Source organism: Durio zibethinus, chromosome 13 (genome assembly GCF_047325235.1).
Source record: "Durio zibethinus cultivar Kanyao isolate XHJ-2024 chromosome 13, ASM4732523v1, whole genome shotgun sequence".
Classification (NCBI taxonomy): Eukaryota; Viridiplantae; Streptophyta; class Magnoliopsida; order Malvales; family Malvaceae; genus Durio; species Durio zibethinus.
In genome coordinates, this window is record NC_143174.1 from 19,140,026 (window position 1) to 19,211,672 (window position 71,647).

At 31.5% G+C, this 71,647-nt stretch overlaps 5 protein-coding genes and 3 pseudogenes across 9 annotated transcripts; 7 read left to right on the forward strand and 1 right to left on the reverse strand.

Annotated features, from left to right (window-relative positions):
* Positions 1–1,095, forward strand: part of LOC111304091 (DNA topoisomerase 3-beta-like) — a 2,631-nt pseudogene extending 1,536 nt beyond the window's left edge.
* Positions 1,096–15,360: 14,265 nt separating this feature from the next.
* Positions 15,361–16,703, forward strand: LOC149515389 (cysteine-rich receptor-like protein kinase 19; annotated as a pseudogene).
* A 2,715-nt stretch (positions 16,704–19,418) lies between these two features.
* On the forward strand, positions 19,419–23,505 carry LOC149515390 (uncharacterized). The gene is made up of 7 exons (XM_089741962.1): positions 19,419–20,763; positions 21,146–21,274; positions 21,386–21,561; positions 21,969–22,179; positions 22,326–22,563; positions 22,647–22,797; positions 23,036–23,505. Exons 1-7 carry the CDS (start codon positions 19,650–19,652, stop codon positions 23,342–23,344), a joined length of 2,328 nt encoding a protein of 775 aa, XP_089598088.1. The 5' UTR covers positions 19,419–19,649; the 3' UTR covers positions 23,345–23,505.
* Positions 23,506–29,068: 5,563 nt separating this feature from the next.
* Positions 29,069–30,679, forward strand: LOC111304092 (class V chitinase CHIT5b-like). Its single transcript, XM_022900606.2, has 2 exons — positions 29,069–30,306; positions 30,431–30,679. The coding sequence occupies exons 1-2, from the start codon at positions 29,172–29,174 to the stop codon at positions 30,454–30,456; spliced, it is 1,161 nt and encodes a 386-aa protein (XP_022756341.1). The 5' UTR covers positions 29,069–29,171; the 3' UTR covers positions 30,457–30,679.
* Positions 30,680–37,137: 6,458 nt separating this feature from the next.
* LOC111302909 (large ribosomal subunit protein eL39x) lies at positions 37,138–37,918 on the forward strand. 3 transcript variants are annotated; one of them, XM_022898795.2, is made up of 3 exons: positions 37,138–37,293; positions 37,468–37,571; positions 37,686–37,918. In XM_022898795.2, the coding sequence occupies exons 1-3, from the start codon at positions 37,291–37,293 to the stop codon at positions 37,732–37,734; spliced, it is 156 nt and encodes a 51-aa protein (XP_022754530.1). In that variant the 5' UTR covers positions 37,138–37,290; the 3' UTR covers positions 37,735–37,918. The 3 variants fall into 3 exon arrangements, with proteins under 3 accessions (XP_022754530.1, XP_089598091.1, XP_089598092.1); XM_089741965.1 differs by having other exon boundaries at positions 37,180–37,293; positions 37,454–37,571; XM_089741966.1 differs by having other exon boundaries at positions 37,215–37,293; positions 37,440–37,571.
* Positions 37,919–40,011: 2,093 nt separating this feature from the next.
* LOC111302910 (ATPase 8, plasma membrane-type) lies at positions 40,012–44,561 on the forward strand. Of its 2 annotated transcripts, none has more exons than XM_022898796.2 (13): positions 40,012–40,287; positions 40,421–40,777; positions 40,865–41,179; positions 41,274–41,600; positions 41,689–41,808; positions 41,961–42,083; positions 42,193–42,297; positions 42,382–42,691; positions 42,808–43,322; positions 43,411–43,584; positions 43,696–43,878; positions 43,994–44,163; positions 44,272–44,561. In XM_022898796.2, the coding sequence occupies exons 1-13, from the start codon at positions 40,231–40,233 to the stop codon at positions 44,366–44,368; spliced, it is 2,853 nt and encodes a 950-aa protein (XP_022754531.1). In that variant the 5' UTR covers positions 40,012–40,230; the 3' UTR covers positions 44,369–44,561. The 2 variants fall into 2 exon arrangements, with proteins under 2 accessions (XP_022754531.1, XP_089598089.1); XM_089741963.1 differs by having other exon boundaries at positions 43,411–43,476.
* A 135-nt stretch (positions 44,562–44,696) lies between these two features.
* On the forward strand, positions 44,697–47,986 carry LOC111302908 (uncharacterized). Its single transcript, XM_089741964.1, has 6 exons — positions 44,697–45,039; positions 45,128–45,890; positions 46,037–46,443; positions 46,974–47,054; positions 47,114–47,131; positions 47,296–47,986. Exons 1-6 carry the CDS (start codon positions 44,909–44,911, stop codon positions 47,507–47,509), a joined length of 1,614 nt encoding a protein of 537 aa, XP_089598090.1. The 5' UTR covers positions 44,697–44,908; the 3' UTR covers positions 47,510–47,986.
* Positions 47,987–49,950: 1,964 nt separating this feature from the next.
* On the reverse strand, positions 49,951–54,722 carry LOC111302911 (DNA replication licensing factor MCM5-like; annotated as a pseudogene). The gene is made up of 18 exons (XR_016326537.1): positions 54,260–54,722; positions 54,028–54,171; positions 53,763–53,942; positions 53,588–53,677; positions 53,361–53,504; positions 53,172–53,277; positions 52,767–52,901; positions 52,608–52,685; positions 52,300–52,404; positions 52,054–52,145; positions 51,840–51,972; positions 51,647–51,742; positions 51,338–51,429; positions 51,133–51,223; positions 50,846–50,955; positions 50,526–50,655; positions 50,326–50,427; positions 49,951–50,032 (listed from the first exon to the last, which is right to left on the reverse strand). The product of XR_016326537.1 is annotated as a DNA replication licensing factor MCM5-like (transcript).
* Positions 54,723–71,647: the final 16,925 nt, after the last annotated feature.

Sequence of the window (71,647 nt, forward strand, 5' to 3'; positions counted from 1 at the left end):
CATTCTTGGTTGTGTTTTTACCTTTGTTTATTCACAATTTTGTTTTCTGGATATTGATCTAGTGAGCTTCATCTCTAGGTTTCTCTTTCTAACCAACTATATGAAAGTTTAGGGCTTTACTTGTCTGTCGACATAATTTTATGCTTTTAGCCTTACCTTTTACTTTTACCCTAGGCAATGTTGATTTTTTGCTCTTAATTCATTCTCATTCTTTAGAGTTATTCTGACTATTTCATAAAAATGATGTTGTTTATTTTTAGCTTGGGTGCAACTATTTAATATGCTAATAAATTACTTATTTCAGCTATGGACCATGTCAAACCCCTACACTTGGGTTTTATGTGCAGCGATATTTGCAAATTAATACTTTTAAGCCTGAAAAGTTTTGGGCATTACGTCCCTATATTATTCAAAATGGTTATGAGCTTCATCTAGAATGGAAACGTCAAAAGTTGTTTGACTTAGATGTTGCAACAATGTTCCAAAAGTTGTTTGACTTAGATGATGGAATTCTTAAAGTAATTAATGTATCAAAAAAATGAGAAAGCAAAGGTCGACCTTCTGGTCTCAACACAGTGAATCTTTTAAAGGTTGCTTTAAGTGCATTAGGCTTTGGACCTCAGACAGCCATGCAAATTGCTAAACACTTATATACACAAGGTTTCATAAGCTATCCACGAACCAAAAGTACAGCCTATCCTTCATCGTTTGATTTCGAAAGCACATTTAAGGTACTAGAAAACAATCCACTGTGGAGTGACTATGTCCAAAGATTGCTTGCTGAAGGTTATCATAAACCATGCTCAGGAACAGATGCTGGTGATCATCCTCCTATAACTCCAATGCGACCAGCAACCAAGGATATTCTTGGAAGCCATGCTTGGAGATTGTATCAGTATGTCTGTCAACATTTTATAGGAACTGTGTCTCCTGACTACAAATACGTGAGCAACAACAATAGGGGAACAAAAATAAAACAGAGAGATCAAAAAAAAATCACAGAAAAAAATCTAAAGATAAAAAACACGCAAGAAAATTCGTAGTGAAATAGAGAAATTGGCATAGCTTATGTTTAGAGCAGCAACATGCAGTAGACCATCGTGTAAAGTCACCAGCTGGTAGGAAAAAGCAAGGAAAAAAGTGCCCTGACTGCAAGTCTAAGAAAGAGAGAAGCAAACAAGAAAGAGAAAAAACAAACAATTTAAGGAAAGTTGAAAGTATCAATTTTTCTTAAAAATAAGTTTTCAAAAAGGGTTTTTTTTTTAGGAAAAGTTGAAAGTATCAATTTTCTTCGAAATTAAAGTTTCTAACAAATATTTTTGAGAGAAAGTTGAAAGTATCAATTTTTCTCGAAATTAAAGTTTTAAAAAAATATTTTTGAGGAAAAGTTGAAAGTATCAATTTTTTTTACACAAAAGCAATCATTTTTTCTCTTTCTTTTTTATTTTCTTGAATTTTTTTTAATGTTAAATAATCCGACGATGGAGCCTCTACAAGTGAAACAATAGTTTTCTTGCATACTCTTGAGATAAGGGGATTTTCTCAATTTTTTGCTAAAAGTATTAGAGTCAATTGAGAATAATTTTTAATAACTAATTACTTGGTAAATATTTAAGGCTTATTGGATAACACAAAATTAAGTTGGTACTATCTTTTGATGGGCATTGTGAGGGTGCTATAACCTTCCTCACACGTAACCGAACTCCTGAACCCTATTCTGGTTAGTAAACCCGAACCTATTCTCTTAGGGACTCTTAAACTTAGGTGTTCCCTGAAAGGATAGATTCCTTAGATGATCAATCGTACCTAGATAAAAAAGATTGGTGACGACTCCTTCAAGTTAATATCTAGTGATGAATCTTCGGATCTAGACGTTATGACATAATATACTAAAAAGATTTAAGATAATTCTAAACTTATTGGAATGTAAGAGCAACCATTAAAAAATATTATTGTAACATAAATAGTTATGTTTGCAACATAAAATTTTAATTAATTATTGTTCATGTAAATATATAAGAAAAACATCTAACAAATAATAATAATAAATTTTGCTAACTTAAACATGTGAAAAAAAAACGTAAAATTTATATCATTGAACATAAAATGTGTAAAAAGTGTTTTAACTCAACAAAGAAAAAGTTATAACAATTTTAAACGTAACAAAATGTAAAAATAACTCTAAAAAAATATTTTTGTAACGTAAATAATGAAATCAGTAATGTAATATTACATTATAATTAATTATTATTTTTGTAAATATATAAGAAAAATAGGTAATAAATAATCAAAAAAATTTTAAACTAAACAAAAGGGAGGTACAATAAAATTTCTCTCATATTTGAAAGCCACTATTATACCATTTTTAGTCTTAAAAATTTATTAACATAAATATTTGTGTAGTAATTTTTTCACTGCATAGTAAAAATATTTATATAATAGTAAAAACTATCACATCTTGATAAAGTGACATTTTAAACATGTTGAATTTTTTATAAAAAGATACCAAAATTTGCAATTAAAGTATCTATGAAAAAATTCATACAAATAAAACAATACAATGGTAACTTACATTTTTATGAATTATGTTAAAAGATTTTTAAGACTAGAAAGAAAATTCATAAAAATAAAATAGTAAAATATATAAGAAAAATAACTAAAAAATAATTTTAAAATTAAAAAAGACAACATAAAATAATTGATATTTTAAAATTAAAAATATTATTAAGATGAATACTAAAATTTGTATTAATTATTGTTGTAGTATTGTTATTTGTTAATAATGAAGAAATAACAAAATATTATTTATTAAAACAATATATGACATAACTATAGTTGAATTTTTATTTTAATGTTATTGTTTATAGATAAAAATAAGTATAAAATATGTAATTTATATTTTTTATTGGTTAGAAAAATAAAATAAATAAAATTATCTGTATATTTTTAGTTGATCTATTAACTTGTTTTACTATTTTCACTTTTTTTTTTAAATTTTTGTAATATTTTCAATTTCTCACTAGATATCATGATATCACAAGACTTTATAATAAGGTTGATAAATTGTGACCTTATTATGATAAACTCATCTCTCAATTTTATATTGTTCAAATACTATTTTGAAGGCTATCAATTTTTTTGCCATTTGTCATCTTTTCATTGGCACAAAAAAGAAAGATAAAATCATCTTTTTAGCATTTAGACACTTGTCTTACGTCTTTTAACATTATTGTTTTAAATTTTAAAAAAAAAAAACTAAAAATTCAAGGAGAGAAGAAGTTTTTAGATTTGGAGGAATAAGAGAACAGACAAGCGAAATGAAGAAAGAATGAGGAAGCTTTCTAGAGAGTTCAAAAAACAAAAGCTATTTCTTTTTTGCCCAAAGCTGTTTCTTTTTGGGGACTTTTATAATAAGAAGTTTTTTTAATCTTGTAATAAGGTTAGCAGATAATGATCATTAGATTTATATAATTAAATATCAAATATTGATTAAATTTTAAAGCTTCGCAAGTAATGAGATTGCAAAACAAAATTTATAGAATCATATACATAATTCAAATAATTTTCACTTTATGTAATAGTTTTTATTTTTCACTTTATTACATGTTTATGAAATTACTTCAAAATAAAAATAAAATAATTAAAAACATTCCTTTTAAAAAACTTTTAATATAATGGCATTTTCGAAATTAGCTAAAAAATATTATAAAAAATAATTTAGGAAAAAAAAATATTAACAAAAAAATTCTTTCCAAGAAAAAATTTAACTTAAAAGAAGTTATATTTTAAAATAAAAATAAAAAAAATTATTAACATAATCAAATGATAGAAATAATAAAATTTATATCAATTTATTTAAAATGGGATACAAGTGTCTTAACACGTTAAAAAATGAATTATAAAAATTTTAAATATAATGAATATAAGAAGAAGCGTTAGAAGAATTATTTTAATGTAAATAATTAAGTTAACAATATAAATTTTAAATTAATTATTTTCTTTAAATATATAAGAAAATAGTTAAAAAGACGTCTACTGATAAAAATTAATATAAACAAAATGATATTTTTGAAAAAAATTAATAAAAAATTTATTAACATTAAGCATGTGAGAGAAATGGTAAAATTTATATTATTTAGTATAAAATATATTAAAAGTATCCTAACACCTAAGAAAGAATTATAATAATTCTAAATTTAATGAAATGTAAGAACAACTGTAAAAAAAATTATTGAAATATAAATAACAAAGATAGCAACATAAAATTTTAATTAATTATTATTTCTATAAATACATAAAAAAATATAATAAATAAAAAAATATAGATAACATGAATAGATAAAAGAAAACAAAACATTTATATCATTTGATGTAAAATAGGTAAGAAGAGTTATAACACACTAAAAAAATTATGACAATTTTAAACATATCGAAAAATAAGAACAAATATAAAAATATATTATTATAATGTAAATAATTATGATGGTAATGTAAAATTTTAATTAATTATTATTTTTGTAATATAAAGAAACAGTTATAAATTAAAAATAAATTGGTAATGTAAAAAAATGTGAAAAACATAAAATTAATATCATTTAGTGTAAAATTGGTAAAAAATGTTGTAACACATTAAGAAAGAGTTATGATAATTTTAAACATAAAAAAAAGTAAGAACAATTGTAAAAAATTATTATAACATAAATAATTATGTTGGCAACATAAAATTTTAACTAATTATTATTTTTTAAATATATAAAAAATAGCTAAAAATTGAAAAACTAATAAGTTACGTAAAATGAGTATCATTTGGTGTAAAATCGAAAAAAGTGTCATAGCACACTAAAAAAGAGTTATTACAATTCTAAACATAATTAAAGATAACAATAATCATAAAAACAAATTATTGTAATGTAAATAATTAAGTTGCTAACATAAAATTTTAATAAATTATTTTATAACATAGAAGAAAACTAGCTAAAAATTAAAAAATATATATATTAGTAACGTAAACAAGCGAGAAGAAATGTAAAATTAGTATTATATAGCGTAAAATATTATTGTAATGTAAGGAATAATATTGACAACATAAACTTTTAATTAATTATTGTTTTGTAAATATTTAAGGAAAATGGATATAAATTAAAAAATAAATTTGATAAACTAAACAAGTGGATAACAAACATAAAATTAAAATCGTTTGACGTAAAATAGGTAAAAAGTGTCATAATATATTAAGAAACAATTATAACAATTCTAAATGTAATGGAAAATAAAAACAATTGTAAGAATATATTATTGTAAAGTAAATAATTATATTGATAACGTAAAATTTTAATTAATTATTGTTCCTATAAATATCTATAAGAAAAATAGTTAAAAATTAAAAAATAAATTGATAATGTAAACAAGTAAGAAACATAAAATTAGTATCATTTGGTGTAAAATGAGTAATAAGTGTCGTAAAATACTAAGAAAGAGCTACACAATTTTAAACATAATGGAAAGTAAAAGCAATCATAAAAATATATATTATTATATTATAAATAATTATAATGGCAATGTAAAATTTTAATTAATTATTATTTTTGTAAATATATAAGAGGAAGATAGATAAAAATTAAAAAATAAATTGGTAATATAAACAAGTGAGAAGAAATATAAATTTAGTTTTATTTGACGTAATATGGATAAGAAGTGATATAACACATTAAGAAAGAGTTATGATAATTTTAAATGAAATGGAAGATAAGAACAACCATAAAAATATATTATTGTAAGATAAATAATTATGTTGGCGATGTAAAATTTTAATTAATTATTATTTTTAAATATATAAGGAAAATAATTAAAAATTGAAAAACAAATAGAAAACATAAAAAAGTGAGAAAAAGCGTAAAAATAGAATAATTTGACATAAAATGAGTAAAAAGTGTTATAACATACTAAGAAAAAGTAAGGACAATTATAAACATAATTAAAGGTAAGAACAATCATAAAAAAGAAATTATTATAACATAAATAATTAACTTGTCAACATAAAATTTTAATTACTTATTTTTTTGTAAATATATATAAAAAAAGCTAAAAATTAAAAAACAAACTGATAATGTAAACAATAAAGAAAAATGTAAAATGGGTACACTATAGGAGAACAAGTATTTAGTGGTGTTTTTTTTTTTTTTTCACATTTAGCAACATTTATAAGCAGCTTTAAAAAATTTGTGACATTTTTGGCTGAGAGCATTAGCTGTATTTGCATTGGAAAAAATAGTTGTGTTTTAAGAAAAAATGTCGCTAACTTAGTGGAATTTATTATAAAAAATGCCATTAAATTTAATGCAGTTTGTGTTTAAAAATGACATTAAATTTAGTAATATTTTTATGATACAAATGCCACTAAATTCAATAATTTATTGATCCGTTTGACACATTACTATGTTTTCATTGCAGCTTCAAAAGATTTACTTACCCTTTTTTTTTTACATTTTTTTTACAATATATGAAGTTATAAAGGTTCTATTTTCTATAAACTACTTTTATGTTTACTGCTTCCCTAAAAGCTATGCTTCATTGACTTTTAGTATTGATTTTTCTCATTCTTTAAAATTATTATCCTTATTATTTTTTTACTTTGGCTTTTATAATATATGAAGTTATAAAGTCCAACCGAACATCAATGGATAGGGGCATGGAAATGCATGAAAGACATAAGCACATAGCAAGCAAGGATAATAATATTGCATTGAACTTCCAACTGCATTGATAAATGATTGAGACAATCTCACTTGGATTAAACCAATTAGGATGAGGATAATAAGGTTGGTGAACAAAATGGGCCCAAGATAGTTGAAGTCTTTGCCTTTCTTAGATGCCTAAAAAGTGTAGCCAGTAAAAGATACAGCAACAACTACTATCAAAATTAGTGCTTCAAGCATAGTTCTTCTTGAAATCATACAAATGTGGATAATTAGCATAATTCTAGATTTATAACAAGACCTAGGATTGTTGAGAGCATGCATCAATTAAGATACTAACCATTAGTATTAGCACAGCTCATGCCAACTGTAAGACTTAGTGATTGAGTGAAAAGGCCAAGGATAACCAAGTTCATAGGGTGCTTTTTGTGATTGACGTGCAAGGGCTACAACACTACATATATTAAGTTTTATGATTAAGATAACGCACAGTAACATGGCACAAGAAATGGAACACGACTCTATAGGTTCTTAAGTAAATGCTTGGGAAAAAAAAAGGCCTTTATGACTCAAGCTAGTAAATTATAAATTTAAGCCATTATAAGACATCGACCAGCTCTTAATGTCTAAGTTTACAAAATTATAAGACATGAACACTAATAACTTCCAAATATTTAAAATGCATTACAATCAACCAAAGAGAAAGATAAATTGGTAAAAGTTACATGACAATTCAAAAGGTACAAAAAAGAACATATGAAGGTCATAGTACTTTAAAGGAGTAAGTTATCTTTTAGTTCAATTTTTTATTGTTTGATGGATTCCATTATTTTTCAAGTATAAGCTCAATTTTTCTTTTCATAGTTTCAGAGAAACCATTCCCTCCAATATAGCCAATAAAGGCATACATCATGCCTACCTAACTTTGGCCTACTTTATGAAAACTAAGTTAAACCTTAGAAATTTTGCTCAAGAAAATTATAACAATGACTTGATTACCAAGCTTTAAGCCAGTCTCTCTGTCTCACATAAAAAAAATGAGCAAAGAAAGAGAGTTGAAGACTTGGCAGCCAAGCAAGAAAAATGTAGGTCTAGAAGGCTTCCGCTGAGTTTGTAAAGAAACATTATGTGCACAAACTTAATAAGGTGTAGGTTGAGATTACCAAGTTGAGGTCTGAGTTGAAGTCAAATTTTGTTAGGAGAATGTCTTTGGTGCCTTTGAGCTATGTAAGGATGGGGAACTGTTTAAGTATGCAAGTATAAACCTTTACCTATCAAACATCATATTGGATAACCTTAAGATCAAATCTCTCATCTAGTTTAAAAGAAAAAAAAAGATGATAAGAATGAGGATGCGAATATAGACACCAAACTCAATGTCATTCTTGGGCCTGAAGTTAAGGAAAAATCTACTACTGCTACTGAAAAAGAGGGAGACTGAAGAGAATGGAAGATTTTTTTAATTTTTATTTATCTTTTATCAAATATGAGGTTGAGTTTTGTAAGGACCTATGTTATATCATTCTATAAATTTTTATCAGATCATTCTTTGTAATCATAATTACTTGACTAAAATTTTGTCAATAAAATGAATTATAAATTTTTGTCAAATTAGGTGAGCTTGATCAAATATAACTTAACTACTCATTAAATTAACTTAAGGATCTAAATTAACACAAGTCTTAACTCGATTCACTTTAGCTATTAATCTTTTCAAAACTAGTTGTAAGGACTTAGATTAGACAATTTGTTAACTCAACTATTGGTGGCATGTTGCCTTAGATTTTATTTTTCAAGTATAAGTTTGGCAATTACCTGAGCTTTGGAATTTTATAATGAATATAGTCAAAGTGTAAGTTTTATTCAATCAAACTTTGAAAAGTTACAAAGTGTGAGCTCGACTTTAAATCTTTTTACTAGTAATAGATTTTAAGATTGCCTGTATTTCATATCCTCGAAATGAGATTACCATTCATATCTTGCAACCTATAAGTTACATCATAAATGACCTCATTGACAACATAAAGACCATCCAAGTTCGAGGCTAAATTTTTACCTTATCATCGACTCCTAAAGCTTTCACCTATATTTGTATTAGGTCACTCATTTTTATATTTTTACTCTGGACCTTTTTATTGTAAAAACTGGCTACTTTTTGTTGGTAGGTAGCTATTTTGGTCAGAACTGCATTTCTCTGCTCTTCTACTAAATCAAGATTGGCTCTAAAGGCATCTTCGTTCCCCTCTTCAGATTCAAGCTTAACTTAAAGGCTTGAGATTTCAATCTTTACATATACCATGACCTCTGTTTCAAATACTAGATTAAAGGGAATTTCTCTTATGAGAACTTTTGTGGTCATCTTTAAAGCCTACAGAACTTTAGGGAGCTCATTGGTCCATTTGCCCTTAACTTCATCTAGTCTCTTTTTCAAAACTTCAAGTATTGTCTTGTCAACTACCTCAACTTGACCATTACATTAGAAGTGAGTGATCGATGTGAACCTTAGGTTAATGTGAAAATTAGAGCACCATTTTTTAAACTTTAAGTTTTTAAACTATTTGTCATTGTCTATTATTATACAACCAAAATAGATCAAATCTGTAGATTATATTCTTTCATATCAACTTTTTAACTTAAGCTTTTGTTATTGTAGTTAGGGTTTTGACTTCGAGCCATTTTGTGAAGTAGTCTACTACTACTATTACAAATCTTCTCTACCTTGTGATTAGGGTGACAGATCCAAGAACATTTATTTTTCATTGCATAAAAGGCTTGTTGACAATAGAGGTTAGTTTGGTTGATGAAAGATGTTGTATATGGGCAAATATCTGCCATTTATCACATTTTTTTACTAGGTTGATTACATCATTTTTTATAGTTGGCTAGTAGTAGCCCTAAGTACCTTGTAGGTAGTGGCTAAAGTCTGAAGTGATTACCATAAATTTTTTTATGTATTTTTCTAAGTGCATAGTTTACCTCTTCATCATCTATATATCTTAGGCAAGGCAAACTAAAATATCTCCAATACAATTTTTCATTTATCATTGTGTATCAAAGAGCTTTTCTCATCAAAGCTTTAGCTCAAGCTTTATCTTTGAGTAGTTTTCTCACTGTCAAGAATGTTTTGATCGAGGTCAACATGATTTTTTCTCTTCAATCTACTCAACCAGTTTCTTTGCTCTTTTGCCAAAATGTGAGTTAAACACTCTATTGTTATTCTCGACACTTACGTAGACAATGAATCAGCCAGTATGCTTTCTAACCTTAGCATTTTTTTTTTTACTTTGACCTTAAAGAATATGGCTAGAATAGTTTGTGCTTCATATAAGTACTTCTTTATTCCTTCTTTTTTTACTCTAAATTCTTCATTTATTTGGTTGACCACCAGTTGAGAGTCATTGTTTATAATGATATTCTTCACATTCAACTTAATCATAAGTTTTAGGCTAGCAATTAGGGTTTCATAGTCGACCTCATTGTTGAAAGCTTTAAATCCAAATCTTAGGGCATACCGAAGTTGTAGGTTTTCTAGACTAATCATAATTAGACTGACTCCACTAGTGACTGATCTATTAATAAAAAGTTTCCACATTTCTTTTTTCCTGATCTCTTTAGCCTTTTCAGGTTGTTCGTCGATCCTAGTTAAGGTGCATTCCATAACAAAATCTATTGGCACCTAAAATTTTAAAATCAACTTGGGGAGCATGTGCAGGTCATATTTATTGAGTTCCACTATCCATTTAATTAGCTTTTTTTATAGTTCTAATTTTTGCAAATTTGCTTGAGTGGTTAGTCAATTAACACATGAATTGTATAAGCTTAAAATTATGGCTTAAGTTTTCTAGCCAATGTCGTTACTATATAGGCTAATTTTTTTTTATCTTGGTATAGTTTATCTCCAATCTTGTTAGCACTTTGCTCATAAAGTACATTAGCTTTTATCTTTCTTTTTTTCTTTTTGACTAATACCAAGCTAATAGCTTAGTCGATTACAACCAAGAATAAATACAATATTTCATCGAGTCTCAACTTAAACAAAATTAGAGGGGAAAAAAGAAACTCTTTGAGCTCTTTAAATGCTTTATAAAATTGAGGGCTCTATCTAAAGTCCAAGATATTCCTTAAGATTTTAAGAAATGGTAGGCAACGTTTTGCTAACCCGAATATAAATTTGCTTAAGGCAACTATTCTTCCAATTAGTCTTTGACCTTTATTATTGAGGTTGGTGCTTTCATGTTAAGGATAGCCTGAATCATTTTTGGATTTGCCTCTATACCTTTTCTATTAATTATAAAATCGAGAAACTTGTCTAACATGACACCAAAAGCGCGTTTGCTCAAGTTAAGTCTCATGTTGTATTTTTTTCAGGGTATTAAAGGTCTCTTCTAAGTCTTTTCAGGTGCTTGTCTAGGCTCTTACTCTTTACTATAATATCATCTACATACACCTCTTTATTTTTACTGAATTGATTTTTGAAGACCTTATCAACTAACCTTTAGTAAGTCATTTTTATGTTTTTTAGGCCAAAGGGCATGACCTTATAATAGTATAAACCTTTTTTCTATTATGAAGGTTATTTTTCCATGCTTTCTTTTAGTATTTTAATTTGATTATAACCTGAGTAGGCATCCATAAAACTAAGTAGGGTATGCTCAGCATTGTCATCAACCAGCCAATCTATGCTAAAGAAAGGAAAGCTATCTTTTAGACAAGCTTTATTGAAGTCAATAAAGTTGATGCACATTCTTTATTTTTCACTATGCTTTTTTACCATGACTATGTTGGCTATCCAATCGAGGTAGTATACTTCCTTGATTAAGTTTTCTTGTAGTAGTTTACTAACTATTCCTCGATCACCTTTTACCTCTTAGGGACGAAGGTCCTCTTCTTTTGTCGAACTGACTTTATATTTAAGTTAATGTGTAATTTATGTACCATTACCTTGATATCAATCCCTAGCATTCTGATAAGGTTAATGTAAATAGGTTGATATTTTTTTTTAGTAGTTGAATTAGTTTCTCCTTATGGTCTAGCTTGACCCTAATTTGCATATATTTTTCAAGATTATTCTCCTAAAATGGCACAAACATAAGTACCTCCAAAAATTCTAGTTTATTGTCATCGACCTCAAGTCTCTGATCAATTATTTATTTTTGTTCAGTTAGATCAGGACTATTTTCTACAAGAAGAATAGATATTGACATGGTAGTTAGTTTTTATTATTAATATAGTGATGTGTAGAAAAAAGTAAAATTGAATCAAAATGTAGATTTGTATTTCAAATTTTCTTTTGGCCAACTTAATAGCTTGATTCTATTGACAAATGTGTGTGTGTTGACTTAAGAGCTAGGCTCTATATAGCTGTTTAAAAATTACAAAAGTAGCTTGTACAAGTGTGGAGTTTAAAAGCTTAGAATGGCTTAAAAGCGCACTTCTTTTTAGTTAGTTTCTTGTTGCTTTTTACCAAGGTCATTTTACTTTACTTCTTTAGCTTCCCCAATATTTACATCAGTCTATCTTTTTTGGCTCTTCTTCTCTGTCAAATTATCAATCTGCTTTCTAGTCCCACCTTTCATTATTGTAACGTAGAATTGTCACGTTATAGACTGATCTCTTTTGACCTCTCCAATCCTAATCAATGTCAAGAACTTAATCTTTAAATGAGAAGCTAAGTCAATAGCCGAATAATGGACTAGCTAGATAGCCTAGTATCATGTTGAAGGCTGAAGACACATCTGGCACCATAAACTCAATAACCGAAGTCATGCTCTTCGGCTCATTGCCTAGTTTGATCAACAACTTGATCGTTCTTTTTATTGACACATGTTCATTCTATAAGCCAATCAATGTGGTAATAAATGACTTCAACATCTCTTTTTTAATTTTCATTTTTAGCATTGTGGCATAGTACAAGATGTCGATCAAGCTTTCACTATCAAATAAAATCTTTCTTACCACATAACTATATACAATAGTAGTGACTACATGGCATCATTATGTGAGAATTACATGTTTTCTATGTCTTCCAAAGTAACGAAGATCGATCCATCTTTACAGTCTTTTTTTTCTTAGTTAAAGACTTTATAGCCATGATCATTCCTTAATTCAACTTTTTCTTGGTTAATGTGGACCCTATAGCAATAGGCCTATTATTTACTACTCGACTTCCCTCATTTTCTTCGTTTCTCTAGTTTTTATCACCTCGATTTTTGTATAGTCTATCCCCTAATTTCTTACTAACTCTTCTTTGTGATTCTTTCTTCTATGCCTGTCTTGACCCTGTCTTCATCAATCCATAAATCTTTCCAGCTGACCTTTCTTAATCAAACTTTCTATCTTATTCTTAAAGTCAACATAATCCTTTGTATTGTGGTCAATATCTTGGTGAAATATGCATTTTTTGGTTAGGTTCTTCTTTGTGTTCTACCTCAATGATTTCAACCTTTTAAGCTTTAGGTTTCTTTTTATTTATATCAAAATCCTATCTCGGGAGGCATTTAGTATAGTGTAATTCTTTTCTCTACTTGAGCTATTAACCCTGTGTCGTCTCCCTCTTAAGGGAAGATTATAAAATTTTTTACCTTTTTCTAGTTGATAAGGTGAATGAACCTTTTTCACTTTGACCGCTAAAGAGGGAGGATGAGCCTCTCTCACCTCGATTTTTTTTATTATAACTTACCTTTTATGTATTTTAAACCACTAGTAGGACATCAACTAGCATCTTTAATGGCTCTAAAGAAAAGGAAAGCATAAAGTGGTACTCTTTATCATTGAGTCATTTATCATAGTAGCGACAGCAGTCGTTTCCTCTAAATCTTTCACTTGTAGAGCTTCTATGTTAAAACGAGTAACATAGGCTTTTAAAGACTCATTTTTGCCTTGATGGATTAATATCAAGCTTAAAATAGTTTTCTTAGTTCTTTTATTGCTTATGAATTGAGAGAGAAAAGAGTGGCTAAGATCTTTGAATGTAGTGATCGACCTCGATTTGAAAATGCAATATAAAGACCGAGCTGCCCCTTTAAGGGTTGTAGCCAATCTTTTACACATCATGGCCTTATCTGTACATTACATCATCATATTAGTTTTATAAAGTTTTAAATTATCAAAGGGATCAAAGATACATCGTAGGTTTCTAAGATCAGTGTTTTGAATCCCTTTAAGGCTCATTTTTAGCTCATTTTTCATAGTATGCATTCTAGCCTCCAAATTTTTATTCAACTAGGGCTCTTAGTCGATCTATTTAGATTTTTGTGTGGTTACATGTGTGGAGTTATGGATGGGATAATGGTAATAACTGGCTAGAATAGCATGTTCCTCCTTCCTAAAGGCTGAAAAGGCTACAACTTTCTCATAACTCGATTTTCTTTCTACTGATTCTCTACCAATGGTGACCAAGTCAAGTACTTTTGAGGCTAGGGGTGGCATTATACTTTGGACTATTTTTTTTTAAGGCTTAGATTTGTTCAGTCAAGGTTTGGAATTGTTCCATGGTCAATCATACTTATACCAGCACAAGTGGTCTATAGGTTTGTTTTTATAGGTTTTGATCCTAGTTAGGACAATTGGTTATTCTTTCTTATTGGCTCTCTTTTTAGATGGTATAGTATTTAACTCAATCAAAGAGTTTTTCCCTACTTGGTACGCCAAATGTTAGAGCCAAGCTTTGAGCTAAAGGTTAAGACTCTAAAATCACAAAAGAGAAAAAAATTGGTTAAAAGCAAAGGCAGGGGGAGCTTCCTATGTTTGCACCCCCATGCTCAAGTCAAAGTTTGAAACAAGGGAGGTCGAAAGGAGAGAAAAATATGAAAGTAAAAAAAAGTTAGCATCAATAGATAGTATTTGGATAGCTTTATTTATAGGTAAAAGGTGAAGGGTTTATGGGGTAGGATAGTGATATAGTCGAGCTAACATGGCACTGTACATGTTAGGTCGTCTTAAAAGTAAAAAATATCACTTATTGTTAGTTGACATTCTTTAATGAGAGAAAAGACTAATTTACTCTCTTGACCTAAAAATACCCCAAAGATACTATTTTATTATTTACAAAATAATTCTCAATCAAATAGTTGTTTGGTTTTAAAGCCACAAACTGACAAACACTCACTCAAAAATACTAACTGTAATGTGGACTATAACAGGGCAAGTTACCATAAGGGTAGGAAATAGTAGTGAATAGATGTTCAAAAGGCTCTAATCAAAGGGCTTAAGGAGTTCAAAAATGAGGTTTCACTTACATCAAGGCTTCAGCATGTGAATCTAGTTCAAGTTCTAGAATTTGTATTAAAAAGGAAGAAAAAAATATTGATTTATGAGTTCATGATTACCAAACAAAAACTTGGATTTCTACCTCTATGGTAAGCAATACTTAATTTTTTCTACCTAGTATGATTGTTAAGTACATTTTTATGGCATGATTTTCCATATTAATGGTTAGATTAACTTATCCTAGACTTTTTAAACAAAAAAGACAAAAATTGTTCATGACTTTATTTGATGCAAATCCACTTGAAAGGCATTTGTTAGACTGGAGAATATGTGTTTTGATAATTAAAAATGTTACTCAAAGGCTTCTTTTGTCTCCAAGAATACTCAAATTTCACAATAATTCATCACAATATAAAGGCAAGCAACATTTTGTTAGATGATGATATGAACCCCAAAAATATCGAATTTTGGTATGACCAATATTTTCAAAAAAGATGAACTTGAAGCAAATACCAATAAAATTGTTAGGACATAGTTGTTGGGCCTGAAACAATAAACACACCAACATAGAAGTAATATATCGCAATAAATCCACAGTAATAGATAACAATCAACAATCAACAATACAGAAAAAATAAAACACACCAAAATTTACGTGAAAAATCTTTTAGTGTAGAGGAAAAAATCTTGGACCACTAGAAAAATCTCCATTATCAAATAATGAATATACAAAGTTCTTCTCTAACTGAAACTAAAGCTAATTAACAACTAGAAAGACAATTGAAGAAATTTCACTAAATAAGTGACTTAACAAATACACTATAGATTTGTTTCTAGAGAGTATCAAACCTAATCTTCACTGTTCAGAATGTAAAATTCTGAATCATAAACCTGCCAACAAAATTTCAGTTCAGTCAGATCATAGATCGACTTCCGTTCAACTAACTCTCATTTCTCCATTTTCTCTCTATTTTTCTTACTTCTTTTTCCCCCTTTCTTTTATTGGTTTGTGGCACTACCTTGTTTTTCACCTTAAAACAATCCCATCTCTTTTTATTAAGTAGCTAGAGCTTTGTGTAAAAGGAAAGACCAATGTCTATGATCTTTGACTGGTCTAAACCCAATTACATGGGACTGAACCCTACTTTCCTAAACATAGTAAGTGAACCAGGTGCTCTCAAATAATACATATAAAATCCTTTTCCTTTCTTTTGCATTGCATGATTCGTATTAGTTTTATTAATTAATTCATTCAGTGCAGTGGCTATGTTCCTCCAAAATATGTTAAGAAAGGAATGTAACCTACGAAGTGTGATGTTTATAGATTTAGAATTCTACTTCTGCAAATTATAAGTGGCAAGAGGAATTCCAGTCTCTATGGACGCAATGAAAACTTGAATCTTCTTGAATAAGTAACTTTGGCACAAGCCTTTTTCCTTTTTGTCGTACAAATATGTGAAAATGTATGATATTGAACAATTCCAGGCATACGATTGTGTAAATAATGTCAAGGGGCAGAGTTTTTTGATGCATCACTGGATGATTCATGTTAGTCGTGTAAGCTCATTAGATGTATGCAATTAGCACTGCTATGCATGTAGGAAATTCCTGGAGATAGACCATCAATCAATGGTGGAAGTTTTTACAATTCCTAAGAATGAAAGTACTGTTGCAATCTCTACCACTAAAAAGCCTGCCTTTTCAATCACAAGAGACGAAAAGGAGGAAAATAAAGACATTGATAGGAAGAAAGTTTTTTCGGTCAATGATGCAACAATAACCCAAGTAGTACCTCGATGACTGACAGTTTATGCTTTTGGGAAACATTTATGTAAAAAGAATTATGGTTAACCAATCTTTAATCATGCAAATATAGATATTAAAGATTGGAGCAAATTGTTGAATCTGATAGCTTTATTGGAAAATTTCCTCGCTGGGATCGATCCCACCATAAGGATTGAATTTCAAGGAAAAAGGAAACTGATTACAAGCTGAAGTTGGATAGCTGCATGATTAATCATATTCATTGGGATGACTATTTTCGGAGACTACATGAGGGTAACTATGATTGGGACAATTTAGGCTGCCAGGATATGGGCATCTAGTGGGAACACTGGCAAGCAGAATAGGCCTAGTTTCAAATAGGGCTCCTTAAAGTTTAAAGAACAAATTTCAAGAGATGTGGACATTTTATTTAATAATTTTTTACCGCAATATTTAATTATCGTTGAATATGTCTTGCCATGGAACCTAAACCAATAAATTAACTAGAATGATCGTCTAATGAATTACAACACATGCTATAAGCCATTGGTGTCCTGAAGTTGATAAACTTCAAAGGAATTTGGACCCAAGGATGCATTTTACGTATACGATAGGTGTGTTATTATAATCAATTTGAAGCATAAAAGTTAAAATTAGGCAAATTATCTCTGGCTGCATAAAGAAGGCTGCCGCTTTGCCTCATTAGTCCACTCTTAAGATATTGTGTCAAATAAAAAATGTAACGCCTGATATTTGTTTCAGACCGTGTGAAAGGGACGTTAAGGCAGCCGTCAACACCTGGCAGAAACTCTGGGAAAAAAATATTCTGCCACTTCCACGCAAAAGTCAATGTTCAGTGCAGTCGTTGAAAGAAACTTCAAGCATCCTAGGTTGAACCATCTAAACAGTGCTTAGACCAAGTAAAACTAATCTTAGATGGTACTAATCAAAAAGTCATTTTATTTTATTTATATTTAATAATTTATACATTTATGTATAATGTAAAATATTAATAATTTAAATATTTATATTATGTTTTATAAAAAACTTATATATTATAGTTTATATTGATATAAAAATATAAAATATATTTTTTAATTTTATTAATCTTATATATGATTTTTTATTAAAATTTTAAATTATATTATTTTTATATTTTTATATTATTTTATATGGTATTATTATATTATATTTTAAATTATAAAATTTAATTTAATTTGTCATGATCAATTAATAAAATCAATATCAAATGCTTGTTCTCTTGCAAAATTTGGACTTGGAAATATCGGAAAAAGGTACAGGGTGGAAGAGATGCCTGACTTTATTTATAATGCTGAAGCTGATACGCTTCATTACAGTTAAAATGAAAAGAAGTTCTTCTTTCAAATATATATATATATATATATATATATATATGCGTGCTCTAAAGGATGGTCGAAAATGTACGAAACTCCCAGACCTGAAGGCCCTAAAACCAGCTGTCAACTCTCATTTCTATTTCAGCCAAAACAGTAGCTGTCATTTTAGCCGGTAATGTCTTTTGCCTCCTCCCCTCATTCTCATAATTTAAGAATTTATTAGTCATAAGTTTGGATATAATCGATTAAATTAGAGTTAATATAATATTAATTTTGAGTTTAAATTTTATTTTAAATTTAAAATTTGAAATTTGACTCTAATTCAATCAAATTTTATATTTTTAAATCAAGTTTGATTTGAAACAAAAATCGAATTATTTAAATTTATTTGATTAAATTTAATTAACATGAAAAAATAAATTTAATTTTTATATTCGATAAAAATTTAATTATTTATATTTGAGTTTGAGATATCTTATTAATTAAAATAATAAAAATATAAAAATTCGATTAGATTCATGTACTACTCGAGTCAAGTATAATAATATTTAAAGTCAATTCGATTGATAAGTCAAGCTATTTAAGCTCAAATTCGACTTAATAATAATTGAACTAAATTTGAGTTTTATTTAAATCGAATCCGAATAACTTATGAATACTAATATATCATTTATACTTTTAGTCAAGACTCAATTCATATTATTCTTAACCATTTCTCGTATTAGAAGTATCTTTTCTTTTTTAAGGACATCAAACTTATTTTTAAATAGCTCATAAATATTTAATTACTAATGCTTTAATTAATTAAATTATAAGAACTTTATCTTATTTAAATATTTATATTCCTTAACTTAAATATAAGCAATAACACTTTAAGAAAAAAGTATTTATTAAAGGTTTGTTTGTTTTGAGTTTACTTAAATTTTTTAATTTTGATTTTCTGTAAGACATGAGAGGATTTTTTGTTACATAAAAAATTTAGATGTTATTTGGTTAAGTTTATATTTAGATTTTATCTAATTTTTATTTTAGAAGAAATTTATAAAATTAATTAAATTGGGTACATTTAACAAATTTTAATAATTTTATAGTCACAAATTAAAGTTTAGTGACCTATTCAAAAATTAAGTGAAAGTTTAATAACTTTTCACTATATAGGTTAAGAGTTTATAATTTTAGTATACTTAAATAATTTTAGTGATTTGATTAGAATAAATTAAAGTTTAGTGACTCAAGTAAAATTTGAGTATAAATTTGATATCTTTTGATGTAATTAACAGTAAATATTAAAATTTAAACTAATATTATTTTTAAAATAGGACTGCATAAATTGACTTCAATTAATCTTCAAATAGAAAAGTTTTTTAATACCAATATTATAAACATCGAAGTCACGAGGAGAGTAGGTTACAAAAAAGGGCGTCACGCCTAGTGTTTTCATTCAAGTAAAAGGTAGGTGTCCACTATGTATAGAGAAGTGCTTATCAGTTCTCACATGGGAACACTCTGTAATTGAAGAGCAATTGTCTAGAGGTGATGATGTGCGGACTTTGAAGAATAATAGTAGCAGGAGGGCGTCATTCCCAGCTGGTAAAAGGATCCAAATATCAGCCATCCAGTTTCCATGGCATCCAAAACTATCTTGATCTTTCTTTTCATCTTATTCCTTTCTCAATTGCAATTCACAGAAGCACAAACTTGGGTTAAAGCTGGTTACTGGTATGCTAATGGTGAATTTCCAATACAAGACATAAATTCTGCCTTGTTCACTCATCTTTCATGCGCTTTTGCTGAAGTGAACACTTCAACTTATCAGCTTTTTGTCCCCTCTGTCTCTGAACAATACTTCTCAACCTTTGCAAGCATCGTCAAGCGAAAAAACCCGTCTGTTAAAACACTGCTGTCTGTCTGGAATGGAATCTCGGCAACAGGAAAATCTATCACTGGTGAAAAAGTTAATGACTCAATTTTATCTTCAATGATCTCAGAATCTTCTAGAAGGAAGTCTTTCATTGATTCCTCAATAAAAACAGCTAGGCTTTATGGTTTTGATGGAATAGACTTGTTCTGGGTTTGGCCTAACAGCACAGACTTGTTCAATGTTGGGGGTTTATTGGATGAGTGGCGAGCTGCCATAAATTCAGAACCAATAAAACCAAGTCGGTCACAATTGATCTTAACAATAGGGGTTCGTTACTTGCCAACAATTGAAATGGTAAGTTATCCAATCTCCTCCATAATTAGGAATGTTGATTGGGCGCATGTTGTGGCATATGACTACCATTTGCCTACCAGGGAGAATTTTACAGGCGTCCATGCCGCTTTGTATAATCCCTCTAGTCATGTTAACACAGATTTTGGTATCGGGGAATGGTTGAATAAAGGATTTCCACCAACCAAGCTGGTTTTGGGATTGCCTTACCATGGATGGGCATGGAAATTGGTGAGCAGCAAAGATAATGCTATTGGTGCACCGGCGTCAGGTCCAGCTATCACCATTGATGGTTCTATGGGCTACAAAACCATCAAATCATACATTCGGGATTACGGTTATGGAGCTGCTCCTGTATACAATGCAACTTATGTAGTGAACTTGTTCACGTCTCCAACACTTTGGATCAATTTTGATGGTGTAGAAGCGGTCAAAGCAAAAATTTCCTATGCAAAGGAGAAAAGGCTTATTGGTTTTAAAGCGTTTCATCTTTCAAATGATGAGAATTGGGCTCTATCGCGGGCAGGTAGGTTCTAAATTTCTTTTAATGCTTTCAGGCATGTGATTATTTCAATTGGGCAACCCTGTCTAATCCCTTAAGGCATGAGGCTGATTCAAATGCGATAAGATTTTGGTCTAAGAAGTATACAACATCTAGGAAGAGCAAATCTTTTGTATCAACAAAATTAGACGAGCAGGAATTTCTTTTCTCTGGCATCTCAGAAGATTTTGTATTTCACTTGGTATATTAAGATATCTGCATCAGAGAACTAGAATTTTTGCAGCTTAAAATCTTTCATAACTTTCTCAAATCAATCTTACAGAACTCAAACAAAACAATATAGATACTGAAAACTTTAACAATTTTGAGGACAGATTCTAATTAACATGCTCCACTACATTGCCAGCTCAAGAGGAAGAAAATCAAGAAAACAACAAGTGGCTGTTGCTTAAAATCATCCTTCCAGTTTCTGTAGTTGTTATACTGGCAGCTGCTATGCTGTATTACTTGCGAAGGAGAAAGGTCAAATCAAAAGGTAACTCTACCTTCAACCATGAGAATAGGAATTGAAGCAAATATTTAAGTTGTTAACAAGCCATAAAAGGAAACACTTTTTGGTGATCCTCGTGCATTTTTTTTTCAACAGGGGAAATGGTTTTAAGAAGCGTTCCTAGCCCAAGAACTAATACATCGGCTGCTGAAAATTTTGGCACTGATGCTTCTCATTTGCAAGTATTCAGGTTTGCCAACATCAAAGCGGCTACAAATAATTTTTCAAGTGCAAATAAACTTGGAGAAGGTGGTTTTGGTCCCGTGTACAAGGTATATAACCTGTATATGGTCAATGAAAGTGCTTATTTACTTGTGTGAACTACTTCTGAAGGCATTGGAACATATAACACGTATTAATGAAAAAGAAAAACCATGACATGGAGTCCAAACAATGGAAGTGACTTAGATGAAGCTTTTAGATGAAGTTGATGAAGTTCTTTATTAATGATCAAATAAAAACCAAAATCGAAAATAAAAACATCGAAAATCTTATTACATTGATTAAGTGTTACAAAATTTTAAAAAAAAAGTTTAATAAATTTTGATATACTTTTTAGATGGTATTTTTAGTGAAAATTTTGACATAATTTTTAGATCAAATTTGTATTATAAACTTCATTTTTGATAATTTTTTGCAGAAAAGGCTAATGATAAGTATCCCTTTTGAATTATGATAGGGTAAACTACCAAGAGGTGAAGAAATAGCAGTAAAGAGACTTTCCAGATCTTCTACTCAAGGACTTGAGGAGTTCCAAAATGAGGTTACCTTGACAGCGAGACTTCAACATGTAAATCTAGTCAGACTGTTGGGATATTGCACTGAGAAGGGGGAAAACATGCTGATATACGAGTACATGCCAAATAAAAGCTTAGATCTCTACCTCTTTGGTATGCTATGTCTTTTACCAAAGTTTAAAGCATGTACAGGACAGAATTCTATACTCGATAATATGATCCAAAGTAGTTTTTTTTTTTCCTCTTTCTTGTCTTTTGGGTTCTAAACTTTTCAACTGAGCTACTGTAGTTTTTTGCAGACCCAATCAAGCGGTATATGTTAGACTGGGTAAAGCGTGTGCATATCATTGAAGGGGTCACTCAAGGGCTTTTGTATCTCCAAGAATATTCAAATATTACAGTGATTCATCGGGATTTAAAAGCTAGTAACATTTTACTGGATGATGAGATGAACCCCAAGATATCAGATTTTGGGATGGCTAGACTTTTCAACAAGGATTTTTGTGAAGCAAACACTGGAAGAATTGTTGGAACATAGTAAGTGCACTTCTTCAATATAGAATTTGCTCCCTTTGATGTATGCTTACTTGCTTAGCAGTTTAATCAACATATCAATGCAGCGGCTATGTTCCTCCCGAATATGTTACAAAAGGAATATACTCCATGAAGTATGATGTTTACAGCTTTGGAGTTCTGCTTCTGCAAATTATAAGTGGCAAGAGGAATACATGTTATTACGGACTACATGAGAACTTAAACCTTCTTGAATATGTAAGCTAATCACCCTGATTTAATTATTCACTTTGACTTTATCAAACTAAAGTTTTGAGATTTTGTTTTAGGGCTTAAAGGTTAAACGATTACATTCGCAAACCCCCTCCTGCCTCCTGGCCCCCTATAGGATGATCTACCAAAATGTTTGCAGATGCAAAACCATCCATTTTGGCCATGAATTCATTTTCATCTATTGTTAAGAGTTACAACAAATAATGACCCTGGTTTGATGCAGGCATACGAGTTGTGGATTGATGATAGAGGCACAGAGGTTATTGATCCATCACTTGATGATTCATCCTCACCTTGTAAAATCATGAAATGTATGCATATCGCATTGCTCTGTGTCCAAGAAAATCCAAAGGATAGGCCATCCATGTTAGAAGTGTTCACAATGCTCAAAAACGGTTCAATGGCGGCTATTACGCCTAAAAGGCCAGCTTTCTGTGTGAAAGAAGATAAAAATACAGGAAGTACTTCCGCATCGCAACAAGGAATATGCTCATTCAATGATCCACAAATTTCCGAATTGGAGCCCCGATAAGAATGCAGGTTTTTCGAAGATAGCTTAGCTTGGATATATGACAGTTAGAGGCTTTTTTTTTCTCCTGAAACGTATTTTCTGGCAAAAAATTGTTGATTTCTTAATTAATTGTAAAGTTCTTTTGTCTACAATTTCATAGTTAATTTTCTAAGTTTCTAACACCTTTGCTCTAGTTTGGTTGGATGCGTTAGTCCAATACTTGAAGGTCACAATAAAAGTACTTGCAATTATCTCAAGTCCCTATACCTTTTTCTAAAATTTTCTTCTTAAATATCAAAGAAGCTTCAAGTAATGACCATCACTCATGTTCGGGTAAAAAAATTATTTGGATACAAATCAGACAACAAAGATTTTTTAAAATAATAATATAAATTTATTTAAATAAATAAAAATACAATGACTTAACTTTTTTTAGTATTTTAGTAAATTAGCCAAGATTTCCTGTGGTTTCAATCAAACAAAATTTGGATTGGATCAATGTGATGTATTATGATTATCATCCATCATGGGATACTTCAAAAACAGGGGCCAACGCAGCACTTATGACCCAAGTAGAAATTTTAGAAAAAGTTTTGGTGTGCTCTTTCTATAGAATTTGCAGCTTCAACAGAATGGATTCGTTGACCAATGAAAGTTATGGAACTTCTAATCTCAATATTAATCTCCATTGTCAACATAGTTACAAAGGTCTAAGTACTTCGGAAGGCTTTTGGAAATCTGAGTGTGTTAAACTCAAATAAATGGTTTTCTGTTTGGTACGTACTGTTCCTCAGTTATGTTTCCAGTTTAGGCTCCCTTGTTCAGGGCCTTCAATTCTGTGTTTAGTCTACTACATTTCGATTCTGTTTAATTTGCTGTTGCTTGTTTAATTCAAAATCATTTTTATGTTTTCATTAAATAAGGCTATACTTTTTTATGCTTTTACTTTTTAATTTTTACTATTCGTCTTTCGTTTTCAATTTATTTTTTGTATTTGTTTTTCATTTTCAATTAGAGAATTGATTTTCAGTTTCTACTAAAAAATATAAAAACAAAAAATAAAAGTATCAATTAAATGAAGCGTGTCATTTTATCAAACAACATTGAAACACAAAACAATTAACAATATTATAAAGCTAGTATCTTCATTTTACAATTAAAAAAATAATTAACAATATTATAAACCTAGTGTTTATATATATATAGATTTGGTTATGGCAAAAACAATTAGAAATGTTTATAAATTTTTATATTATACCTAATAAATGTTCATTCGATCTGTTTGATTAATTTTGAACTAAATTAATCAAATAATGTTATTTTATCTTTTTAATTGAATTAAATTTATTAGTTTCAAAAATTAACCAACTGAATTATATTTGGTTATTTTTATTAATTTTTTGATTAATTGAATAATAAAATATATTTAAGTTAAATTATACTAGATTTCAAGCCTGCGCTTCGCTGCAAAAATAAAATAAAGTTATATATTTGTAATTTAGTTGTAGAAATAAAATAAAATTATATATTAATAATTTAAATATTGAATAATATATAAGAGAAAAAGAGTTGTGTAACTATTTATATTTTGAATATTTACATCAATTGAAGTCAATGATAATGAGATATTAAACTTATTCATTAAATATTTATTTGTTTGTCATAATCATTGAATCAAAAAAGAATAAGTAAATCTACTTGCACCTTAACAATCAATATAGAGAAATATACCTAATAAATCAAAAAATAAAAAGAAAGATATATTAATTTAAATTTTCAATTGTTGCAAAAAGACTTTAGGATAGACAAAAGCAAGGACTTCATAAAATTTAAACCAATGAATTGGGATCTTGCTAATATAAATCTATTTTGTCAAAAATTGTTATACCTCGAATTAACTCAAACTTAAATCATTTTGCAAAGAGCACAACTAAATGCTAACCTAGAAACTTGTAAAGTAAAATGTTAGGGGTATTTTTGGGTTCAAATGGCAAATTGATCCTTTTTCTCATTAAAGACAATAAGTAAATGGCCAAGAACATTTTTATTTTTGGGCTGACCTAACATATACAACACCATGTCAGCTCAGCTTTGTCACCATTCCACCTCACAGACCCTTTACCTCTTGCCTATAAATAGAGCCATGTAGGTATTATCTATCCATTTTATATTTCTTCTAATTTCTCCATTTTCCACTCTTCTGTTGACCTCCAATAGCCGACCTATAACTTAAATGTCGGAATACAAATGCAGGGAATACTCCTTACTTTTGCCCCTAAGTGCTCTCTTTCTTTATTGTGATTTTAGAAATTGGAACCTCAGCTCAGAGTTCAACACCAACACAAAATAAATACAAAGAATGAAATACCATAAAGTTGAATGAAAAAGTAACCTTCAAAAATCACCTAATGTATCAAGTGAATTTAACTTCTACTAAATTTTGCAAACTCAATTAACCAAATAATATGCAATTAGAAAAATTCATATTCTAATTTGTATTAGATATCAATTTATATATTTTTTAAAGTTTTAGTATCAAAATTATAATTAATTCTTTTACTTAAAGAGAAAATAATAATAATATAATTATGATAAATAATTGTTAATGTATATGGCAACTAATAATAATAAAATAAAAAACCAACAAATAAACAAACAAAAAGTGCTTTGATAGTTTTCTATAAAGATATAAACTAATTATAATGAAAACAACAAAGCAATACAAAAAACACAAATTAATTTTACAATTTAAGACAATGAAGATAAATATGGCAAAGTTACATTAAACTCCGTATAGTGCTCAAGGCTATAAGAGAAATATAGTTTAAGATAATAACCAATGATTTAGCACAATAATATTACCAAACAACCTCTGTTTGTGTGTCTATGGTGTCATGGTGGTTTGGAACCAATCAGCAAATAGTTTTACCAAACATGCATAGAGTAGGATTAGACAACTCCATCATATCTTTTCTATATAAATCTTAACTTAAGTTTCACGTATTCCCTCCCTTCCTTTATCATTTTAGCACCTTAATAGAAAACCCCAAAAGAGAAGTACAAGCAAAGAGAATGATTATAATCCAGAGTTTGTGTCATAAATTAAAGTGTAGGTCTTGCTATAGGATACATGTATTAGCAAAAGGAGAGACAAAAAGTTCAAAATAATATGTTAAGAAACAAAAATGCAAGCAATATTATAATACAATAGCTCTAACAAAACAATAAAACATTGGAATAGAGGAAAGCAAAATAGTTAACACTATAAAACCCTTTAGTCAAGTAGCTAGAGTGTTAATAAATCATTTTCCACATAAAGAGGATAAAGATTCATAGAATTTCTTAAAACTTACATTTATTAGCTTTGGAACATACTCAATTGCATGTTGACTTGAATTGGTGACACTGAGACATTCTCAACCCTTGAATTGTTTTTATAAATATATAAACAAAATAACTAAAAGTTAAAAAATAAATAAGCAACGTAAACGAGTAAAAAAAATTGTAAAATTCGTATCATTTGACGTAAAATGAATAAAAAGTGTTATAATGTACGTTAACAAAGAGTTATAGCAATCTTAACTGTAATGGAAGGTAAAAGCAAGTACAAAAAAATATTATTGTAACATAAATTCTCAAGTAAGCAACCTAAAATTTTAGTTAATTATTATTTTGTAAATATATAAAAAAATAGCTAAAATTAAAAAAAAAAAAAAAACAAAAACAAATATGTAACACAAACAAGTGAAAAAAAGTGTAAAATTTGTATCATTTGGTGTAAAATGAATAAGAAATGTCATAATATACTAAAAAAGAGTTATGATTCTAAACTTATTAAAATGTAAGAGCAACCATAATAAGTGTCTTCTTTTTACTATTAACAATATTATAAATTTAGTATCTTCTTTTTACTATTAAACAAAATAATTAACAATATTATAAATCTAGTGTTTATATAAATACATATATTTGGTTATGGCAAAAAATATATAGAAATGTTTATAAATTTTTATATTATACTTAATAAGTGTTCATTCGATCTGTTTGATTAATTTTGAACTGAAGTAATCAAATAATATTATTTTATTTTTATTAATTGGATCAAATTTATTAGTTTCAAAATTTAATCAACCGAATTATATTTGGTTAATTCCGTTAATTTTTTTAGTTAATTGAATAATAAAATATATTTAAGTTAAATTATATTTTAAACTCTTAATTTTTCATATTAAACTATTTAACAAAATATTCAAATATTAAGTGAAAACTTTGACAACTTATAAAATGAAATTGTTATTTCAAGTATTTTTAGTTTTATATTTAGATTTTATTATATTTTATTAAAATTTTAATTAAATTGGTTCAAAATTTGAATTAACCATAATCCAAAATTTTTAAAAAATTATTTTTAATAATCGATCAAAATTAATTTAATAACCAACCAATTAAATGAATTAAATCGATTTATCAATTAATTTAATTAAAATCAAATTTTGAACACACTGTATATATCTATCTAGGAGAATAAATTCTTTCCTTTTTAAGCTATTTAGGAAGAGTTTAAAACCCAAATCATGTAAAATTTTTGATAAAATACTAAAAAAAAGCTCATGAATTTTTTTATTTTTTAAAAATAAATCTTTATATTTTTATTGTATCCAAATAAATCATATACAAATAAATCATATCCTTTAATTTATATCCAAAAATAAACTTTTATTTCAAATAAAAGAATTATTTACGTTCATGATTTATTTATGTATAAATTAAAAATTTAAAGTCTTATTTGGATACAAATTAAAGATTAAAGATTTATTTAGGTGCAAATTAAAAATTAAAGATTTATTTGAATACAATAAAAGTATAAAAAATTATCTAAATAAAATTATAAAACTCAAGAATTGTTTTATTATTTTAACCTAAAATTTTCAACCAAATTAATTTATATGTTAATTCAAGCCTGATACAAATCATGAACTTTCTATGTATTGACCTAGCTCCTTGTTGACACCCAACTCAGGCTCAGGTCCAATATTTACATGCCCAACCGAAGTCTAGAACATTTTCCTAACTTTATCATATAATTAAATTCAAACAATCATGAGAAAAATATTTTAATTTTGTACGTATAATACCTGCTTCATATAATATTCCTTTCAGGATCTTGAAGAATCAAAGGGTAATCCTTGAAAATTATACCTAACTGCATTGACAAATCATTGAAAGGGATTTCATATTGAAAATTATGCATAACTGCATTGACAAATCATTAAAGGAGATTTTGGAAGTCGACTTGGTTGATGCATTAAATAAGACTTTAACCAAAGGTAGACTGAGAGCCAAGTTGCTTGAATGAGGCCTCATGGTTACCTAAATAAGTGATAGAAGTGTGACTTCCACTTGTCCCTTATGTCCTCTCCACAATCAAAAGCTAGTGCCAGACAAACACAAAAGGCCATTATGCATGATTCAAACACACCATGAGTATATAAAAATTTTGTTCTCTTTTTATCTATCTAGTGTTGTTTTGAGAAGTTATTTTTAACCTTGATTCCAATCGGATCGGACAACTCTGATTCTTTTTCAAATCAAAATTTGATTTGAATAGGTCAGGTTTTCTAGATAGTTGACGCCCACCCACCCACCAGACCAATTTATGAGAAGTATTCCAATGCCGCATTTCTTATCTAGAAAATGCTATTTTAACTTCCCTAGATCATCTAAAACTATGTGTCATGGATAAACAGAGCCATCCAAAACCATAGACAAATGAATTGTTCAAATTTTCTTCTCACTATTAGCTAAGCTAGAACGGTATATATATTCGAGAATCTTGATCAAATCTTGTATGAAAAGCCCTCTTGCAATAATGGCAGGCCTCATCACATATTTTCATATCTTTTCCATTCTTATTGTTTTCTTAACCACGCCTATATCTACAAGAGTTGTCATGGCGTCGCCACTGGCTGTCAAAGCAGCTTACTGGCCTTCATGGACGTCAACTTTCCCGCCATCAGCCATAGATACATCCTTGTTTACTCATATTTATTATGCTTTTCTCATGCCAAGCAACGCCACCTATAAGTTTGAAATCTCAAGTTCGACATCTCTACTGCTGTCGAATTTTACTACAACCCTCCATCACAAGAATCCGCCTGTCAAAACTCTTTTCTCTATTGGTGGCGGAGGTTCTGATTCTCTTCTCTTTGCTCGCATGGCTTCAGAGGCAAAGTCACGTAAAGCTTTTATAACTTCAGCTATACAGGTTGCACGAAATTTTGGTTTTGATGGGATGGACCTGGATTGGGAATTCCCTCGGAGCCCAAAAGATATGCAAGACTTAGGCCTTTTGTTTATGGAATGGCGACGAGCTATCAACAATGAGGCTAAGGCAACCCACCGAGCTCCTCTACTTCTCACGGCCGCTGTTTACTTCTCAGTCGACTTTTTCTTGGATGAAGTCTACCGCAAATACCCGGTGAGCTCCATTAATCAAAATTTGGATTGGGTTAGTGCAATGTGTTTTGATTATCATGGAGCATGGGACACCTCGACAACAGGGGCCCATGCAGCACTTTATGACCCCAACAGTAATGTGAGTACTAGTTATGGGCTTAGATCATGGATCAAAGCTGGGGTGCCGAGTAGCAAGTTGGTTATGGGCCTACCACTTTATGGGAAGACTTGGGAGCTAAAGGATCCAAACTCTCATGAGATTGGATCAGCTGCAGTTTCGGTAGGCCCAGGAGACGATGGGGTACTGACTTTTGTCCAGATAGAGGAGTTCAACAAGAAGAATGGTGCCAAGGTAGTACATGATATGGACACTGTATCAACATATTCTTATGTTGGTTCAACCTGGATTGGGTACGATGACGCTATATCAGCAACGTTGAAGATTGAGTTTGCTCAGGCCCTTGGAATTCGTGGCTATTTCTTTTGGGCTCTTAGCTACGATAGCGAGTGGAAAATCTCTAGACAAGGTAATAGCACTTCATCCCCTCTTTTATTGATACGATATTAGTATCAATATACAATAAGATAATTTCAGTAATCTGATGACTTGGTTGATTAAAATTTAATTTGTCGTGCTTGATGTTTTGGCAGCTTCAAGAGCGTGGGTTCATGGTTAATTAAAATTGAAGCTTTACTTCGATTGATTTGAGTACTGATGATACGGTGGGAAATTTTTCGCTTTATCTTTTTGTGCCTTCCAAAGTTGTTTTATACAGTAAATTAGATAATAAAAACGATGACTAATTGATCAATCAAGTTGAACGCTTGTAACTCAGAACTTTTTGAGTTTCTTTTATTTCGATCAAGAAACAACTAGAAATAATCCATTTATTTTTTTCATGTATACACTTGCATGTTTAGGGGATTGAAAATTGCAAACCGATGATAGTTGACATGCATAATTGACAAATCAAGTTTATTAGCAACACAAAGCAAGAAAGCGTAGAAGGAAAAGAAAAAGGAAAAAGAAACAGTTTCAGAAGGCTCCAGGCAGCCTCCAAATGAATCATTCTCCATGAAAGCTCCAGATGAGATTGTGAATATTTCATCGGTCCGACTTCAGGTGCTACTAGAGTATTCTTTCCCATGCATTTGATGCTGCCGAACACAGAAAACATAAAAGAATTAGCCTACCAGTGTATAATAACAGAATACAGAAGTAATTTAAAGCTCCATGAACATGGTTAATTGAAAGGCCAATATGCTTTGAATGTTGATTCAGCAATAAAAGGTTAACGTGAGGTTCGGGGAAGTCTAGGGCTCAACCCCTATTACCCCAATGATCAAGTAATTTAAATTCAAATTAATGGAAATTGCCCCAGATGAGAACCTACCGGTTGCTGAAAGGGTCCAATTCGTGTCATATCCAAGGGCCCAGAAGAAATAACCATGAACGTGATGATCCTTAGCATGCTCAACCTTCTTTGCCACTGACGTTGGCCCATCATAATCAATCCAATTGGTTCCTGAGAATGAATATTCTGGTACCGTATCCCGTCATGCACTACATGGGCATTATGTCCAGCATTATATGTGCATTGCAACTTCCTTTCACAATAATATGCCATTATTTCCAGGCCCAACTCCACATGTTTTTTTGGGTCTATCAATTTCCATGTTCTTCCAGAAAGTGGCATGCCCATAACCAGCTTCTTTGGAGGGACTCCATCCACAATCCAGGATGACATGCCATAACTTCTGTTAATATTTGTCATAAAGTAGAGCATGCTCACCAGTGACAGAAGTGTTTCAACTTCCATGATAAACAAAGCACATAGGATTTACAAAATCAAGATACTTTGCAATTGCATCACCTGGTTATGTCCTAGGCAGATCAAAGAAAAACCTGGAAGCAAAATAAACATCAGCGCTTAATAGAAGGGGAGGCTTGCCTGAGCCTGAAGCCTCACTCTCTGCAGCTTTACGCCACTCTTTGAAGAGCACTGAGAAGTTTGACATGTCATCTGGGTTATTAGGAAATTCCAATTAATGTCAAGGTCATCAAAACCATATTTTCTGGCCGTAACAATAGTGGAATTGATGAAAGCAGCGCGATTCTCAGGGTTACTAAACATGTTGGAGAAATTACCAGTGCCAGAATTCGCTACTCCTATGGATAACATGGCTTTTGCCGGTGGTTTTTTGGCACGAATGGTAGCTGTAAAGTTTGCCATCCATTGATCATCAGGTTGGGTGATGGAAGTTATTAAAGGCATAAAACATGTGTGAAGTACAAGGTAGGGATTGATGAGGGAGGGAGACTATAAGCTAGCCAAGACGGCCAATAGCCACCTTTAATTCCATGATAGGAATAAGGTGAAGAACTAGGAGCCGGATGGAGTGCTGATGGAGATGGTGGATGTTCGCGGGCTCAGGGCCCCGTGTACTCCACCCAATTAGTTTCGTTGGTCTAGGCTGCTGCCAGTAATTACGAGCTAACAAACTAGGAAATGAAGCAGCAGAGAACAAGATATTTGCATCAATAATTAAGACAATGGCCAACAAGAAGACGCTATTCTTTGCTTGGCCATTTAGGATATATATTGTGATGATTACAAACTCGGGATTTGAATTTTTTTCAGCTTTAGAACCAAAGGATTATATATATATATATATATATATATATATGTATGTATGTATGTATATATATGCTATTTAGAGCATCTGACAGTAGAGTAACTAAGCTACGGTTTTATCGATTTACTTGGTTATTTTGCTCTTGTGTTTGAAGTTTTCTGATCGGATATGTTTGGAGAAACTTGAATTATAGTGAATGGTATATGTTGTGTCCTAGGTTTACTATCAGCCAGGCCAGCTTTGTTGTTAATTTGGTTATAGGATCCTACAAATTTTGAACATGCTTGAAAACATCAATTTGTGGTACTGTTATTCGGGAATCATGGAGATCACTCATTGGAGAAGCTTTTCCGTTTAATTATGGATAATCAAGTTTCGCTGGCATCAAGCTTGTTTCCTTCTCCACCCGATATTGTCCCAAAGCTACAATTTTCAATTTATTTTTGTGTTGTTTCTTTTCATTTTTACTTTAGCTTCCCAATAGAGGAAGAAGCTGATAATTAACTAATTTAATTTCTCTTCGCATTGTTAATTCTTTAGGATTCATTCGTAAATATTTTTTTTGGGATGAATTAATAAATACATTCACATAGATTAAACTTAGTAATTTTAATCAGACACAATAAAGACATGAAAATAAAATCGTTTAAAATTTTGACAAACAAAACAAAATATTTTGTGTTTGAAGTATCGACAAATTACAATACAATAATTTTTATTTTTATACGTATTTAATATAAAATAAATATAATACAAATACACAGAAGATATGTAATATAGAGCAACAAACAGAAAAGAAAAATACTAGGTCAATAGTAAGACTTCGAAAAACCAACTGCAAACTGTTAGAAAAAATAAATAAGAGAATAGAAATAATAAAAAAGAATTTTAGCTTTTAGACGTAAAAAATATTTTTTAAAAGGTAATTATGTCATTAGGATATAATAAAGTCTCAAACTCTCTAATTAGAAATAGTAAAAATGATTATATTGAAATATTTATTTATAATAAAAGAATAGACATAAATTTTTATTCAAATGATTATGACTTTTTGTATAATCATGACATTTTATGAATAATAATATATTTATACTTAGATAGTTATGATCATTTTTAATGTGATAATTATTTCTATTCAAATATAATTATTTAAAATATGCATAAAATTAATAAAAAATTAATTTTATTCATCAATAATTAAAATTTTCTATCCAATGTAGGATACAACACGTTCTAAACAACCAACAATCTTCTACTAGTTTGAAATGTTAGTGCTAAATATTTAACTTTTCACACAAATAAATATTATAAATATAAAAATGTATCTCTCAATTTAAACATTCAATTTGCATATGTATCTTAGAATTTTAACGAAGTTGATGGTGTCCACAGATTAAACATTAACTCCGAATGCTAAAATTAAAGATATAACACACATAATACTTATTTATTATTTTGTTAGATGTTTATAACCGCTTTTAGTACTATTATAGCTATGTGCTTATCCTATTCAAAAACATTTACAAGAAAAACCCCAAATTTTCTTATTAAAAAAATATCACTTCTATGTTTATATAGGTAGAGTTTTCATTATGTCTCCGTTACTTTAGACATTGAAATAATAAACTCCATTAAGAGTATAAAAACTCATCTTTTTCACACAATATATCACGCTAGTTTCTAAAATTTGAATGGATTTACTAGTGCTTAACAGATACATAATAATAACTTGTTTTTACCTATTAAACGTTGTAATTAAAGGTTACTAATTCAAAGTTGAGTTTCTATTATTGGTGTCTAATAGTAAGGGTTTACATCTATTCTACTTGTAGTACTACTAATAAGATATCTTGGATATCAATTTTCTTTTATGGTAATTACTCACATTTAAGATTAAATCTCTAATATAATCACTTCACCTAATATGTCTAAAATTTTCATTATGCATATCATTTACATGCTTTAGACATTGTTGTCTCATTCTTGTCATTTTAAGAAATAGATGGCATTGGTTATAGCTATAACTCTATATTCATTAATATAAAATTTCAACAATTCTATTTATACACTTTTATTTTTTAAAAAATAATTATTCTTTTAGTATAATTGGATAAACTTAATGAATGAACCAAGTTATTTTAGTCATTTTAAGATATTTAAGGACTTTTTATAATTTTACTTTAATAAGTTGTACTAAACTTATTAGCTTGTATAATTTGCTCATAAAATTATATTAAAATCTTACAACACTATGGTGATAATTTTTTTTTTTTTATTCTTATCACCACTACTATATGCAAATTTACATTCTTTTTTATTAAAGAATGTTCCATTCAATTATCAAGATATCATATATACTTAATTAAGTTGTCATTTTATTTATCTTTTCACTAATTTTTTTTTTAAGTAGAAGGCTTCCAAATCCTTCTTTAGTGAAAGATAATTAGCAAATATTTTATATCTTAATATTTTCTTCTAATAAAAATTTTAAGACTTTTATTTAAACTCAATATGAGAGTATACAACAATAAGAATGATGTCAAATATAATCACTTTCAATTCTTTTTTTTAGTATACTCATGCTTTTTATAGTCTATTTTTAAGACTTTCATGCCAATTCATGAAAACTTATGAATTTATTTCATCATGGACACCATTCACCAATTTATTACCATGAGCAAAACCATGTCCATATCCCAAATGGGTTAAATAGCATTCATCTTGCTATTTATTTTATTTTTATATTCACAAAATTTTTGAATCACTCATGACTTTTAAAGTAAATATAATTTTATACTTTCACTATATCCCAAAACTAAAATCATGAGATATAGATAATTTATACAAGCCATAATTATTATCAAATAAAATTAAACAAATATAACTTTTATGCAAAGACCACTAAGAAGAGCTATTTGTCTATTATTTATAAATAAATAATTTTCAAACTTATCAAAAGCACTATTCATTTAAGAGTCATACCACCTTCTTCATGGATAATTCATTTAGTGATCAATTCCAAAGATTAAGCCTATTGTAAGTGAATATTATTATCAAATCTGCACATTAAAAGTGTGTGACTAGTGTAAATCTTTGTCATGAAATTATAAAAACCCATGGACATTTGTGCATTTTCCCTTTTGAATTAATCTATGTACAATAATGTTATATATCCTTACAATTATTTATAATCTCTGTTTGCATTAAAACAAACTTTATTTAAATTGTTTTAATTGCAAACCACGTTAGCTTCTTCTTGGTATTCCAAAATAAAACTTTTCAAATCTATAAATATGTCGATAAGACATTGGTGGATTGCCTTCAAATTATCAATAATTAGTAATAGCCTTTAATGTTATTAATGATGTGCCTTTTCCATTTAAACTTGAATATCACCTTTAACCCAATTTGTTGGCCAAACTTTGGTATGAAATAGTAACATAAATTTCACAAATAAATCATGCCAATATATTCACCCTATTAACTTCATACTACACTAGCCACAATTTTGAAAATTCCATTCTTGTAAAACTTTTGGAATGCACAATTAATAAATTCCAACAGCCTAGGCAATATGAAAAATAATCATGAAATTGGATTCATGCAACAAAATCAAACAATGAAATAATGACATACTAATTTTGAATAAAAATTAAAGAAAAATTTATCTGACCTCATGGTAGATAATTATTTCTTTTTGACGATAATTATTTTAAGAATTCAGATTTTATCAATACATTTCTAAATTTATTTATGTTGTATCTCCATAAATACGAAATATAAAAACTTCTTCATAACTACCTTTAAATTATTAAAAAAAATAAATAAGAGAATAAAAATAATATAAGAGAATTTTGGCTTTGAGACGTAAAAAAATATTTTTTAAAAGCAGTTATATATTGAAGATATAACAAGGTCTCAAATTTTCTAATTAGAAATAGTAAAAATGAGTATAGTAAAAGATTTATTTATAATAAATGAACGATATCAATTTTTTTAAATAATTATGATTTTTTGTATAATCATAATTTTTATGAATAATAATATATTTATATTCAAATAGTTATAATAATTATTTTTGTTCAAATATAATTATTTAAAATATAAATAAAATTAATATAAAAATTAATTTTATTTATTCATAATTAAATTTTTTATAAGATGTACTACAATTTAAATTATTAATACAAATAATTCAATAGTAATATGAATGAAACAAAAGCAACCCTTTCAATATTCTAACATCATTCGATGCAATGACGTAATTTCCCCCAAGCGGTGACTCAATATTTCATAATCAAACACATTGATAAACTTGGGATAGAATTAATGCAATCAACGATTGTTTTTTCAAAAAGCACAATTAAAATCGATTTTTAACTCATGGATAAACTATGGATTCAAATATGTTTTTTGGTCAAAATTCACTACTAAAACTTTTGGTAGCTTTTGCCTTGTACTATTTTGTGATTTTGACTAGACAAAGGAAGTCTTGAATTCGAAGCGGCAAAGATTGTGGCTCGACCGGGACTGCCGATTACGGCCAACAGCAAACTTGTCTTAGCGTAGCTTCATAGGGGCCAGCATTTTTGGGCTAAAATTGATGTTGTTAATTTGGATTAAACTTTGAAAATCCTATAAAACATAGGAGAAGGCCCAAATACATGGATGGCAATCCCAACATCATTTGAGCTGAAAATTACCAAAACAGTCCACATTTAGAACTCATAGTCCATGAATGGCCCAACAACGCAAACCCTAAAATCCCAGCTGCAGCAAAAATTTATTATGTGAAGCGCTTTCTATCTTCTTCAAAGCTTGTAGCCACGCAGCGTCAAGACCCTAGCGCCGCTTCCCCTCCCAAACCGCCAAACATGGTAATCTCCATCCTCCCTTTCCCTTCTTCCGTACGTTAGTAATAGTTGAGTCATTCGTTTTAAGCTTGAATTGCTTTTGTTTTTTTTTTTTTTTCATTTTCCTTTTGCAAAAATGGCTGGTTATCTCACTTTATATGTAAACAAAGTTGAGTTTTAACAGTAGCTCTCTGGCAGCCATCACACAAGACCTTCATGATCAAGAAGAAGCTGGCCAAGAAGATGAGGCAGAACAGACCCATCCCTTACTGGATCCGCATGCGCACCGACAACACCATCAGGTCAATATATTTTCTTTATGTTTCGCTTAAATATGTTTACAGATTTTTGTTTTTGTTTCATTTTTAAGTATTTTCATTGATGGGTTCTTTTGAATTTTTGTTTTTGGGTTACAGGTACAATGCGAAGCGTAGGCACTGGCGCCGCACCAAGCTAGGGTTCTAAGCTGGATGAGCTTATTTGGATTCAAGCTTTGTTTTTGTTTTTCCAAGTTTATTTTAAGACTTTTTGATCTGGGATTTAATATTGGCAACTACTGAGGGGTTCATTCATTATCAGATTTTGATAAGATTGTTGACAATATTTCAAGTCATCGTTGCAACTTTGTTTTAGCTAATGCTTGATTTCATACTCCGCTTCTAGTTCCTTATTATCTTTATTTTCATTTGAGTGCTTCACATTGATCTTGGCTATGGTGGTTGCTTTTACTTATCTTGTTATGTTAAGCCTTCTCACCTGGGTGATCTGTATGTACTTGAGAGTGAACTTGTTGAGTTTATTTGAATCTGAACCACTGCGTTGTTATGAATCAATGAACTTGAAATTATTGGGTAATAGTGGTAATGTTAAGCTAGTTTTTTTTAGTGACATTCTTTGATGCTTTAAAATTCTAGATAGCTATTAAAAACAATATGTAGAGTAGGAATTTAGTTGAAAATAGGAAGAGAACGTTGATTTATGGTGTGGATACTGTCTTTTCTATTTAAGACGGTCATGAAGGTTTTTTTGAAAGGGGAAATGCTTTGTGTGTTTCTAAACAAGGAGAACATTTTGGTAGTTTGAAATGGAAAATACTTTTGAGTTTTGAGGGAACTATTTTTGATCAGTGAGGTTCAGAGTTAATTAGATCGCAGGATGTGAGGCCAGATATCTCATAGGACCAAAGTTGTGCAAATGAATACTGTTGGTTGAGTGAGCTTAGCAAGGTTGGATGGTTACATAACATACTGTCGTGCCATTACGTTTGCTTGGGGAATGGTGAATTTGTAGAACTTCGATCTAAGCAATGACATGGAACTAGGAAAATAAGTGACATTGCAAGTAATATTCTTGGTTACATGATGGGTATGATGTCATGGTCGTGGACCTCATGTTTGGTACTTCTTGAATTTGAGATGGTGTTAGTTGCCGGTTTAAGCCTTTGGCAAAGGCCAATGTGATGACTTACATTACAGGTCTGACGTTTGGATGCAATAATATACATGGATAAAATTTATGTGTTTCCACATTAAATGCTATCGGAGTAAGTTCACCGTCTGCTTACATGGGAGTAGAAAAGACATGAGAGCTTCCATTTGGTTTGCTTTGTGCTACATGTCAGCCCTTTTCTTGTCGCGTAGTTGTTGTGCTGGCATTCATGAGTGGTACAAAGGACATTTATATTTGCTGAAGCCTGAGCTTCTGTGGATAATGAAGGATTAGTGCAATGTGGTATGGTGAGGGCGCCTAATGATGTGTTGAGTAGTTAAGTAGCCTGTCATGGGAATCAGTCTTGGACGAGCGATGTAGAATAATAAGTTCGTCTTAAAATGATGATTGCCCCTTATGATATTTTTGTGGAGACATTGTCAGCTCAGGAACCAGTTTTAGCCTTCTAGGATCTGTTTTTTACATTAAAAGGATTTATCTTAAAAGACTTTAACAACATATGCAGAGGGGACCTTGGTCGCCGAATGTTGTGTTTGCAAAAGCTCGTGCTTTCTCCAACGAACAACGTTGTTTATTTGTTGCTTTGGATTTTAAGAGTAGAAGGCCAACTGTTTCCTTAACCATTACCGGCTAGCGCTTTCGCCACAGCACCAATGTGCACAACATAATCCACATTAACCGATGCAAGCAGAGAATTATAAAGACATGATTTTAATTTGTCTTCATTTTATTTAGTGTGTTCTAAAGTGTACAGCGGCCTAAAAAAATGACAAATTTAACATATATCGCTACTATTGTTCAAATATCCCAGTTTCTTGTAATGTATGGTATGGTTATGTAGAGACACTGTAAATCCACCCCTTTTAGGTCGTTAATATTCCTCAATTTTGCGCTGTATTTCTTGTTTCGTTACAATTTACGCCGTTAGTCATTAGATTCCTATGAAAAGCCAGCATTAGCGTTGACTCTCTGCTTGTTTTGACTTTTTAATGGCTAATGTTTTGACGCTCAAAAATGTAATGTCATCCCCACAAAAAAAAGAAAATTTGGGTAGGCGGCACTTGTTTTTGACACAAACCATAGAAAATCTTGTTTTCAAAAACTGTACGGAAATTTCAGTTTTGTAATATAAAAGGCTGTCCGATACTCTGATAAAACGGTTAACCCAACAAAAGCACCGGGACTTCTGGCAAGCCACAGGCCCCGAAGAAACCAGCCCGAATTCAATGTCGTAACTGTCTCTCATTTGCCTTGAAGTTGGTTATAAAAACAATACATTTCAATCCAGAAATCGCTCTCTTTCAAGAACAAATAATCTCACTTCTCATTTCTTTTTCTCTGTCTCTGCACCGCTCCATTCTAGTCTTATGGAGGACTGGGGAGCCTGACGGACAGCTACCATAAAACCTGAAGAAAGAAGCTCAAAGATCAGCTCCTGTGGTCAAGAGTTTCTTCTTTCTTCTCTTAAACTAAGTCCTGGTTTGTTACTTTATTTGGACTGTGTCCGTAGCCATGGCTTCCGAGGATGACATCTTTTTGGAGCAGATCAAGAACGAGACTATTGATCTTGTAAGCATTTGAAACCTTTTTGTTCCTGTTAGCTTCCTTTTGTATTGGTTTCTCGTTGCTTTTGTTTCTAACATGTTGAGAAAAAATAAAGATGAAAACCAAATTACTGTGCTGTGTGTGTGTTTTTATGTAGGAGCGAATCCCTGTGGAGGAGGTTTTTGAGAAGCTGAAATGTACGAGAGAGGGTTTGACAACAGCAGAAGGAGAGAAAAGGCTTAACATTTTTGGCCCTAACAAGCTTGAAGAGAAAAAAGAGAACAAATTTCTTAAGTTCTTGGGCTTTATGTGGAATCCTCTGTCGTGGGTTATGGAGGCTGCTGCTATCATGGCCATTGTTTTGGCCAATGGAGGAGGCAAGCCTCCAGACTGGCAAGACTTCGTTGGTATCATTACTTTGCTTATCATCAACTCAACCATCAGTTTCATTGAGGAAAACAACGCAGGCAACGCGGCAGCTGCTTTGATGGCTGGTCTTGCACCCAAAACTAAGGTATACTTTTTGTTCATTTTCGTACGTCTTATTGCTTCTACGGAGTCCCTTTTCCAGGTTCCATCAACATCATGGTTCACTTTGTAGGTGTTGAGAGATGGCAAATGGGGTGAGCAAGATGCAGCAATCCTGGTACCAGGAGATGTAATTAGTGTCAAATTGGGAGACATCATCCCAGCGGATGCTCGTCTCTTGAAGGGTGATCCACTCAAAATTGATCAATCTGCCCTCACTGGTGAGTCCCTACCTGTTACCAAGAACTCAGGTGATGAGGTCTTCTCTGGATCCACTTGTAAACAAGGTGAGATTGAGGCTGTTGTCATTGCCACTGGTGTCCACACCTTCTTCGGCAAGGCTGCTCACCTTGTTGACAGCACCAACAATGTTGGTCACTTCCAAAAGGTAACTGTAATTGTGGTTGTTCATTATGATGATCCAAATTGGTCGTGTTTACATTAGATAATAACCCATCGCTTCATGTTCCTTAATGGTGCAGGTGTTGACTGCCATTGGTAACTTCTGTATCTGCTCGATTGCTGTGGGAATGCTCATTGAGATCATGGTGATGTACCCAATCCAGCACAGGAGGTACAGAGATGGTATTGACAACCTGTTGGTGCTTCTCATTGGAGGAATCCCAATCGCCATGCCCACAGTCTTGTCTGTTACAATGGCTATTGGATCTCACCGCTTGTCACAGCAAGGAGCCATCACCAAGAGGATGACTGCCATTGAAGAAATGGCAGGGATGGATGTCCTGTGCAGTGATAAGACTGGGACTCTCACCCTCAACAAGCTAACAGTAGACAAGAGTCTCATTGAGGTTGGTTATGAGCACTTCTGCTATCTTTCTAACATGGTTTCGCGAGCATAAACTTGGTATTTATCCATGAGTATATTTATATCCACAGGTGTTCGTAAGTGGTATGGACAAAGACACTCTTCTGCTGCTTGCCGCAAGGGCTTCCAGGGTTGAAAACCAGGACTCCATTGATGCTTCAATTGTAGGGATGTTGAGCGACCCCAAAGAGGTATCTGATACAGCCCACATTTCGTTCATACAGTCTGGAATAGCACGCTATTGCATAAGTTATTCCCACCCACCCCCCCCACCCCCAAAAAAAAAAAATAAATAAATAAATAAATAAAAGAGTTTCTAATTTTTCTGCTTATGAATCAATAGGCAAGGGCTGGAATTACTGAATTACACTTCCTTCCCTTCAACCCTGTGGATAAGCGCACTGCTATCACCTACATTGACAGCAATGGCGAGTGGCATCGTTGCAGCAAGGGTGCTCCTGAGCAGGTAAGATACTACATCAACTGAACTGCCAGGGTAGTTCATTTCTGATCTCTAAATAATCACTGGTTGCACAAGTGTGGCTTCTCAATCCAAAATCTAATGTTTTTACCAGATCATTGAGCTTTGCGGGCTCACTGGAGACTTGAGGAAAAAGGCGCATGAAGTCATTGACAGCTTTGCTAACCGCGGCCTTCGGTCCTTGGGAGTTTCTAGACAGGTGGATGACCTTACTGCTAATATACTTGCTTGATTTCATATGAGTTTACCACTTCTCTAACCAATTTATTTTGTCTTTTCACAGACAATTCCAGAGAAAACAAAGGAGAGCGCCGGAGGACCTTGGGAGTTTGTGGGTCTCTTGCCTCTCTTTGATCCTCCCAGGCATGATAGTGCTGAGACTATTCGACGGGCCCTTGACCTTGGTGTCAATGTTAAGATGATCACCGGTGACCAGCTTGCCATTGGCAAAGAGACTGGTCGCAGACTTGGAATGGGCACTAACATGTATCCTTCTTCCTCCCTCCTTGGCCAGAGTAAGGATAAGGCTATTGCTGCCATTCCTGTTGATGAGCTGATTGAGAAAGCTGATGGATTTGCCGGAGTCTTCCCTGGTAAATGGATGATCATCTAAGTTCTCAAATTTACTAAAAACAGCAACGATATTTGTAGTAGATTTAATGTGTCAGGAAGGCCTCTTGCTTAATCACTTAAAATTTGTTGTATGCAGAGCACAAGTATGAGATTGTTAAAAGGCTCCAAGATAGGAAGCATATCTGCGGAATGACAGGAGACGGTGTGAACGATGCCCCTGCACTTAAGAAGGCGGATATTGGTATTGCTGTCGCTGATGCAACTGATGCTGCCAGGAGCGCCTCAGACATAGTCTTGACTGAGCCAGGATTGAGTGTGATTGTAAGCGCGGTGTTGACAAGCAGAGCCATATTCCAGAGGATGAAGAACTACACAATCTATGCTGTTTCTATCACAATTCGTATTGTGATGGGGTTCATGCTCGTTGCTCTCATCTGGGAGTTTGACTTCTCACCCTTTATGGTCTTGGTCATTGCCATCCTCAATGATGGAACCATCATGACTATCTCCAAGGACAGGGTCAAGCCATCTCCTATGCCTGACTCATGGAAGCTGAAGGAAATATTCGCAACTGGCATTGTCCTTGGGGCCTACATGGCTTTCGTGACAGTGCTATTTTTCTGGCTTGCTCACGACACAGACTTTTTCACCGTGAGCGAATCACACTGCAAATGAATCAACCAAATTAATGACTCTATAAAGAAGAAAAAGAAATTAATATTGTTTTCCATTTTCGCAGGAGAAGTTTGGCGTGAAGCCAATCAATGATAATGTGGATGAGCTTACTTCAGCTCTCTACCTTCAAGTGAGTATCATCAGTCAAGCACTCATCTTTGTGACAAGGTCAAGGAGCTGGTCCTATGTTGAGCGCCCTGGTCTCTTTCTTCTTGGAGCCTTCATTGCTGCACAGCTGGTCAATATATATTATTAATATATTTCTAAATTTTACTTGTTTGCATTGATTGTTGTCATATTATTGCCAAGTTTTGCTTAAAATTATAACTCTTCTTACTTGTTCAAAAAGGTGGCTACTGTCATTGCTGTGTATGCAAGCTGGGGCTTCGCCAGGATCCAAGGCATTGGATGGGGATGGGCAGGAGTCATCTGGGTCTTTAGCGTAATAACCTACATCCCTCTAGATATCCTCAAGTTCATTATCCGCTACTCTTTGAGTGGCAAGGCCTGGGATAACCTGCTTCAGAACAAGGTCAAACTTTTTCTTGTTAAGACATTTTAAGCTTATATATTTTAATTTTTTTTTTTTTACTATATGGTATTCTCTTTGACTAAATTTCCTTTGTTCTTTACGATTATCAATTCAGACCGCATTCACAACAAAGAAGGACTACGGCAGGGGAGAGAGGGAGGCACAATGGGCAGCAACTCAACGTACCCTACACGGCCTTTCACTCCCAGAAGCCAGGTCGAATGACAAGAACCACGAGTTGTCTGAAATAGCTGAGCAGGCTAAGAAGCGTGCTGAGATAGCAAGGTACAGTCCAAAAGCCCTGACTCCTCAGCCACCATTATTGAGAAGCACATGCTTTTATTATTTTTCCTAAAACTATGATCACAAATTTAACTTGGCTTCATTTGACAGGCTGAGGGAGCTCCACACTCTCAAGGGTCACGTTGAATCGGTGGTGAAGTTGAAGGGGTTAGACATTGATACCATCCAGCAGCACTACACAGTATAATTCAAGGATGGAGTATAGGGAAAGCATGATAGAGAAGAGATAACATGGGAAGAAACGATCCCCTGCTTTGTTATTGTTTTCTGTTTTTAATCTTTAGAGGGGGGGAATATCGTGAGATCAGTTGTTCTTGAATTTGAGAACGATGTCAGCCATCAGAATTTAATAAAAAATAAAAATTAAAGGGATTATTATATTGTATGAAGTATAATTATTATTATTCTTTTTATCTATCTTCCGCTGCAATTATTATTCAAAATCCAAGCCAAAACAAGGAAATAGTACTCAATTTTATGGCACATTAATGTCTTAAAACAGGGGCCACTTTCCCCACCTTCAAAGATTATCCAAATTCCACTTCCCCACTTTCCAAAGCCCGGAAGAATCAACGGCCAGAGATCTGCCACGTAGGTGGTACAAATTCTTTTGCCGCCAACATTCTTTCCCGCCAAACGTAATGCTACTAGACGATGAATAACCATCCAACAAAGAAAAGATCCTCTTTTCATCTCTTCTTGTCTATTATCAAAATCTTTGTTTATCATGGCGTCTCAGAAACTAACAGAGTATGAACGTAAAAGACTTGAGAACATAAAGAGAAATGCCGAAATGGTGGCCGCCCTCAAGATCCACTCCAAAGCCGCCACTCTCTCTGCCGCTACCAAACGCCAAAGGTAAATCTATCTTCATTTTCATATATTTTTGTTACAACAATTTGATGCAAAGAGTTTTATTGTCTTTTTAAATATGATTGCATTGCAGGGCTAAAACATATAAAGCAAGTCCAGTGAAGAAACCCAAGACTGAGACCCCGATTGTAATCCGGCGATCATTGAGAACGAGAGGTATGCCACCAGATTCAAAGGGTTTGGCTGATGATTTATGCGAAAATTTTGATAAAAACTCAAAATCTGTTAGCCCTTTAAAGCCACAATCACCGCGTGTCTTGCGTCCTATTGGCATGAGAGATGTGTTTGGTGGAGATGAGATGGAGTCTAATCAAATGCTGATTGAAACAATTTTGACTATTGCGAAGAAAACCCAAGTTGGTGATTCAGTTAAGGAAGAGTTTGATAGTGTTAAGGATGTTAAAGAGGAGAATTTGAGTGATTTTAACGAAAAAGGAAAACTGGAATCTTGCAAAAGTGAGGTTTTTGAATGTCCAGTCAAGGTACAGAAAGTTAAAGAAGAGTTTGATGAGAATTTGAATGGAAAAAACAAGTTGGTTAAGGGTATGGTTAAAAATGAGTATTTGGATGGTTTAGTTAAGATTAGGAAGAGTTATCCCTGGCTGGAATCATTGGATTTGAAACCAGAGAATATAGCACGGCTTTTGCCTGGAAGGATTATGGTGGTTAAGTTTTTCCCTTCCAGCAGTATGAGGATAATTGCAGCGGGGAACAAATTTGGGAATATTGCATTTTGGAATGCGCGATGTGAGGATGAAAAAGATGGGATATATCTGTATCACCCGCATACAGGTCCTATTTCTGGGATTTTAATTCAGCAATATTCAATGTCAAAGGTACTTTGGGTTTCGAAATTTGTACTAAATTAGTTTCATACTTTGCTCAAATTTGAAGATGCAGAATTTATGATTTCCGTTTGTCAATTTATTAAAGGCAAATACATTTATGATGTTTTCTCTATATTTATTGCACTTGAGTGCAGATCTTCACCAGCTGCTATGATGGTTTTATTCGACTAATGGATGCTGAGAAGGAAGTTTTTGATCTGCTGCATTCCTGTGATGAAACTATATTTTCCCTCTCTCAACAGCCTAATAATTTGACAAGCTTATATTTTGGTAAGGGTCGTGGAGGATTGAACATCTGGGATATTCGGGCAGGGAAGTCCAGCAAAAACTGGATGTTGCATGAAGACAGGATCAACACCATAGACTTTAACTCACAGAACCCCAACATTATGGCAACCAGATCAACAGATGGAACTGCTTGCATTTGGGATTTAAGGGGTATGAGTGCACATAAACCCAAAACCTTGAAGACTGTGAGCCATAACAGGGCTGTTCATTCTGCCTACTTCTCACCCTCCGGAAGCTCTCTTGCAACAACTAGGTATTAAGTTTTTTTCTGAACCTAAACCCTTTTGGGTGATATTTCAGGGTAAATGTATATATTGATGCTTAAATTTCATTCTACTTTCGAATATCTAGTTTCTAACTGATACCTTTTGTTTCAAATTTATTTGTAGAATTTTATCTTCAACAGTGATTAAGCAACCTGCTTTGCAGGACAGACTTTATCATATGTCACTTAAAGAATTTAACTTGAATGGATGTCCTTTTGAGTTTTGTAATGAGACATTGCTTCTCTTCCTTTGAGCATATATTTTCTAGTGGGTGGTTCATAGATGTTACCTTATTTATTAATGGATGTCCTAGTTTTGGCATATACATCTTGAAACTCTTCTAACATGTCTTCAAGATGGAATTCATTGCTTAAATAGTTAAATTGGTGACTTTTTTCTGGATAACTGGAGAATTTTGTTCTGGTTGCCTAGTAAACTCTACAATTAAATTAACATAATTAGTATTTAATTTGATCCTGGTCCCTGTTCGACTAATGTTTTTTTTCTTTTCATGTAGTTTGGACAACAAGGTTGGTATGATAACTGGAGTCAATTTTGAGGACATTTCTATGATATACCATGATAATTGGACGGGAAGGTGGCTGGAGTCAATTTTGAGGACATTTCTATGATATACCATGATAATTGGACGGGAAGGTGGCTTTCTTCTTTCAGGTAGGTTTGGACTGTCATGTACTATTTTCTTCTATAATAATCTGCTTGATGTTCTGTGGTGTACCCAGCAACTCTGGTGTACTATTAATCTAGTTGACGTTATATCTGGCATTAATAAGGTTGAGTTTTAATTTTTATATCATATCATCTTTTTCTGTAAGCAGAGGAATATGGGGGTGGGATGATTCATGCATCTTCATTGGCAACATGAAAAGAGGTGTTGATGTCATCTCTCCCGCTCAAAGAAGAACCATCATGACTTTACAGAGTCCACAAATGTCTGCAATTCCCTGCAGATTTGATTCACATCCTCATGAAGTTGGGATGTTAGCAGGAGCCACGAGTGGCGGTCAAGTGTATGTGTGGACACCAAGATAAAAAATACTGATTTCTGAGGAATGAGTGCTTCCACTTGTTAGCTAATGTTAACATGTATGATTGTGTATATTTTAGTTATTGACAATTCTATGAAAAAGGAAATCAATGTACTCTAATTTAGGATATGGTCTGTATTCTGTAGAATTATTGGGATTTTTCAGATATTTTTAATCTCATGTTGCCATGGGGAAAGGGATGATAATTGTTCCATATGTTCCTTGCCCAAACAGTAGGAAATAGCAGACAGATCGAGTAAATTTGGATTCTGTACACAAAAATAATTAAGGGAACATTTGGATGAGTGAAGATGGAAATATGTTTGAAAGCAAGAGTGGTGAGATTCAGTATAACAAACTGTTTTAGAGTCCTCCCTCTGGTTTCTAATTGGAGGGATAACGTAGTTGAAAGCCCTTTACTAGCACTTAGCAGGGTTTTCGTGTAATTATCTTAAGATTTTGGCAAGAGTAGTGTTATTTATACCCCACTTTTTTTCTTCACACCCTATTACTATGAAAACCGATTACTTATTCTCTTGCATCTCAAACCAAAACACTAATTTACTAAAAAACTCAAACACCTCACCAATTCTCTCTTCTTCAACGTCAACTCTAAACTCTTTAGGGATTAAGCCCCAAATGAAGTCTCAATCATTCATTTGATGTTAGATAGTTTAAAATCATAGATAAATCATTTTTTTTTTTTTCGTTTGATTTTATGTTTAATTTCAAAATATTTATGATTTTAAGTTTAAGGGTACGATTTAGGATTCCAATTTGAGCATTCTAAAATTAAACTTTTGGAAATTGTTGAAAGTTTCTAGAAATGGATGTCCGAAAATTTCTTTAACGTATCGAAAATTTATTTTTAGAATCCGTTAAAAATTTTTAAATATCCACTTTCGAAAACTTTTAAAAATTTTTAGAAGTGTATATTTAAAATTTTTCAATGGTTTTCCATACATTTATTTTCGAAATCCTTTAAAAACTTTTGAAAATAGTTTCTGAAACACAATAACTTAAGGCCACTAACAGAGATCAAATAACTTTTTGGTATTGGTACACAAGAATTAATCTCATTATGTTATCAGCAGACCGATAAATTCGTCAATAAAAACCTCTAATATTTCAACCACTAGACATTGTCTGATCAATAGCATTTGTAATATTTTTACAATTCTAACTTATGTGCATATGAGATAAATCACTAATTGTGAAGAGGCTCATACAAATTGGCTGCATGACTGTCTCATTGCATATGGTGCAGTAGCCACTTGCATGAATACTCTTCACAATTAGCAATTTTTTTCAAATGCATGTTTGTTAGAATTGGATAAATGTTATGAATATTATTGAACAAAGATTTTATTATTGAATTTAAATGTCTCATGCATTGGAGAAATCATTACAGATTCGTTTAGAGATCGCAAAAAGGGATATCCGATATTCTCATGCCAGACATTGATAAAGAGATCATAACAAAGAAACTAAAGTAAAAAAATTACTTCCAAAAATGTATTTTGAAATTATATTTTCAGATAATTACAATACTTTTCGAAAATAAATTTTCAATAGAATTAAGAAATTTTTGATATATTAAAAAAGTTTTCTAAAATTCATTTTTAATAACTTATTGAAGAAGGGTGTAAAGATAAAAAAGATAGTTAAATAATAGATATTTAAATAATTTTCTTAATAGTTAATTTTTTGAGGTGCGTTGAGAGTTTTTTTTTTTTTTTTTTGGTTGCAAATAATCCTCTTTTGGCAATGCAAATTCTTGGGTTTTCATATAATGTTATAGACGAAATTAACCTTGATAAGCAGAATACTAGACAAATATCTTAAACTTCTGTATAGAATTGCATATGGAGTAGAGTGGTTTGAAAAACATGTGATTTTGATCACTTTAGAAGGTTTGTCGTGACCAAATAGAGAGAGTTGGACTGGAATTATATGGATTTTCATGTCAATTAGAGGAATTGTCAGTGACTTAGTTAGGCTTGCACGTCTAGGATTGTGCTTACGTTGATCAATTAGAGGAATTATATGGAGAGTGTTGCACCTTGCAGTCTGGAAAAGAAAAATATTTAAACACTTGATAAAGTAACTAGTTGTGCAGTTAAGTCCTCAGATAAAAAATTTACATGCTTGATACACACGGTCAAGTCTTGAGACCATCGAATACATTAAAATGTAAGGTTGAAACAACAAAATAAGACCCTCAATGAGAAAGGCTACTGTTTCAAGTTAAACCTCAGTTGTAGTGTGTGTGTATATATATATATATATATATATAGCCTTTTGTTAGTCAGGCCATTCCAGATGGTAAATATCTTGTCACCAGGAGTACAATTGGAGCTTGCGATAGAGATTAGAGGCTCGGGAACTGCTCCTAAGACCTGATAATTTTGCTTGCAAATAATGAGGTGATGGTACAGCTGCAGTTTATACTTTGCGGACAATGATACGCCTCTCTTTGATATTCAACTTCACCTCTCTGGTGCATAATTAAAATAGCCCTTCTTACCTGCCAAATATATCCAATATTATTTTAACTACAAAACTATGAAGAAACTCAGCTAGTCAGTTGTATGATGAGTAGGATATTCACAGTAAGGTCGATTGAACCAAATTTATCATATTTTTAACTAATATTTTCACCGATCGCTAAGATAGTAAAATTCATTCCAAACAAAATGTTGGGGGTACTCCTAAAGCATGCTATTCAAGTAAAGATTAAGTATGAAAAATAGTGAGAACATCTGGCATCTACATCTTAAACAAAAGATCGATAACTCAGCATTTAAGTTAACTACTTACCATTGATTCATTCATCCCCATTCTAGTAAGATCATCAATCAACCTTCTTTCTGATATGCGATTTCCAATTCCCAGTCTTCTCTTTATCTGGTTTTCAGATTGCTGCATGCATCAAATTTTGTTAACTTGAGAAAGAGCATAATAATATGAGAAAAAAGTTCTGCAATGACATAGAAGGAATGGTACTAATGTCTACAAACCTTTATGTCATTGGCCATATCAGGAGTGATATTAATATGTTGGTTTATTCCAGAACGTGCTGCATCCATTGCGGAAACTTTGAAAAGACTTAATGCTTCAGTTACATCACTTTCAGTGGCAACATGTGACCTAAAATACATTTTCCAGTTAACTGTTAAAAGAAGCAAACTTTAATCTAGTTATATCAAAAGTAGGCCGCCAGATATTTATCCAGTTAAAACGTCACAGAGCCTCAGAGACAGAATGAGTTAACTTCCAGTTTGAATTTTAATTTTAAGCTTTCACAACTCGATTTGATTTGACTAGAACCAATACTTACAATCTCATTTTTGCAAGAGCCTCACTTAACCTTATGATGGCCTCCAGCTGCCTCACAGTGATGGGAATTGCAGCAGCCTCTCCAGTCTCATTTGCTTGCTGCCTCATTCCCTACAAGACATGTTGGTGACTAATGTTAGATAGCATATTAAAATAGTCTTGAGATTATTTTAAAATCAATTTCAAATAACTTCTGGTTCTGAAAGGCAGCAAGGGCTCCTTTCCTAGTTTAATTTGGGCTGAAACTCATGAAGAAAATACTCATTTATGGCGAAAGTTTGAGAATACCCTTCTGATATCAACATAATCACTCTGGAGTTTAGCACATGCAGCTTCTGAAAGGCGAAGGTGGCATTCTGTTCGACAATATTGTATATACCTGTAAAATTGACTCAATTTAGCAGCACATACACTGTAGCATAAATGTTTGATATGGTCAAGTAACTTCACTTTAATTATAAAAAAAAAAAAATAGACTTCACTTTGCATACACCTTTTCAGCCAATTCTCTTCTTTAGAAGCTCTACTATCATTGGAGACTGTCTAAGCAGATGCATGAACTTTTATGATAGGACTTGCTATAATCTGTAAAACGAGAATGTAAGTTCAAAGCCCTTCGTAGAGGCACTTGGAAGGAATGTTAAAACTGTAAGTAGGTGCTTTTATTTTGTCCTTGTAGAATTAAAATAGAAGAATTACTGTTTAGTGATCAAGAAATAAGACTGTTCTGACAAGCGATTCTTACTTAGCTGAAACAATGTCAATGAGGGGGAGAATCTAAAGTGAAAAAAATATAGACTACCTTGTCTTGGTCATACATCCTGATATCTTTGACAATGAAGATCAAGTCAAATCTAGAAAGAATTGTAGTCTGCAAGTCGATATTATCCTGTGCTGTCTGCAAGGTGACTATATTTCTTTCAGTTGCTTCCTAGGAATAGCAAGCATAAATTGGAGAAATTGACAAAAACAGAACAGGAAATGCAGCTGCAGACCTTAAGATCATCATAACGTCCTGAAGGAGGATTTGCAGCTGCAACCACTGAAGTTCTGGAATTGAGAACAGTTGTAATTCCTGCTTTGGCAATGGATATTGTCTGTTGCTCCATAGCTTCATGAATAGCAACCCTATGCAGTACATAGTCAGCAAAACTCCATAAGCATCATACATAGCAAGGCCTAACAAGTTTTAACATTAATTTAACTTACCTATCCTCTGGTCTCATCTTATCAAACTCGTCAATACATACAACACCTCCATCTGCCAAAACCATGGCTTCTCCTTCAAGATAAAACTCTCGCTGGCATCACATAGATACAGGAATCAAAGTTAGTAATTTTTTCATATAAAAGGGTAGAGGAAAAAAGCAATTCAGAAGGAAACTTTTCTCATAAATAAAGCAAACAGTAAAACAAAATTATCTCCACAGATGCCACAGCATATCAAGAACTTACAGAGCTACTATCTCGAATAACTGAAGCTGTAAGACAAGCAGCTGATGAGCCTTTTCCAGAAGTATAAACAGCTATGGGAGCTGTCTTCTCAACAAACTTGAGAAACTTTATGAGGTAACCATAAAATTAGCATGAACTTGTGTGAGAAGCACTAGAAATTATAGTATGAAATAGCTTAAATTAAAGAATCCGAGAGAAAATTTCCAAAAAATAAATGTAGAACAACAGAGACAGCGCTAATGGCGATGGCAAAACAAATAAAAGTCTATTTCAGCAACCTCAACCAATCAAAGAAGCATGTAACTAACCTGTGACTTGGCAGTAGATGGATCACCAAGAAGCAACACATTAATATGACCTCTTAACTTCACCCCATCTGGCAAATTCTGCACATTCATGAAAGCCTGTTATGATGACAGTAGATAGTAGGAATATTGAAGTATAGAAGTAAAGGATATGAAACTTACTTTCCCGGCTCCTCCAAAGAGAAGACAAGCAACAGCCTTCTTGACATCATTGTGACCAAATATAGAGGGAGCAATCTTGGAGCATATGACTTCATATGTATCTTGATTTGAGGCAAATTTTTTGAATTCTTCTACCTGCAAATGATTATTTACATAACAATGATGATGACAAAGGGAATCCATTGTAACTTCATTTTAGTGCTTGTGCAGAAAACTCCAAGACATGCAAGTTAAATTAATCAACTCAATTCAAAAATAAGCTTGCCAACTCAGGAACATGTCAATAGCAACATCATGCATATAGTTGATACAAATGGATAAAACATGATGTAAAGGGGAAAGATGCAGTAAAGTGGGGTTGCAACTTCTTAAGTACACAACATTCATGATCATTTTGATATTTACCTCTTCTTGGGTGAAAGTGGCAGGCCCTCGAGAGCTGACTTCACTTGTCTCTTCCATTCCCACTACCCTGATATAAGGCTGTCTAACTGCAACTGCTCCTTTGTGGCTGCATAAATTAGAATACCAATTAGAAGAGAAAGATGAAAGTTAAGATACAGTAAATATTCAACTCCAGGCATAATGACGTACTTAGTGGATGTATTGGCAGCTTGAAAGATACTATAAATCCCCATTATCGTCAACCTTGCACCAGGTACAATCGTTTGAACTTTGAACCAAATGCCGGTCCACCGAAAGCAACATATTTCTAGGAAGCTCTCCAGTAGGTACATCCTTCAAATTTAACATGAACGCATCATCCAATCAATTTCATAACTCGTTTCATACATTATTTCTCCTAAAATCAAGATCGTTACCTCTGGGTTCTCTTGCAGTTTCAAGGTTTGTTGATCAACATACTTGCTCCGATCAGGAACAGGATCAATAGGTCAAGGTTCTTCTCCGGGCTATAGACATTTCATAATTTCTATCAGAGCTCTGATAAGAAATAAGTAATATTAACAAAAACTCAAATTTAAATAAAGAATAAACCTGTGGAATATGGTCACATGATCGTGGAACGATTGCCCCACCAAGACCTGGACGGCGGGGAACTGTCCTTGGACTTTTACAGTTCTTACAGATTAATTACACATACGTAGCCTTTGCCTTGACCCTCGAAGCAGCAATGGTAATTCCCGATAACTTAACTAATTTTGATATATATTGAGCCTAAGAAAAAGAAAAAAAATCCGTCAAAACTGAAAATAAGCCATTCGTCAAATACCAGTGGATCAAACGTATCACAAACAGTTACCCCAAGTAAGCGCATAGAAACCGGAACCTCCTTCGATGTAAGCAAAATTTGAACCTCGTCCGTCTGCGGCTCCACCATTTCCCCTGAATCTCCCGATACTTTCATTTTCAAACCCGCTAAAACCTCCGCAGCCGCCGTCTCGAACTGCCTCAATTATTAAGGTTCAAAAATCTTAAGCTAATAGAATCTATTTTGATAAAACTGATAGTGAGAATCGTAAGAATGTTTTTACCAGAGGTAGGTAATCGGAGGGAGAGGAGCGAAGAAGGAAAGGGAGATCGGAATCGAAGGAGAGAAGGTCCTCCGGATGGACCACTAGGAATTTAGGGTTATTGACGAGGCCTTCTCTGTACGGGAAAACGTTCTTCTCCTTTTCGAAGTTTCTGATGAACTCCTTGAATTTAAGGAGGACGGAGTGGCGGCTTGCGGTGTCGGATACTGCGGCGCCTTCCCCTTCCGAGGAGGCTTCCGTGAACTGCGCCTGGTTGCTATAGTACACCGCTCCTTCGTCCCATCCCGACATTTTCTCTCTTTTTTTTTTTTTAATTTTCTCTGATTATGTTCTCTCACTAATTTAAATGAAGAAGCGAAACTGTTCTCTTTTCCTCTGCGTTAATTACCAGCGGGGTTCTTTTTGGCGGGAAGGTGAAGCGAGTTTTGACGCGAAATGCCTCGCACCTGCCTGAGACGTGTGATTATAGATTGTATTGTGTTTTAAGTGAATCGGATGGCTCAGATGGTGGCCCGTTGACTTATAGAATGAAACGAGCAACGAGTGGGATCGAGATAGGATTTTATTTGTCTCGAATTTGTTTCAAATTTAATTTGATTTTGTATAATAAATATTTAAATTTGAATTAATTTGGTAATAAAATATTATTTTTTATATTCAATTTAATTTATATATATAATTACAATCAATTTGATTTTAAATTAATAAAATATTATTTTTTAAAATATAAATATATAATATATAATTAAATAAATAATAAAAAAATATTTTATATATATATATATATATATACACAGCACATTGAATCAAGTTTACTTAAATTTTGATTTAATCCTAATATAAAAAAAAATTCGAGTCGATCTAATTAGAAATTAAATTTTAAAAATAATGACTTTATAATATTGTATTGGATCGAAATCTAATGGGTTTGATTACCAACGTTAAGCTCTACATGAAAAACGCAAAAGAAAGAGACAAATGTTAAACAGAGATTACTTTAGATTAAATTTTAATGTTTTTTCCTTTAAGATTTTAAAATCTACGATTCAATTAATATTATAAATAAAAAAATAATATATATTCGAATCGATGTCGTTTTTAACTTCAATGAGGAGATTTTGTAATTAAATTATTTTAAAAAATAAATTTTTTATAATTTTATGCTATCAATAAAAATAATATAATAATAATAATAATCTATAACTACATATAAAAGCAGTTCCTTGACCACAATTATATATACAAATCATTAATGTCTTAAAAGTACATTGAAGGAATAAATTTGGGCAATAAAAAGTTTTGGTTTACAGTTGTCTACAATTTAACTGTTCCTATGATTATATTTTATAATCAGTGAAAGGTGAAGAAATAAAAGCTTCTAGATTTGAAAGGGATAAAAAAAGGAAAAAGAAAAAGAAGAGAAAGATTGAAAAACAAAGCAAAAGCTTCTAGACCTCATAGGATTGATTCACCTAAAAGGGGGAAGAAAAAGAGAAAGGGAAAGAGAAAAAGGAAGCAAGAACAAGTCTTGATTCATTTTTCCTTTATGCTGTTTGTACATGTTTGAATTTTAATCTCTTGCTTTCTCTCTTTTCTCTTCACTTTTTTTGGGGTTGGGTTTGGATTATTGAGTTTGCTTCAATGCTTCTGTTAGAACAAAATAAATAAGAGAAGAGAAATAACAGAAAAATTTTTTAGCTTGAGACGTGAAGAATATTTTCTTAAAGGCAATTATACCTTTAAGATACAACAAAGCCTCAAACTCTCTAATTAGAAGCAGTAAAAATGATTATACTAAAAGATTTATTTATAATGAATGAACAGATATAAACTTCTACTAAGATGGTTATGAGCTTTTGTATAATCATGACCTTTATAAATAATAATCTATTTATATTCAAATAGTTATGTCCATTTATTATATGATAATTATTTCTATTCAAACATAATTATTTAAAATATAAATAAAATTAATACAAAATTTTTTCATCAATAATTAATCTTTTTATCTAATGTGGAATGCATCACATTTTAAACTACCAACAATCCCCCACTAGTTTGAAATGTTTATGCTTAATTTTTACCTTTCACACAAATAAATATTATGAATATAAGAAAGTATTTCTCAATTTAAACCTTCAATTAGCGTATATATCTTAGAATTCTAACGAAGTTAATAGTATCCGTGATTAAACCTCCTATCAGAGGTTTATAACCGCTTTTAGCATTATGGCTTTGTACTTATCCTATTCATAAACATTTACAAGATAGACCCAAATTCTTCTTGTTGAAATGGTAATACTTCGATATTTATATAGGTAGAGTTTTCATTATGTCTCCATTGCTTTAGACATTTAAAACTCCATTAAGAATATAAAAATTCATCCTCCCCATGTAATGGATTACACTTGTTTCTAAAATTTGAACGATTTTTACTAGTGTTTAACAAACACATAATGATAACTTGTTTTTAGCTATTTAATTTTGTAATTAAAGGTTACTAATTCAAAGTTGAGTTCTCATTATTGGTGTCTAATAGTAAGGGTTTAAATCCATTCTACTTGTAGTACTACTAATCAAAAATTTTGGAATTCAATTTTCTTTTATGGTAATTATCCCAACTTGAGATTGAATCTCTAATATAATCACTTCAAGCTAATATGTCCAAACTTTTTATTTTGCATATCATTTATATGATTTAGACATTGTTGCATCATTCTTATCCTTTTAAGAAAAGTTGGTTTTGGTTGTGGCCACAACTCTATATTTATTAATTTCAACCATCTATTTCCATATTTTTATACTTTTTTAATAGAATTATAATTCTAGTACAATTGGATAAATTCAATGAATAAACCAAACGATTTTAGTCCTTTTAAGATTTTAAAGAACCTCTTTATGACTTTACTATAATAAATGTTTAAACTTATTAGCTTATATAATTTGCTTATAAAATTATACTAGAATCTTACAACACTATAATTGTAATTTTTATTTCTTTTGATTCTCATCACCCCCAACATGTGTAAGTATGCATTCTTTTATTAAAGAATATCTCATTCAATTATCAATATATCATATATACTTAATCAAGTTGCCATTTCATTTATCTTTTCATTATTTGGTGGTTTTTTTTTTTTTAAGTAAGAGGCCTCCAAATCCACCCTTAATAAAAGATAATTAGCTGATATCTTAATATTTCAATAAAAGTTTCAAAACTTTTATATTTTAACTCAATATAAGAGTTTACATCAATAAGTAGATTTCAAATATAATTATGCTTTTATAGTCTCAATAAGTAGATTTCAAATATAATTATGCTTTTATAGTCTCCTTTTAAGACTTTTATGTCAGTTCATAAATATTTATATGAATCTATTTCATCATGGACATTATTAATAATTTTTTTTATTACCATGAACAAAACCATTTCCATTACCCAAATGGATCAAATAGCATTCATTTTGCTATTATAAAAGTTTTCATATTCATAAGATCTTTGAATTACTCATGGCTTTCAAAGTAAACATACTTTGTAATTTTTACTATATAAAATCATAGATAATAAATCATTTGTACAATTTATAAATTAGACCATATACATAACAAAAATTACCACAACGTGATCAAAATTGTAATATCAATTTTGGCATATGGCTATTCTAAGCCAACCATACTAATCCACATCATACCTACAAATCATATAGATTTGCTATAGAAGTTATGTCATTTATAGTGATGGCTTTTAGTGAAAATCAACTATCTCAAATGTTATCATGAGTTTTCAATGCATATATTAATTGCCCAATGAACAATTCCAAGTTCATGACTATTGAAATCTTTAAACTTGACTTTAAAATTTTATAAAAATTTTATTTTTCCACCATTGTGCAGCCTATATATCTCTATTATTTATCACTTTTAATTGGTCATAATATTTTCAGATATATAATAAATTCAAACTTTATTTATATGACCAATATGCCTATGTATAATAAGAATCCATAGTGTATTTAACTCCAATTTCAAATACTTTCACAATCATTTTGTGACCAATACGTTTTATATCTAGATCACCAAATTAATGCAAGTCATGAAATATGAATCCAAAGAATCATTTTCATAAAATAGTATAAACAATAATTATAATATTAGTTCTACTCATATTTTATGCAAAAATTCATGATGAATTTACATTGTTTAAATCATTGATTGGCAAGGCTTACGACTTTCAGAAACCAATATTATTATCTAAGCCCATATGTTAATATGGTATATAAACAATCACATCCTTATCATTAATGAAACTATTGAAAATCTTGAAAACTTGTTCACTTTTCATTTTAACATCCTGTAAAAGGCTATTTTTTTTAGTATAAGAAGCAAAAATACCTGCATTGTCTTTAACCAATAATGTATTAATTGGATGATGGCATTCTATTTTCATAGTCCATATCTTTCTTATATGTATAAGAAAGAAAATTCCATCACATTTAATTTATTTTTATAATACATGGCAAACTGTACCAATGTTCTTTATGCCATCACAAAATAAAATTATACACATACATGTATTGGTGCCTTTAAAATATTGAATTTGCATGTTTTTTTCTAATTTATAAACATGCCTTAAATTATCATCTTGGATTTTGGGAATGGTGCCATTAAATCCCATTAGGAGCTTCTCAGAAATGTGGATTTAGTCCCGTTGGGGATACCATGTTCTCTTGAAAAATCATACCACAAAAATGTACCTTAGAATGTATTAGCATACAACTCAGTTATGTTAGATTATTTCACATAAGTGGCCTTGAGTTAGAAGTTGCTCGGGGCCAAATATGAGACAGCTTTGGTGATTCTAGCATTCAAGCAATAGATTCTTTGGCATCAAAAGTAGCCAACAAAGGGACAGTCCAACAAGTAATTCCAAAAATCAGTTTGTTAATTTAATCCACAAAATCACATATAAAACATGGCACCAGTTAGGACACGATTACTGAATCCTTCTGCTGCCTTGGCTTCAAAACAACCAATTGCAGTTTGCCATGCTGACAAAGTTTAAAAAGATTTGTATATACTGTAATCTTAGCCTCCTTATCACTTAAAAAAATGATATGTGCAATGCTAAAAGACTCATCTTTTTCAGCAGCAAATTGCCACTTTCTAGTGGATATATTGAACCAGTTTTTCCTTACAGATTTGGTGGCTTTAACTTCAATGTATTCAATATGACCTTTATCATTTACCACTAAATCATAAGGTAACCTAGTTTTGTTTTCTTTATTGACCCACTTAACTATCTTACCCAAGGTGCCAATAAAGTATTTGAAAGCAGCAAGCTCACCCAAATTCCCAGTTAGCAAAGCTTGTGCTGCACTGGGTGTGCCAGTATGAAGCTGATCTCTCTAGCTAAATTCAAATGAAACAAATCTGGTATTAAGCTGATTTCTCTTGCTAAATTCAAATGAAACTAGCTGAGGGTTATCCGACACTAGACTTAAATCAACAGGATCAAATGCGATTTTACAACAGACTCAGCTGGATTGCAAGTGTTGCCATGATAGCGATCTATACTTTTAGAGTCTAACAAAATTAGAACTGTTGAGGTTGTTGCCATATTTTCTCCCATGGGCATATTGGTGTCCATCTCAACTGGAACATCATTGCTGGTATGTGAATAAATGTGCCCAGAACCATTATATGTATGCTTTTCTGAGCCATCATTAGGTTGTGAGATAGGTGCACATCTCTTATTGAAACCAGGTGCTGTTTTCCAATCCACAGGTGGCCAGTTTGAGTAGATCCTTGTCTTTTTTTTTTTTTTGGATTTTGAAGTGGATTGCTTATTTTCTGCTTTTGTGGCAGAACTAGTCCCAAGAAATTCATCATTCTCCAATTCATAAGGTGCAGAAGAAAAGGACCAAACAGGTTTTTCATTAGGAAGTTTTGGCATTTTTTGGCTGTTCAAGATGAAAAACTTTGTTTGTTCTTCATTAGAACTAGATTTCACCATAGTTGTGACCATGTGAAGGAAATTTGCCAAGTGCAAATCAGGAGTTCCATAAAAAAAACAAATGAGAAAACTCTATATATAGGGCATGAGAATCTGATTCAGGAGTGGTGTACAAAATATTATCTCGTAAAAATAAACAAAAAGTTTTAATATTTACTATATAAATGGAGATAATATCTACATTCCCTTGTAATCAGAAATCCCAATATAGTTTGACCATTGAAATTTACTTATTTATTTTATAAACATTATGGAACTAAAAAATGTGAATGAGTAGACAAATTAGATATTTCACAATTTAATTTATCTCATAATAAAACTTATCTAATATTGATCTCCAAATCATGCCAATTTTTTTCCTTGTATCTTCCTCATGCGAAATATAAATTTCTCATAATTGTCTTTAAATTGTTAGAAAAAATAAATAAAAGAAAAAAAATAATAGAAAAGAATTTTGGCTTTGAGGCCTGAAAAACATTTTTTTAAAGATAATTATGCCTTTAGGATACAATAAAGCCTCTAACTCTCCAATTAGAAATAGTATAAATGGTTATACTAAAAGATTCATTTATAATAAATGAACAAACATAAACTTCTATCCAGATGTTTATGACCTTTTGTATAATTATAACTTTTATGAATAATAATATATTTATATTCAAATAGTTATGACCATTTGTCATATGATAATTGCTTCTGTTTAAACATAATTATTTAAAATATAAAAAAAATTAATAAAAAATTAATTTTATTCATCAATAATTAAATCTTTCTATCCAATGTGGGATGCACCATATTCTAAACTACCAACAATTCTTCATTATTGTCATGTAAGTTTAACTGTTTAAGGCTTGCTTGAAGAATCTTGCCATCAGATCTTTAAAGCTTGATTGAGGAAATCCCCAGTTGCAAAAGAGGTTAACCTCAGAGCTCTTGCAAAATATAATCTAAGGCTTTAGTGGGGCTAATATTACAGAAATTTAACAATGTGCATGTAAATATGCCATAAGAGAAAACATTAAAAAGCTATGATTATGCCTATTTTCTCCTACATTAATTTATTCTCTGTGCAATCGATGAAGGAATATATTATGTTTTTAACGACGATTAAGGTTGTAACATGAGATATCTTAATGTATTTAGGATATTGAGAGAGAAAGGAGAATAAAGGATAACCCTAAAGCTATGAAGGAAAGATGTCGAGGATGAGGTGGCAAAAAACGAGCCTACGCATTTTAAGGAATGAAGTAATACAACACTGGCATGGCTAACTAAAGGACTTAAAGCAACAATTGATAAGGGAATGCCCTATTCTTTTCAACATTGAACCTAAACAGATTAGAATTTGGTTTCAAAATCGCTGGTAGGAAAACTTGATCTTGGTTTTTTTTCTTATTGTAGTTGTTACAAACTATAGAAAAATTGATTAATTTTTAGATGATTAGTTTCTTTTTTTTAGTTAAAAAATTTTAGTTATGCAATTGTCATTAAGGTGCGTAGTTGTTAAAAGAAGCAAAGAAAAAAAAGCTTCAAAGTTGCAGGCTGTTAATAGAAAATTAACAACAATGAACAAGCTTTTGATGGAAAAGAATGAACGGTTGCAAAAATAGGTTTCTCAGCTGGTTAGCGAGAATGGTTATATGAGGCAACAACTGCATATTGTAAATGTATCTTTTTTTAGTCTCTGACTCTTTGATTTTCTCTAATTCATACTAATAAATTGTATAAAAATCTATAATGTGATAATTTATGCACTTTATTTTCATGTCAGATTATAATGCAATTCAAAATATGTAAAAGCAACAGGGATATGCAAAATCACCTTAGGATGCAATCGCTTATGCCCTCAAAACTGGTAATGCTTTCATTTTTGACGTGTTTTCAGTTTAAGATGACTTCTAGCAATATTGAATATAATAATTAGCCAAAAGGTATATTATTGTCATTGTAGACACTCGTTCATGTCTGAGCCTCAATTAGACCCATTCGTGTCTAGGCCCATTAGGCCCATCTGTGTCCAGGCCTAGTTGGATTGATTTTCTATGTATTTTGTTATTATTATTATTATTGTTGTTGTTGTTATTATTATTATTATTATTATTATTATTATTATTATTATTATTATTATTTTATTTTCCTTTTCTTTCCTTGGTATTTTCGTATATATCATTGTTATATTAATACTATTAATATTATGATTATTATTATTATTATTATTTTCTTTTTCTTTTTTTTCCTTTTCTTTTCTTTCTTTTCTTTTTTTTCTTCTTTTTCTTTTTTGTTTTAATTCACACGTGAACAAAAATAGAATTGGGATCAGAATCCCGCTTGGTCAAAATTTCAATGCCAGTTCGTATCAGCATGGGATTGCTGAAATCTTAAGACCTAAAATCACGTCATGACATAATTCAATCTCAGGATTCAAGCTTGGGATTGATTTTGTCCATTTTTTTAAACTGATCTTAGGATTGCCTATAAATTAGATTGATTTTATAGAGGATAGACACATAAGAACACACAAAAAAATTTAGAGAAAATTATTGGAAAAATTCTAGGAAATTTTAGGTAAAAAGGGTTCTAATAGTTTGATTTTAGGGTTCTCGAGTTCAATATGAAATTGTGGGTTTGATTTTAGGTTTTTAGGTTACGATTAGGATTCAGGACGATTTTGAGAGGTTTTGAGAGTAATATGGGCAAAATTTGGAGAAATCTGAGGAAAATTCGAAGAAATCTGGGTTTTCTAGGTTTTTGGAAGAATTTTGAATTTTTCGACGAATGTTGAAGTTTTCGATGAGATTCTGACAAGATTTCCAGAATCTGGCACGTTTTTCATAAATCGATGAGTTTTCAATTTTCAATTGAATTTTTTGGTGACATCCCTAGAAATCGGTGACATTTTCAATTTTCGATTGAATTTGTCAGTGGGTTTTCTAAAGAAAAAGCAGAGAAAAATGTCTAGAGAGAGAGAGAGAGAGAGAGAAGGGAAAAGGCTTCTGAGTAGAAATGTGCTGGATTTGGCTTATATACCGCTTCTACACATGTCGTTTTGGTCGTTTAGGATCAGTGTGAACCCGACTCAGGGTCCGCACGCTGACCTTGGTATTGACCTAACCCAATTGTAGGTTTTTTCTTTTTCATTTTATTTTTATTTTTTGATTTTATTTGATTTTATTTTATTTTTAACCTATTTTCTTTTATTATTTTTTGGTTTTATCTATTTTAAAAAAAAAAAAGAGAAAAAAGAGTTATTTCTGCCACTTTTTATTCCTAAAAGAGAAAAAAAAAGAAAAAAAATAGTTATACAAAAAAATGATAAATAAAAAAATCCTTTCAATAAAAAAATAAGAAATATATTTTCAAATAAACAAAAATAATTTTTATCCTCTAAACTATTGGAGGATTGCTTTAAAGTGAGCTTTACCAAAATATTGGGAGGCTTTACTAATTTTTTTGAAACAAAAAATTAATAAATCCGATGACAGAGCATCTTCAGAGTGAGACACTAGTATCCATAAATACTCATAAGGTAAGAGAATTATCCTAAATTGCTACCAAACTTTGAGACAATTTTAGGGTTAATTTTCAATATTAAATTATTTGGTAAAATCATAAAAATGACAAAGGCTTGGATAGTTTGAAATCAAACTGGTACCATCCTTTGGATGGGCATTGTAGGGGTGCTACAACCTTTCCCATGTGTAACAGACTCCTGAACCCAACATCTATTTTATAGACTAGATTTAATCAGGTAGCCAATCACATCTACCCAAAAATATTGGTGGAAACTCCTTTTCATCCATGTCTAGCGGTAAGTCCATGGATCTATAAGTTATGACATATTGGCAACTCCGCTGGACACATTGAGAGTCAAGCCAGTAAATGATTTCTTATTATCCAAGCCTTGCTTAATAAATTTGAAATTATCCCTTTTCATTGCTTATATCTGCTTTATTATTTATTTTTCTTTTCATTATGTATACTTGCCTAATTGTTTATTTGTTTATCTTTTGATTCATTACTTATGTTTGCTTAAATATCTTCTTATTATATATTTCTGTCATTCATTTGTATATGCATAACATAAGCCATCCACTCAAGTTTTACCTTTAAAAGGGAGTGAAGTACTTATGCCTTCATGAGATTCTATGTCTCCACATGGGCTTGTAAAACACTCTCACTCAATTAAACCTTTTTCACTTGTAGCCTATAATAGGTGATGATTGGGGTGCTTTACTAGTCTATAATGGACCATTATGTAGGGAACAATTTAGAAAATTTTTTAGAATTAACCCAAACCACATATAATAAACCTTAAGAGTCCAACCATAGATAGAGCCTTATTCTTCCACCTTTTGTAGATAATCTAAAATTCAGGGTCATGCTATTATCTTAACTTGCTTTATATTTTTTGAAGTGACTAACTGATCTCTTTGTTTTTTTTTTATTTCTTTTCTTTTTGTGCACATTCATAAACATGTTTACAAATTGCATAGTATTCTTACCCCATAGCTATTCTAGCAAAAGCCCTCATGAATTTTACAGAATGTCAAGTTTGCACCTCATCTACACTATTTAAATGTGACTCTCATATAGGGTGAAGTTAGAATTAGAAAAAAAGTAGCTAAAAGAAAGAGATTGTTTGCCACCTGGTCATGTCCCTACACTATAAGAAAAGTTCGCCTATTCCTCAAACATAATGATTTGAAAAGCTTATCAGATATATGGGCTAGTATGACCCCTTTAAGGTATGAGGCTTTTTGTGAGAAATTTAGGTATATTGCATATCTCATATCAGTAGAGGTTGATCACTCATTTATTAAAGTGATGGTACAGTATTGGGATCCTTCTTATCAATGTTTCATCTTTAATAAAGTTGATCTAGTACCAATAATAGATGAGTACTCAACTTTAATATGTATGCATCTACTATATTCAGATAGAATATATATGAAAAAACACAAGTCAGAAAGCCGCAAGAGGCTAGGTTAAATTCTAAGAGTAGGAAAAGAGGTCATAGATTCATACATCCGAGAGAAAAGAGAGCATAAGGGTATTCTATGAGAAGTTTTTCGATATTTCATTACCAAGTATCTAGATGATGATCAGGGAATAAATGCATTTGCTCTGACCATATATGGGTTGGTCATTTTCCCTAAGTTTTTAGGCCACATTGAGATAGAAGTGGTGGATTTATTTGAGTAAATTGAAAAAGGGTGTAATCCTTCACAAGCTATCTTGGCAAAAACCATCAGATCTTTGAATTTTTATAGGCAAAATGACAAAGCATGTTTTATGGGTTGCATACCCTTATTATATGTAATGATGAAGAGCCATTTTGAATGCAAGAAAAGTACTTTTAACAAACTTTATTTCTACACTCGGAGTCCAATTAGGAAATTATGTCCGAGCACTTGGCTAAAAGCAAAGCCTCAAAAAAGTGGAAATGTCTATTATAAGAGTCACAACTGGTCAAATAAAATCATTAGCTTCGTAGATGGACAGGGAACCTATGTTGTATCAATGTGGAGATGAGATAAGGGTTCCACTTTTAGGTTTATAAGGGTCAACGAGTTATGTACTATTGATGGTAAGAAAACAACATGGAGCTAAATAGTTTACTCTTATGACCTGTAAGCTCAGCCAGTTTGACTATTCATATGGGGAACCTAAAACTTTTCATAAGATTGATGGCATGATTAAGGCCTGAAAAAAGCTCAAAAGAGTAAGCCTAGGGTTATTCACTGATAGAGTCACTCAAGGGTATCTGATTTGGAAGAATAAGAGGGCTCAAGATATTACATTTATGTATCAAAATCTTTACCTACCAGTGGGTCAAGAGTCAGACAAAAAACTTTCAGAGTTAGAGCATGAAATGAAAAAAGAGAAATTGAGACAAAAAATTTAAAAGCTGTAGAAAAAAAATGACCAGTGGTAAAACAAAGCAGAAAAATTAGAAATCTAAGTCCATAGGATTTCCAAGGAATACAACAAGGCTCAAAAAGTTGTTAGAGAATAAAATGATACCCTCACGGAGTTAAAGGAGCTACGACAAAAACATAAAAGGTTGCATATACAGGTACAAGTTAAAGAAATAAACAACACAGAGCTAGATCATGAGAATAAAGAGTTGAAAAAAAAACGTGTCGAAATAGAAAATGACTTTATAGAAGTTAAGCAGGAGAATAAGATGCTTACAGATTACATTTTAACTCTGATATTGAAGTTAAATAAATAAAAAAATCATATCAGAACCCTCACAGAAAAGTATAGAAAGTTATCCTATCAGGTGTGGTGAGGCAAAAAAGAAGGGTTGGGAAGACAAAGATACATAGAATACCTCACAGCTCAGATAGACAAGGTTGTGATCAAAATAGGTGAGATGGTAAAAAAGGTTGAGGTACTGAAAGCTTTCGTTACACCAGCATGAGAGCATGGACAGAGGCTACTAAACTTCATTGAGGAGGTTAAGGATCAGTATAAGCAAGTTAGGCATTTCTATATATGGACATTATTAGATTCAATGTAAAATAAACTTTTGTGGAATAAATGAAAGTTTCCTTTTGTTGGATTTTTTTTAAGAGGCAAATATTTTCTTTTCTTTTCTTTTTTATTCTTTTTCATGCATTTCCATCACATTCATTCATCCATTCATTATCATAACATCATCATTGAATTTTCAATTATGGTACTTAGGTACAAAAATATCTACACATCAACACAATACACAAGCTTGAGCTAGAAAGATGGAACAAGACAATACAAGTCACTTTGAAAGGATACAAAAAGCTCAAGAGGCATTAAAGGAAAAGTTAAGTAAGATTCTAAAAACCTTTAAAAAAAAAAGTAGAAAGAAATCGGTGGAAAAATATACTTCACAAAAGGCTACTGAATCAGTATATCCTTTAGGCTTTAGTCCACAACAAACTCAAACTGCCCCTGTATTCCAACCTCAACAGGCAACTTTCTCAAAATACAATTATCTAAGAATGACTAATACACCCGATCATGAAAACGTCCAGAGTTATGATAATCTTATTTTTGTCGAAAAGACAGTTGAGCCCATTCAGTTTCTTACTTTGGATAATGCACAGATAGCTATACCCTTGAAAAATTTTAAGACTAATCAGGCCATGAACAGGCTTGAGAAAATATTAAAAGCTATAGAAAGAATGGATTTCTATGGATCCATGGATACAACGGTGATGCCACCCAAGTTTAAAGTACTAAAGTTTGAGAAGTATGACAGTACTAAGTACCCTATCACGTATATCACCAAGTACTGTCACAAAATAACGACACATACTAGTAATGAGAAGCTGCTTATGCATGTGTTTCAAAACAGCCTAACTGGATTCGTAGCGAAGTGGTATGTTCAATTAGATGAAACCCGTGTAAAGATATGAAAAGATCTGACTAGATCTTTTATTAATCAATACTATCATATCATTGATAGGCCCTCTAACCATCTTTCCTTGCAAGCAATGAAAAAGAAGGCACCTGAATTCTTCAAGCAATATACTCAAAGGTGACGAGAAGTAGTTGCCCAAGTACAACCTTCTTTGACAAAAAAAAACTATGGTATTATTTATGAGCACTCTAAAGTCACCTTATTATAAGAAGATGGTAAAAAATGCAATCAAAAACTTTGCTGATATAATGATTTCAGGAGAAATTATAAAAAAATGTCATAAAAATAGTAAGCTTGAAGGGGATAAGTCTTCTAAAAGAGCACTTAAAAAGAAGAAAAGTGAGACTTAAGCTGTGAGTCTTGAAGGGCAGTAATTCAAAAGTTACTCTCGACCTATTTACCTTATATACCACTCATAGTAAACCATACCTCTGCATTTTCTTACCAATCAACCACCCGACCATCTTATTCATTTTCACCAAAATCCCTCGCTTACCTAGTTAGCGCTACAAGTAATACCAGAGAACCAAGAACCAAGGAAAAACCTACTTTTGATGTTATAATCATAAGCTACACAGAGTTATATCAAGAACTCTATAAGAGCCATCTAATTGCTCATGTCCCTGCCAAATAGCTCGAACCTTCTTATCCCAAATGGTATGATGTTACCGTCTATTATGACTACCATTATAGAGTAACAGGCCATTCTACTAAAAATTACCTTTTTTTAAAATAAAATGTGCAGCATTTGATTAAAGAGGGGCTGATAAGTTTCGATACTAATAAGAGCTCAGCACCTAATATTAGTGAGAATCCCTTACCCAATCATATAGTTAACGTCCTGAACAAAGATAAAAAGGTATATAAAAAAAAAGGTAGAAGAGATTAAAATGTCATTTAACTAACTCTATGATACCTTATACAGAGCTAGACTAATACAACCAGTGATTCCATACACCTATATGGGAGAATGCATCCCCAATCAAAGGTTTAATATCACAGTGGAGCTCTAGGGTGTTATATTGAAAAATGTTGATAATTTCATCAAGAGGTGCAAAAATTAATAGACTCTTACTGAATAGAGTTATATGAGCAATCAAGAGCCTAAAAAAAATTAGGATGGCTATTATAGATAGGTGGGTGCCAAAACCTATCACTATACGTTGTAAGGAGAAGCCATAATCAACCGGGACCAAGTTCATCCCCAAACCAGTAACTTTCAAAGTCTTACACCTATTTTCTTATAAAGATAATAAAGTGGTACCCTAAAAATATGAGTGTGAAGTGATAGCTTAGGGGCAGCAAAAGGATATGCCAAAAGCTAAAACTGCCCATATAACGGTGTCGAAGGCATAACTAAAAGTGAAAGATGTTATACTCCAAATACTTTAAAAAAATTAAGAAAAAAATGAGAAGCAGATTGAACCAGAGATTCCAAAAAAAGATATCTCGAAGTTGATGCTCGAAAAGAAGGCCTGTGAGTTTTTAAAACTAGTAAAGCATAGTGAATATTCTATGATGGAGCTATTGAATAAGATGACAGCTAGGATTTCTCTGCTTTCACTCTTTTTAAATTTAAAACAGTATCATAATGCTTTATTAAAGGTATTAAATCAAGCTTATGTGACTCATAATGTATTAGTAAAATATGTGAATCACTTGATAGAGAATCTAAAAATACCATATCACATCTCTTTTAGTGATGATGAGATTTCGTTTGAAGGTAAAAAGAGCACCAAGGTATTACACATCACTGTCAAATGTAAAGGCCACATAGTAGCCAAGATCTTCGTTGATAACAGATCAACGATTAATGTTATGTCGTGTCCACTTTAGCCAAGTTACCTTTTGATATGTTCCATGTCCAAGACAGTCAAATGGTGGTCTGAGCATTTGATGAGACTAGGCGAGAAGTCTTAGGAGATATTGAGTTACCTATACAGATTGGACCATTTTTTTCAACATAAAATTTTAGGTCACAGATATCTCCCCATCATATAGATGCTTACTGAAAAGATCATGGATCCACAAGACAGGCACCATCCTTTTTTTATTGCATCAAAAGATCAAATTTAATGTAAAAGGATAATTGATGATCATAGCTGGGGAAGAAGATTTACTGGTGACTTAACTCATAAATGCTCTATATGTGGAAACAGCAAAAGAATCATTAGAGTGCTTTTATAGATATTTTGAACTTGTTAATGCAATAGGCAAAAAGCTCAAATTCAGTCGAATTATGATCAATCAGATGGTTAACAAGGGTTGGAGTATCAAGTTCGACTTGGGCAAAAGCTTGCAAAGGATAAGGGAGATTTTTAAGATTGAAGATTATAATTATAGATCTGGATTGGGTTATGAGATGAAGAAAATACAGAAAAATAACATAAAAATAAAGAAAAAATTAATGATCTTTCATTATTTGAATGAAAGCTTCATTCCTGAAAGATACATACACCAGGAAGCTGAAGAAGACACAAAAAAAAAAAAAACCAAAATGGGATAAAGCTTTTGCTAAGCTATCCATTCATATAGTGGATAATAAAAGTCAAGATGAGGAAGCATGGGTTTACCCATACCCTTCGGGATATGAATTACAGAATTGAAGGGTCATCCAAATGCCTATTATTTCTAATTTTTTTTCAATGTAATCACATCTCCTAATTGTTTATGCCTAAAAGCATTGGGATGAACTTTTACGTTTGGGCCTTTAATTTTCATTATTTCAATAAAATTAGGAGCATGCATTTTGTTCATTTTTTCTATTCCATTCATCACCCCATCAAAATTTCTTAATTTTTAGGTCCCCAAATGAATGTGAAAGTAATCATGACAATGATCAAGGTTTAACTTTAAAAATTCAGTTAATACTGATAAACTTGATGCTGAAGAAGATTTGAGGAATACACTTTGTCTTCGAATTTAATTAGGCTAATTGAGCACGAAAATAAATCCATTGAGCCTCATCAAAAAAATTTTGAATTGATTAATTAGGGTGATGCCGAAAATAAGAAAGAAGTCAAGATTGGTACTTCACTTTCAACGATCGATCAATAGTGGTTAGAAGATTTGTTTTGGGAGTTTGTGGATGTATTTGCCTGGTCCTACCAAGATATGCATGGACTTATACTGAAATAGTGGAGAATAGGCTACCATTGAAACTAGAATGCAAATCAATGCAACAAAAGTTGAAAAGAATGAAACCAAAAATGCTATTCAAAATCAAGGAGAAAGTTAAAAAGCAATATGATGTAGGCTTTCTGCAAGTAGCTAAATATCCCAAATGGGTAGCTAATATAGTATCCATTCCTAAAAAAGATGAAAATATATCAATGTGTGTAGACTATCGAGATTTGAATAGAGCTAGCCTAAAGGATAACTTTTTTCTACCTCACATAGATACACTGGTGGACAATACAGCTTGACATTCAATGTTCTCTTTTATGGATGGATTCTCAGGCTATAATCAGATAAAAATGGCTCAAAATGATATGGAGAAGATCGCATTTATCATTATATGGAAAACTTTCTATTACAAAGTTATACTTTTTAGACTGAAAAATGCTAAGGCAACCTATTAAAGAGCTATGGTAACACTCTTCCATGATATGATGCATAAAGAGATTGAAGTGTATTTGGATGACATTATTATCAAATCTCAAAAAAGAGAAGATCATGTAGTCAACCTCAAAAAATTATTCGAGAGGTTGAAAAAATTCTAACTTAAATTGAATCCGACTAAATTTACATTCAGAGCCAGATCAGGAAAGTTATTGGGATTTGTAGCCAGTGAAAAAGGGATAAAAGTCGACCCAGACAAAATTTGAGCCATTCAGACTTTATCTCCACCAAGCACACAAAAGGAGGTTCAAGGTTTCTTAGGTAGATTGAATTATATTTTTCGGTTCATTTCTCAACTCACTCTTAAATGTGATCCCATTTTCAAACTCTTTCGGAAGAATAACCT

What these genes read in the sequence shown, in the direction of transcription:
- LOC149515390 (XM_089741962.1), top strand. Translation starts at nt 19,650, where the DNA reads ATGGCATCCAAAACTATCTTGATCTTTCTTTTCATCTTATTCCTTTCT. An exon ending in GAGAAAGGTCAAATCAAAAG is followed by an intron (nt 21,275 to 21,385) that starts GTAACTCTACCT and finishes TTTTTTCAACAG; the next exon opens with GGGAAATGGTTTTAAGAAGC. An exon ending in CTTAGATCTCTACCTCTTTG is followed by an intron (nt 22,180 to 22,325) that starts GTATGCTATGTC and finishes AGTTTTTTGCAG; the next exon opens with ACCCAATCAAGCGGTATATG.
- LOC111304092 (XM_022900606.2), top strand. Translation starts at nt 29,172, where the DNA reads ATGAAAAGCCCTCTTGCAATAATGGCAGGCCTCATCACATATTTTCAT. An exon ending in GTGGAAAATCTCTAGACAAG is followed by an intron (nt 30,307 to 30,430) that starts GTAATAGCACTT and finishes ATGTTTTGGCAG; the next exon opens with CTTCAAGAGCGTGGGTTCAT.
- LOC111302909 (XM_022898795.2), top strand. An exon ending in CGCACCGACAACACCATCAG is followed by an intron (nt 37,572 to 37,685) that starts GTCAATATATTT and finishes TTTGGGTTACAG; the next exon opens with GTACAATGCGAAGCGTAGGC.
- LOC111302910 (XM_022898796.2), top strand. Translation starts at nt 40,231, where the DNA reads ATGGCTTCCGAGGATGACATCTTTTTGGAGCAGATCAAGAACGAGACT. An exon ending in ACGACACAGACTTTTTCACC is followed by an intron (nt 43,323 to 43,410) that starts GTGAGCGAATCA and finishes CCATTTTCGCAG; the next exon opens with GAGAAGTTTGGCGTGAAGCC. An exon ending in ATAACCTGCTTCAGAACAAG is followed by an intron (nt 43,879 to 43,993) that starts GTCAAACTTTTT and finishes TTATCAATTCAG; the next exon opens with ACCGCATTCACAACAAAGAA.
- LOC111302908 (XM_089741964.1), top strand. Translation starts at nt 44,909, where the DNA reads ATGGCGTCTCAGAAACTAACAGAGTATGAACGTAAAAGACTTGAGAAC. An exon ending in GCCGCTACCAAACGCCAAAG is followed by an intron (nt 45,040 to 45,127) that starts GTAAATCTATCT and finishes ATTGCATTGCAG; the next exon opens with GGCTAAAACATATAAAGCAA. An exon ending in AGCTCTCTTGCAACAACTAG is followed by an intron (nt 46,444 to 46,973) that starts GTATTAAGTTTT and finishes CTTTTCATGTAG; the next exon opens with TTTGGACAACAAGGTTGGTA.